We start from the raw sequence: 72089 nt of genomic DNA, 5'->3' as shown, positions 1-72089 counted from the left end.
TTTCAGTGAGTGTGTATGCTAGTGTCAGTGAGTGTGTGTCTGCTAGTGAGTGTCAGTGTGTGTCTGCTAGTGAGTGTCAGTGTGTGTCTGCTAGTGAGTGTCAGTGTGTGTCTGCTAGTGTGTCAGTGAGTGTGTCTGCGAGTAAGTGTCAGTGAGTGTGTCTGCTAGTGAGTGTCAGTGAGTGTGTCTGCTAGTGAGTGTCAGTGTGTGTGTCTGCTAATGAGTGTCAATGAGTTTCTGCTAGTGAGTGTCAGTGTGTGTGTCTGCTAGTGTCAGTGTGTGTGTCTGCTAGTGTCAGTGAGTGTGTCTGCTAATGTCAGTGAGTGTGTCCGCTAGTTTCAGTGAGTGTGTCTGCTAGTGTCAGTGAGTGTGTCTGCTAGTGAGTGTCAGTGTGTGTCTGCTAGTGAGTGTCAGTGTGTGTCTGCTAGTGAGTGTCAGTGTGTGTCTGCTAGTGAGTGTCAGTGAGTGTGTCTGCTAGTGTGTCAGTGAGTGTGTCTGCTAGTGTGTCAGTGAGTGTGTCTGCTAGTGAGTGTCAGTAAGTGTGTTACTGTGTGTCTCTTACTGAGTGTGTTTGTGTGTGTATTAGTGAGTGTGTGTTTGTCAGTGAGAGTGTATGTTTTGTAAGTGAGTGTGTATGTATGTCTGTCGCTGAGTGTGTCTGTCAGTAAATGTGTGTGTCTGTTAGCTGGTGTGTATGCATCTGTTCGTGAGAGTGTGTGTGTGTCTTCAGCACTTACCTTTCTCTAGCACCGGACTCCCTTGGCACTGGGGATCCCTCCGCCTCTCAGCTCTGAATGCTCTTGCCGCGCACGCATTCAAACCGCCCATAGGAAAGCATTACTCAATGCTTTCCTATGGACGTTCAGTGTTTTAGAATAGCGGAAGCTCCTCTAGCGGCTGTCAGTGAGACATCCACTATAGGCTGGATTAACCCTCGGTGAAACATAGCAGTTTCTCTGAAACTGCTATGTTTTCAGCTGCAGGGTTAAAACTAGAGGGACCTGACACCCAGACCACTTCATTGAGCTGATGTGATCTGGGTGTCTGTAGTGGTCCTTTAATTGTGTGTGCATCTCCATGCACTGGCGTACATACCACGGTCGCAGGGGTCATAGCCCTGCAACCCCTGCGACCAGGTGCCCGCCACCATGGCCCGCGCAGAGTAAGAGCGAGGGGGGGGGGCACGGATCAATTTGCGCACTGGGGCCCCATGGGTCATGTGTACGCCACTGCACCTACCCTGGTGTCTGCCACAGGCTGTGTGGAGGGGGCGAGGATATGGATGACATCATATCCCTGCTCCCTGTGTACCACACAGCGCGGCTGGCGCCCTGTGATGGGGCTGGGCTGCAGGGCAGGACTCCAAGGAGCCAGACAGCATGCATCCCGGGGACAAGATTTAACTGATGTAAGTATGTAATTGTGTATGTCTCTGTATGTACATATGTATGTGTCCGTATGCCTGTATGTCTCTGTATGTACAAATGTATGTGTCTGTATGCCTGTATGTCTTTGTACGTATGTGTCTGTATGACGGTATGTCTCTGTATGCGTGTATGTCTTTGTATGCCTGTATGTATGTATGTGTCTGTATGCCTGGATGTCTCTGTATGTTTGTTTCTGTATGTATGTATGTATGTATGTACGGTATGCCTCTGTATGTATGTCTATATGCTTGCATGTATGTCTCTGTCTGTGTGTGTATGTCTCTGTATGATTATTTCTGTGTTTGTATGAACCTTATTTTAAATAAAATGCATCTTCGCCTGTGTAACTAAAAATCCTAGCACCGGTCCTGGATAGCATTGCCATGGAGCCTGTTCGTATAATTAAAGACTTTGGCTCCATGGCAATTAAACTGTATTTGGGTGGTCTGGGTGCCATTCACCTAATAATGTGCACTCAGACCTGAGCTATCTGGGGATATGTTACATGTCTGTGTTTTATGTATAAAATGTGTCTTTATGTATTTTAAAGTGATAGTCTGTTTTGTGTCCCCACATGTATAAAGGAGTTTTGCCTTTGTCCTGGGAGATAATTGAATTACTTCACTAATTATCTCCAGGACAGAGAGGAGGAAGCCAGGATGATTGTGGGAAAGTATTGTGGCTGTATGTACTAAAGTGATACATGCCTGTCTGCTGTTTCAGTCTTCCATTTGGTCCCTTAGGGGAGTGTCCACCAAGTGGGAGACCCGCATAAATACTGGGCAGGTAGCCCTCAGTAAACCAGTTCCTGCTTAACCCTCAAAGCGATGTGTCGTCTCGTTCTTTGGGGGAATTGGATTGTATGCTGACTGCCAGGAGTGTAAGCAGATTGTATGCTTTTCCTGTTCGGCTGATTCCAGGGTTCGTGTTTTTGCAGTTCGGGAGTTGGTGAATTTGTACAGTTTGGAATTCGGGAGATTGGTGATTGCTGTAGTTGCTGGTCTATGAAAAAGGGGATTATCGCCTAAACAATTTTTATCCCCTTCTGAGCGAAACGGTCCGTTACACCAGGTCTTCACTAACTATACCCTAAGAACAAGATATGGCGGTATGCCGTGTCACATTCTGCATTTTTATGGTAGTTAAACCAACAAATAATAAACATCTGGATCAAAGCAGTTAAGGCATGTGTTATAAAAATAAAAAAAACATACAAGGCGTGTTACTGCCTTTTCAACCAATAGTAAAACAGTAAAACTGTACAATATCTTCCCAGCTGAAGGGGTCTGGATCTGGGTCTGCGCTTCCCTGCTGAGCCTTCTCACTGGAGTGGAACAGATTTTGGTAGCCCTGTTCCAGCTCCATCTCCTGGGTCACCAGGTGGACCAGGTCTTGCTCAATCTTATGAGTGTCGTCCCAGTCATACCTGCTCTCCCTCCACTCAAAGAGATCCTGGAACCGGGCTTGTGTAGCGCTCCCAAACTCAGGCTCTGCAAAAGTCTCCCATAACAAGCCAGGACCATCAAACTCCTCTCCCTCTGGCTTGTCATGCTCGGCTGTCCAGGGCAGGTACTGTGCAACATACCACCAAAGCGCCTGGTAGGCATCCTCCAGCCACATCTCCTGCCATACTAGGTGTTCCAATTCTCTCACCCATTCCTCCAGGGGCTGCTCTCCCAGGAAGGGCATCCGCAGGGCTACTCGCTTCTGCAACCGCTGCTCTTCCTTGGGGAATCTCCCGTCCTGCTGGTATTCCACAATACCCAGTGCCTGGTACCAGATGCCTTTGCGTACTGCATCTCGGTCATCCATGTCAGCCTCATCGAACTCCACTGCTGGTTCCATGCTGGTGCTGTCAGGGTCGCTGTACTGAGACATGCGTTGCCCTCAAATTGTAAAATCCAGAGCAATGGTGTCTCCTGTAGCTGTCCTTCTGGCTGTAGGAACGATCCCGCCGCTTGCCACCAATTGTAACGGACCGTTTCAGCAGACAAGGGGTTAAAATCTGTTTAGGCGATATGCCCCTTTCTGAGAGACAGGCACAGCTACTGTAAAATCACCAAACCTCACAAATTGGATATAGGTGAATGCATCAAACTCCCCAGATAGCTCAGGTCTGGGTGCACATTATTAGGTGAATGGCACCCAGACCACCCAAATACAGTTTAAGTGCCATGGAGCTAAAGTCTTTAATTATACGAACAGGCTCCATGGCATTGCTATCTGGGTTAAAGGATTCACATAAAACATAAAACACCGAATTTCCCTGTATTCACCAAATCCATACGAATTAGAACCAGGGGCTGGAGGTTCAGCGGTGCCTGCACGTAAAAGTGTCCGATTTTGGTGCATGAAAGCCGGGCAGAAAATCGCTGGCTGCCCGGGGAGATCCAGAACACCGCCACCTAGCGGCCGCAAAGTGTAACAGCAGGCACAAAGTTAACAAGCAATTAAGCTGCGGTTAACCGCAGCTTCAGGGAGGTAAATAGGAGGCACACTCCAGCTCCTGGGTGGCCAATTAACAACGCCGGCCGGCTTCCCACGGCTCTGGGAAGGTTGGTGAACGGCTGTTTGTTCGGTATATGAAATCTACCGAACTGCTGTGCAGAAAGGGAGAAATAAATCCTTCTGCACAGTAAAATTAACCCTTTAGCTGCCGGTCCATAATCCAAAGGCAGCAGGCGGGTGTTCTATCAAAAAACCCTACCCCGTGAAAATTCCCTACCCTCGTCACTTCCGGTGACGCGGCCGCACCGGAAGTGACCCTCATCCAATGGAGGAGGAGGGTGTGCGCCGCCGCGCAGGCGCACAACAACTAGGCTAGGTAGGGATTTTTCACGGGGTAGGGGAAATTAACGCCACAGTGCGCACGCGCGGCAAAGTACTCCCGTCGGAGGTACAGCGCGCGTGCGCACTAGTGGCAAGGGAGAGAGGCTTTAATCCGACGATCAGAGTTTGCGCGTGCGCAGTATAGGGGTAGGGAATTTTGATGGCTATTAGCCCTGTGAGATCTCCCTACCCCTATACTGCGCATGCGCGAACTCTGATCGTCGGATTAAAGCCTCTCCCTGCTCCCAACACTCTCAGCCATCCAAGATTGAGGGTGAATTATGGTGGGACGGTGGGTGTTTATGTGCATTATATTGGGGGGGTCTGCGCAGAATTGGGGGGTCTGTGCAGAATTGGGGGTCTGCACAGACCCCCCAATATAATGCACATAAACACCCACCGTCCCACCATAATTCACCCTCAATCTTGGATGGCTGAGAGTGTTGGGAGCAGGGAGAGGCTTTAATCTGATGATGAGTCCGCGCATACGCAGTATAGGGGTAGGGAGATTTCACAGGGCTAATAGCCATCAAATTTCCCTACCCCTATACTGCGCATGCGCGGTTTGTGAAGCGCTCCCTTGCAACTCGTGCGCACGCGCGCTGTACCTCCGACGGGAGTACTTTGTCGCGCGTGCGCACTGTTGCATTCATTTCCCCTACCCCGTGAAAAATCCCTACCTATTTGGTGTGCGCTTGCGCGGCGGCGCACACCCTCCTCCTCCATTGGATGAGGGTCACTTCCGGTGCGGCTGCGTCACCGGAAGTGACGAGGGTAGGGAATTTTCACGGGGTAGGGTTTTTTGATAGAACACGGGCAACCAGGCTCCTCCAATACAATGTGGCGAGATTGGTTTCGTCACATGTGCATACAGTGCCCATCCAAGCACCTGACCGCTAAACTGATTATCTCCCAAATACAAAGTACTTAAGACAAAAACACCCCCATAATACAATAAAACCACACAGGCACCCCACATATCATACAACCCTGGATAGCTCTCATCCGAATTGGTAAAATAGTGCCAGGATCCATGAAAAAATGTTGAATCGCCACCGGGTTACATTTTGACTGGCCGCACACGAGGGCCAAGCCCAAAATAGTTCCAGCATAATTGTGTCTTGGGCCAATCAAAGAGTGGGAGTTCCTGCAGTCAAATGGAAGGGAGCTCCCCCTGGCTCTCAGGAAGCAATTGCTCCAATGAGTCTGAACCTTCCCTCCAAAAAGCGCTCTACTGGCAGGTCAGCAAGGGGGTCATCACACTACCTTCTTGTTATCTCTGGCGGCATTCCCTGCCAGCTCCAGGATCTCAGCAGTCAGGTACTCCAGCACTGCAGCCAGATAAACGGGGGCACCGGCTCCAACAAGCTCTGCATAATTCCCCTTCCTCAGCAGACGGTGGACTCTGCCGACTGGGAACTGAAGACCAGCGCGGGATGAGCGAGTCTTCGCCTTTGCACGGGTCTTTCCTCCTTGCTTTCCACGGCCTGACATGTTGGTTCTAGAATTTCGCTGATAATAAAACCTCACCCCCCTTTACACGGGCTATTTATAGACACACTCTGCTCTGTGATTGGATGGCTTTGCAAGCAGCCAATTAGACACGCGCTGTACAGGATACCAATCAATTGCTGAAACTATGACATCGTTTCGTCACCTGTCTGTGTTGACCAATCCCATCACAGAAAGTGGAAGGGCTTAATTTGCATGGCCTGCCTATAAATAGAGCCGGCGGAGCGCGCAGACCGTCATTGTATTTCCAGCAAACAGCGTAGATCATGCCTGATCCAGCCAAGTCCGCATCAGCCGCCAAGAAAGGCTCTAAGAAAGCCGTGACCAAGACTCAGAAGAAAGATGGCAAGAAGTGTAGGAAGACCAGGAAGGAGAGCTATGCCATCTACGTGTACAAGGTGCTGAAACAGGTCCACCCCGACACCGGTATCTCCTCCAAGGCCATGGGGATCATGAACTCCTTTGTCAATGATATCTTTGAGCGCATCGCAGGAGAAGCCTCTCGCCTGGCTCACTACAACAAGCGCTCCACCATCACTTCCCGGGAGATCCAGACCGCCGTGCGCCTGCTGCTACCCGGAGAGCTGGCAAAGCACGCCGTGTCCGAGGGCACCAAGGCTGTCACCAAGTACACCAGCGCCAAGTAATGGCATTCTTCTACTTTACTATAAACCCAAAGGCTCTTATAAGAGCCACCCACACTGTCTGTCAGAGCTCTAATCCTCGTGATAAACCCACTAGTATAATCTCTGTTGCTCTCGGTATTCACTGTTTAGTGAATCTCACATATTGCTCAGATTGTCTTGTACCACTAGGTCTGAATTGCCTTCCCCTGCTAGATGGATCTTAAACTGAAATCCGTCTTTAGAAAACCTGCTCCATTCATGGAAACCTGCCCAAATAGACCCCTTACTTAATATTCCTAGATCGTCGGGTAGCAATATAAAATATATATATACACTACAATAGTTAAAACTGGCTTTCCATAGACTATGTGCCAAATAAGTGATAAATGTAAGGACTGCTCCTGAAAACAATCAAACCTTAAGCGCTATGACAATACTAACTGTTGAACAGGCTAGTGAGTTACACAGCAGATCGTATCTGGAATGAATCTTCAATTCTGTTTATGAATATAACAAAGTATCTAAGTTTGGGCTCATACATTCTGGATAGCTATTTTGGATTACGTTATCCTACCAGCTAGTACGGTCTTGTGACCTATATTTATAGTGATTACCCAGTGAAATTTCCATTTACTAGCAATATTTAGAAGACAATCCATTTCTTGCTATATTGTTTTTTATTTATTTTTATGGGTTGAGATTCTATGTGTGGCAATTCTATATCAGATAAATAGATTGTATGTAGATTGCTCTGGCTTTACGATTAGCCCTTAAAGGAACACTATAGTCGCCTAAATTACTTTAGCTAAATAAAGCAGTTTTAGTGTATAGATCATTCCCCTGCAGTCTCACTGCTCAATTCTCTGTCATCTAGGAGTTAAATCACTTTGTTTCTGTTTATGCAGCCCTAGCCATACCTCCACTGGCTATGATTGACAGAGCCTGCATGAAAGGAAAAAACAAAACAAAAAAAAAACTGTTTTCACTTTCATACAGATGTAATTTACCTTAAATAATTGTATCTCAATCTCTAAATTGAACTTTAATCACATACAGGAGGCTCTTACAGGGTCTAGCAAGCTATTAACATAGCAGGGGATACGAAAATCTTAATTAAACAGAACTTGCAATAAAGAAAGCCTAAATAGGGCTCTCTTTACAGGAAGTGTTTATGGAAGGCTGTACAAGTCACATGCAGGGAGGTGTGACTTGACAGGGAGCTACAACAAAACTTGTCTGCAACTCCTAATCGGATCGGGCAACCACCGTGATCCGATAAAACTTTGAACAGAGTGCTCTCACTCCCAGGCAGTGGTGTATCCTGGTTTTGTGCTGCCCTAGGCAGGACAAAACTCAGGCGCCCCCCTCCTCCCCCCCGCCACCCACACCCAACCCTTCCCTCCGCCCCGCATTCTAAATATACACACACACATTCACTAACAGACACACTCACAAACAGACAAACACACAGTCACTAACAGACACAAACTAGCACACACAGTTCGTTCTGTCTTGGTACGGCTGTTGTTGTTCTTAGTGAGGCGTCGGGTCTCCGCTAGTAGGGCGGTCTCTCTGTGGGGCCGGGAGGGTAGTTGGCGGTATATGCTGGGGCCACCCCTGGGGTCTTTCGTGTGGGTTCTCGTGGCTTGCTCTCCGACTTGTTCTCAGGCTCCAGGGGCCATGCTAGTTTCCCCAGTTGCTCCCAAAAGGAGTCAAAGATGCGGGAGAGCTTGCGCTCTGTGTCCCGACTGGCCTCGTGAAGGGCTGAGGCATGTTTTGCTGTCCGCCATTTTGTCAGCCTTGTCCGCAGCCTCCTCACCGTGCGGTTGTTTCGTCCGCTCATCTCCTTTCAAGGGAACCGAGAGGGATCGGACCGGGATGCTTATTTTAGCTGGTGTATAGTGCCAGCGTGAGATACGTTTGTAATTACTTTCTCTAACCCTTAGTGATGTTGATGATTTATGCGCTGTCTTGAAGATTGAACTCCACTGGAGGGAAGTAAAGTCCCTGTGGAGTTCTGTCTCCCATTTGTTAGTGTAGTTCGGGAGCTTCGCTTCCTGTGTGTCCCTAATTAGTGTGTACATGGAGGAGAGGAGTTTTTTTTTTTTTTTTTTTTTTTTTAAATTGGGTGAGTGGAGCATAATTGTTCAAATTTTGTCAATTGTCTATCTCCCTTAGGCAGTAATGCGTGAGATTTAATAAATTGGGATAGTTGGAGATAGTGGAAGTGTTGGTTCCCCGTGTAGTTTGAGCTCTGATTCAGTAGAATGATATCTTTAAGTTTCCCTTCAAAGGTAACCTCTCGTAACTGTAGTGGGAAGGAGTCGCATCGGTGGTCATGTAGAAATGCAACGGATCCTCCTCGGAAGTGTGGATTGTGAGTGAACGGATATAAAGGGGATGGGAATGGTGCTATTTCCGTTGATGTTTGCAATTTGTGCCATATCTTCAGTGTAGGTGTAACTGTGGGGTGTGTGATTTGTCGTCTTGCCAAGTGTTGTGGGGTCGGTGGCTTCAACCAGAGGCTTGCATTGAGGGGGGGAATGTCAGGGAACGAGTGTTCAATAGTTACCCATTGATGGGATATACATACAAAGACACATACATACAGACAGACAGACAAAGACAGACACAGACAGACAGACACACACACATACAATATACATACAAAGACACATTATTTAGTTATAAAATATGTTACCAGGAAAGATACATTGAGATTTCTCTCGTTTTCAAGTATGTCCTGGGTCACATACATACAAACAGACAGGCACACATACATAGAGACAGATAGACACATGCATACAAACAAACATACACACATAATATTTAAGTCACCCTCCTGTTTCCTACTTTTTAGGTACAGGAGGGTGACTTTCCTTGGGGTCCAGTGGTGGCTCAGGTTGATAGAAGTCAGAGTTCCCACTCTGACTCCCTGTTCTTCCTCCGTCGCGGGCTCTGTATGTTAGCCGGGAGGAGTGACATGCAGTCACTTCCTCTCAGCATGTAATCTCATCACAGGGGGCCCAGCCGCGCTGTTAAAGTGCCCAGCACTGACCGGGCACCCTGACAATCCATCTCCATCGGGTGGCCCTGACAGCATGGGCCACCCGATGGACACCTTAACATGTGACCCCAGCGGTTTGCTGAGCGGGTCGGGGCCGCAAATGATGATGGCGGGTACCCGGTCGCAGGGGTCTGCAGGGAGGCCGGGCCCCCTGGAGTGACGTGCCCAGTCGCAGCTGCGACCCCTGCTACCGCGCTATGTACTCCAGTGATCTGAGTGATTGTGTGTGTCTGTGAGTGTGTGTGTTTATGTGAGGGAGCCAGTGTGTCTGAGTGATTGTGTGTGTCTGTCAGAGTGTGTCTGTGAGTGAGTGTGTGTTTCTGTCAGTGAATGTGTGTGTGTCTGATTCATTGTGTGTGTCATTGATTGCGTGTGTCTATCAGTGTGTGTCTGTGAGTAAGTCAGTAAATGTGTGTGTCTGTCAGATTGCGTCAAATCAGTGAGTGTGTGTGTATGTCAGTTTATCCGAGAGTGTGTGTCTGTCAGTCAAAATGTGTGTTAGTCTTTAACAGGAAGAGGTGTGGCCTTGACAAGAAGCCATGGGGCAAATTTAAATTAGGGGGTGCTTGAGTTCCGTCATGCCTAGGACAGCACAGATCCAAAATACACCACTGCCTGGATCTGAGCACCTAAGTTGTTCAAATAGCGCTCAGATCCCTGTATTGCAGCCAAATCAACACTGGGGTAAAGTTTTGACCAGCAGCACACGTGGCTTCTGCCCAAAATAGTTCCATAAGAAAAGAGGTAGCGGACAGTCAATGTTCGGGAGTTCTTAGGCAAATTCAAATGAAAGGTTCTCGTGGCTCGTAAAAGAGGTTGCCGTAGGTAAATCTTCGGGAGTTCGTATATGAATTCAAACAAAAGGTTCCACTGGCTGGCAGGGAGCGAATGTTCCCCTTGTTCGGGAGTGTATTTTCCCCCAAACAGCTCTCTTCTGACTTGTGTGTGAGAGAAGCAGGCGACGGTACGATAATCCTGGGGTTCGCAAGTTCAGGTCTCCGTGTTATAGTTCCATGCACTCGATGACCAAATATTGCTGCCTGGAAAGGCAACAGAAATAAATGATCCGCCGCTGGGGAGAGGTGGTAACAATCTCCTCTCCCATACATACTTCCAGTCTTTGCGGAGGGAGACCGACTGTCTCTCCTCCCAATACAGAGTCCTGCTGCTGGGGAAAGGAGACTGGACTCTCTATTCCCTGCTGGATACTCTGCCGCTGGGGACTGGAGACTGGGCTCCCAATTCCCGGCAAATAACACTGCCGCTGGACAATGGAGACTGGGCTCCCAAGTCCCGGCACATCACACTGCCACTGGGGAATGGAGACTGGGCTCCCAATTCCCGAAAAATCACGCTGCCGCTGGGGAGGGAGGACACTGCTCTCCTCTCCCTGTATTTCCCACTGCCTTCCTGGCATACCACTTGCTGCTGGGGGACAGGAACAACTACCTCTGCCCCCTGTAACTCAGCCTGCCGCTGGGGAGGGAGGACGCTGCTCTCCTCTCCCTGCACTTCACATTGCCCTCCTGGCATATCACTCTGCTGCTGGGGGGCAGGAACAGCTACCTCTGCCCCCTGTAACTCAGCCTGCCGCTGGGGAGGGAGGACACTGCTCTCCTCTCCCTGTACTTCACACTGCCTTCCTGGCATATCACTCTGCTGCTGGGGGGCAGGAACAACTACCTCTGCCCCCTGTAACTCAGCCTGCAGCTGGGGAGGGAGGACGCTGCTCTCCTCTCCCTGCACTTCACACTGCCGCTGGGGAATGGAGACTGGGCTCCCAATTCCCTGCAGGACCGGTGGAGAGACCTCGGTCCCATCTCCACTGGCCACCTGGTGTTCTACCCAGTAAAACTGTACAATATCTTCCCAGCTGAAGGGGTCTGGATCTGGGTCTGCGCTTCCCTGCTGAGCCTTCTCACTGGAGTGGAACAGATTTTGGTAGCCCTGTTCCAGCTCCATCTCCCGGGTCACCAGGTGGACCAGGTCTTGCTCAATCTTATGAGTGTCGTCCCAGTCATACCTGCTCTCCCTCCACTCAAAGAGATCCTGGAACCGGGCTTGTGTAGCGCTCCCAAACTCAGGCTCTGCAAAAGTCTCCCATAACAAGCCAGGACCATCAAACTCCTCTCCCTCTGGCTTGTCATGCTCGGCTGTCCAGGGCAGGTACTGTGCAACATACCACCAAAGCGCCTGGTAGGCATCCTCCAGCCACATCTCCTGCCATACTAGGTGTTCCAATTCTCTCACCCATTCCTCCAGGGGCTGCTCTCCCAGGAAGGGCATCCGCAGGGCTACTCGCTTCTGCAACCGCTGCTCTTCCTTGGGGAATCTCCCGTCCTGCTGGTATTCCACAATACCCAGTGCCTGGTACCAGATGCCTTTGCGTACTGCATCTCGGTCATCCATGTCAGCCTCATCGAACTCCACTGCTGGTTCCATGCTGGTGCTGTCAGGGTCGCTGTACTGAGACATGCGTTGCCCTCAAATTGTAAAATCCAGAGCAATGGTGTCTCCTGTAGCTGTCCTTCTGGCTGTAGGAACGATCCCGCCGCTTGCCACCAATTGTAACGGACCGTTTCAGCAGACAAGGGGTTAAAATCTGTTTAGGCGATATGCCCCTTTCTGAGAGACAGGCACAGCTACTGTAAAATCACCAAACCTCACAAATTGGATATAGGTGAATGCATCAAACTCCCGAACTACATACAAGGGAATAAGGTAGCACTCCAAACTGGAACCTCACGAATAGTTGCTAGCAGACGAACAGGAAAAGCATATATCAGCTTACACTCCTAGCAATCAATCTCCAACAGCATACAGTGAATCCCCCCAAGAACGAGACAAGGCTTCGTGTTGAGGGTCAAGCAGTGGTCTGTTTATTCAGGGCTACCTGCCCCTGTATTTATGCAGGTCTCCCACCTGGTGGACACTCCCCTAGGGGACCAGATGGAAGACTGTAACAGCAGACAGACATGTATCATTTTCGTACACTCAGCCACAATACTTTCCCACAATGCATCCTGGTTTCCTCCTCTCTGTCCTGGAGATAATTAATGAAGTAATTCAATTATCTCCCAGGACAAAGGCAAGACTCCATTATGCACGTGGTGACACAGAAACAGACTATCACTTTAAAATACATAAAGACACATTTTATACACAAAACACAGACATGTAACATATCCCCAGTGCACATTATTAGGTGAATGGCACCCAGACCACCCGAATACAGTTTAAGTGCCATGGAGCTAAAGTCTTTAATTATACGAACAGGCTCCATGGCATTGCTATCTGGGTTAAAGGATTCACATAAAACATAAAACACTGAATTTCCCTGCATTCACCAAATCCATACGAATTAGAACCAGGGTCTGGAGGTTCAGCGGTGCCTGCACGTAAAAGTGTCCGATTTTGGTGCATGAAAGCCGTGCAGAAAAGCGCTGGCTGCCCGGGGAGCTCCAGAACACCGCCACCTAGCGGCCGCAAAGTGTAACAGCAGGCACAAAGTTAACAAGCAATTAAGCTGCGGTTAACCGCAGCTTCAGGGAGGTAAATAGGAGGCACACTCCAGCTCCTGGGTGGCCAATTAACAACGCCGGCCGGTGTTCTATCAGATCTCTATACCTTGTCAGAATGCTATACCGGAAGTGACGCAGCCGCACCGGAAGTGACGAGGCCGCACCGGAATTGACGTTTCGGAGCTGGAGGAGGAGGAGCGCCTGCGCAGAAGAACAGGTAGGTGAAAATTTCACACAGATCGGGAGCGAAGGCCACCTAATGCGCATGCGCGAAACCCACACTGCGCCTGCGCAAGTAGCTACAAGGGAGGGGGGATGGAGGGGATTTAACGTGCCAGTGCGCACGCGCGCCTAAGTACTCCCGTCGGGCACAGACAGCGGGATACAGCGCGCGTGCGCACCAGCGGGCAGGGAGATCGATTCAGCCGAACATTCATCCGATCTCCCTGCCCCACACTGCGCACGCGCCCACCAAGCCAGGACAGCCTCGGACACCGCGCATGCGCACTAAGGGGGTATAGAAATCTGATGGCCATATCTTCTTCTAAGAAATCTCCTACCCCCTGAGTGCGCATGCGCAGTGTCTGCACTGTATCCTGACATCTCTCAGGTAAGCCTCGCTCACAACACTCTCAGCCATCAGGGGGGACTGTGCTGTATGGAGGGGGTGTATGTACAGTATTGGGGGGTCTGTACAGTGGTGGGGGGGGGTCTGTACAGTGTGGGGGGGTCTGTACAGTTTGGGGGGGTCTGGACAGTATTGGGGGGTCTGGACAGTATGGGGGGGTCTGGACAGTATTGGGGGGTCTGGACAGTATTGGGGGGGTTCTGTACTGTATGGGGGGGTGTAACGGATCACCTGGCACCCCGACTGGGTACCTCCGTTAATGGATGCTCCTAGTGCTTCCTGAGGACTCCAAGCCCTCTGGCAGACACCACAATCACCGAATCCGGGAAACCTTTTAAATTCTCCCAAGCATATGAATGCCGTAGACCATTGAATAGGAACCATACGAATAGGCTTGTACTCCTAGCAGTCAACTGGAACAGCATGCCATAAATCCTTCCCCCCAATAATGAGACGACACATCACTTTGAGGGTAAAACAGGAACTCTGGACTGGCTCATCCAGCCTGGCTTTTATTACACTAATCAACATACAGGCCACACCCAGGGGGAGGCATAAAATAACCAATCACATACATGGTTCAGCCCACACATCCCCTCCCCTCAGATAACATTAAACTCAATTATCCGGTACACTTTTTCAGCCAAGTTCTGGATGTACCCCAAAACCCGGGGGTACACCTTTAAATCCAGCATCGCTGGATAGCCCTTATTCAGGGGGACAACATATCCAAAATTCAAGTAATTCGGATGAATGGTTCGGGAGATATGAGGTTCCAAAGATTTGACCGACCGCATGGGTAAAGTATCCGAAAACAGTTCCATGCATTTTGGCCCTGCGGTCGGTCACAAACAAGGGAATGAAAACAGGCGAATTGCCTGTGTTATAGAGCCTGGAGAGGGTTTGAATGAATTCCCTTGTTTGTGGGGTTCTTTCTACCGAACGGCGGGTCATTCGGTAGTTTCTATACGAATTTCTGGAAGTATGGAGGTCTCAGCGGTGTTTGCCTAGTCAAGTGTACGATTTTAGTTCCAGACACTCGACGGCAAAACACCGCTGTTCGGTAGTTTAAGATGGCCGCCGCCACGTGTTTGTTTCCCGAATGGCGGCCACCCAGAGGACAAAGAATACATTACACTGATTGCCAATTACCCGTTTGCAACATTGTTGCAAACTGTAATTGGAGGCACACTTAGTCCTGGGTGGTCTGGTTGTTCGGTAGTTTCACTCAATATAATGAATGGAGTGATTCTACCGAACAATCAGGTGAATGCTGCATACATATCCCAGGTTAAACTCAACACATAAATACATATGTAATATTAAAGGCAGTATACTGGAATATGCTCCACAGTCTTAAAGGGACAGTAGTCCCAAAAGTCCCAATATATCCATTGCTGATTTTAAAGGGCCAGTAGCAGCAATATAAAGTACAATATGCCCCAAATAACCCAGGGGCCATAGTCAGCAGGTAGGAGGCTAGCAAACAGGCTTCTCCAGGGCCCAGTGGCGAGGTTGGTTTCGCCACAGGGGGTCTGGACAGTATGGGGGGTCTGGACAGTATGGGGGGGTCTGGACAGTATTGGGGGGGTCTGGACAGTATTGGGGGGGTCTGGACAGTATGGGGGGGTCTGGACAGTATTGGGGGGGTCTGGACAGTATGGGGGGGTCTGGACAGTATTGGGGGGGTCTGGACAGTATTGGGGGGTCTGGACAGTATTGGGGGGGGTCTGGACAGTATTGGGGGGGGTCTGGACAGTATTGGGGGGGTTCTGTACTGTATGGGGGGGTCTGGACAGTATGAGGGGGTCTGGACAGTATTGGGGGGGTCTGGACAGTATGGGGGGGTCTGGACAGTATGGGGGGGGGGGTCTGGACAGTATGGGGGGGTCTGGACAGTATTGGGGGGGTCTGGACAGTATTGGGAGGTCTGTACAGTATGGCGGGGTCTGGACAGTATGGGGGGGTCTGGACAGTATTGGGGGGGTCTGGACAGTATTGGGAGGTCTGTACAGTATGGCGGGGTCTGGACAGTATTGGCGGGGTCTGTACAGTATGGGGGGGGACTGTACAGTATGGGGGGGTCTGGACAGTATGTGCAGTATTGGGCGGTCTGTGCTGTATATTGGGGCGGTCTGTGCTGTGTATTAGGGGGCTGTGCGTTAGATGTGGGAGGCAGTGTATTAGGGTGCTGTGTGTTAGATGTGGGGATGGGGGGATTGTGCGTTAGATGTGGGGGGGGGTGGGCAGTATGTGGGGCCTGTGTGTTAGATGAGTACAGCCCTGGTTTGACTACAAAATATTTTGTTTCAGAGATCTCAGACGCCATGGCCTGCTTCTTGCTACGAAAGCTCAGCCATCTAGTCACTCACCAGGGGTGGATGAGAAAATGCACCCCAGCCAGAGGGACTGCCCCACATCTGCAACCAAATCCGTCTGTCACTGAATTCTGTAATCTCCGTGTCTTTGTGCATTGTGTATGTATAGTACTCCCAATTCTTATATATAATACGGTGTGTCTCTCACAATCTTTGTGTCTGTCTGCTGTAAATATGTGGCACGCAAGTCTGCATGCACTGTGTCTGTTTTGCCATTTTACTCTAACCATTATATTTTTGTGTGTGTCACAACTCTGACAAGCATGTTCTCCTATGGGGCATGAAGAACATAAAGAGGAATGAAGAAGTCCACGTTTGAGGCTCGCGTCCAGGGTGGATTATTGAAGTGCCATCTGACACGTGACAAGTTTCTCCTGTTTGCACGGCGACTTCAACATTGTGTACTGTGATCAGAGGTAGGTAACCTTAGACAGTTCAGATGCTGTGAATTACATCTTTGCCAGCAGGTGTAGTCCAAAACATCTGGAATACCGAATGCGTATGAATGAAAAGTATGGTGTGTGTGTGTGAATGGTCAGTAACAAGGGTTGAAGCCTTGACGTGGCGTTACTGCTCACATGTGTTTTCATGTGCCAATTCAACAAATGTGAGTCACTGTAATACTTATAAGGTAACCAAAAGTACTGTGATTGTGGAGAATGAAACGCCTGTATCACCTAAACACTGCTTACACTGTGACCGTATCTCCTATACACTGCTTACACTGTGACCGTATCTGCTATAGACTGCTTACACTGTGAACGTATCCCATAAACACTGCTTACACTGTGACCCTATCGCCTAAACACTGCTTACACTGTGACCGTATCTCCTATACACTGCTCACACTGTGACCGTATCTCCTATACACTGCTTACACTGTGACCGTATCTCCTATACACTGCTTACACTGTGACCGTATCACCTAAACACTGCTTACACTGTGACCGTATCTCCTATACACTGCTTACACTGTGACCGTATCTCCTATACACTGCTTACACTGTGACCGTATCTCCTATACACTGCTTACACTGTGACCGTATCTCCTATACACTGCTTACACTGTGACTGTATCTCCTATACACTGCTTACACAGTGACCGTTTCCCATAAACACTGCTTACACTGTGAATGTTATTTTTTCAAGTTAGTTTTAGTGTTTGCGGTTTCATATATTTGTTAACCACTGTCCTCAATCTTCTGTTCTGTGTTTTCTTACATTTGTGGGAAGAACAAGGTGATCCTCTCCATTTTACACTCCTTTACTGATGGTTCCAATGCCAGAGACAAACCCACCACCATTAACCTCGACCTGCTCAAACAGAAGAGATTACCTTCTTCTATAGAAAACTTCCATATGGCTGCTTCGGAACGCATGCTGCAGACATGATGTAACCTTCATTTTCCAGTGGACCGTCCAGGGAAAGAGACCATTATATTATTAAGATACTGCCTTCCTAATGCCATACAGCCTTTCTTTACATGTGATTGAACTTTCTCCTTCTTGGATACCACAGTGTGACTTTTCTTAACCAGTTTCCAAATTTGACTTTTTATGTTTTCCACTATACATATAAAGTGTAAACTGCATATTAACTTTGAATAAATAAAGTATTTTGCTGACACCTTAACATGTAATTTGTGTTACTTAGGTACAAATAATACCAGCACTTGCTGCGTTCCATTGTAGGTTTCTCAGAAACTGCAATATTTAACATTGCAGGGTTAAGGGGACATTGGCACTGCACCCAAACCATTTAACCCCTTAAGGACACCTGACATATGTGACATGTCATGATTCCCTTTTATTCCAGAAGTTTGGTCCTTAAGGGGTTAAACGAGATGACGTGGGCTTTTAAAGAGCAACTTCTTACTATGCTTATTGCTATCTTTTGAAAGTCATCACATTTATAAGCAAAACTATGCATAGGCACAGTGACAAGAGGACCTATATGCACCATAAATTATCAAATGTTGTTACAAAGCCATATTTCCTAACAGTCCTGGATTGTTTGGTAGAGTCCCAGTTAGGGTTTTCTCTCCACTGTCCCACAATAATTAACCGGTTAACGTTATTACAGACAAATTACTGTAGATTTAAAAAGTAAGAGTTTTAATCTTTTTAAAAGTGGCAATATAAAAAAAGTCAAACAATATTTCATTTCTAATTTAACAAAATTGAAAAAGTATGTTGTCCATTATTTACATAATAATTGCACATGTGGCCTAATATCAGATATTGTTATTGTCACCCCCTGTCACCCCCCTCTCACCCTGTCAGACCCCCACACTCTGTCATCTCACCTCATCACCCCTTGTCACCCCCCTCTTACGGTCACCTCACCATAACCCCCTCACTCTGTCACCCTCCTCACACTATGTCACCCATCCTTACTCTGTCACCCATACTCTCACATTACATCACCCCCCTCTTACTCTGTCATTTCCCCCCTCATCTCATCACCCTCACACTATGTCACCCTCCCCACACGGCCACCACTCTCCACACTCTGGCACCTCCCTCCATACACACTGTCAACCATCAACACGCTGGCACCCTCCTGCTCTTTTACACTCGCCCTGCCACAGTTACCCCTTTACTCACCCTGTCACCCCCCAAAGGCAATCATTATACACACACCGTCATAAAACTTAGCTTCGCCATAAACTCAGTGCCAAAGGCCAGTCAGTACACAAACATACACATGCTCAGAGAAACATACATACAGATACAAGGATACTCACTGTCAGACACACACTCAGGTAGACAATGAAACGATGTATACAGAGACTAGCTCTGTGTATCCAGTGCTGAAAGCTCCCCCATCAATATATCTACAGCTCCTTATACACAAAGTCAACAGCTATTTATTCTTCAATAATGGTGTTCTTCGTGGGGTCTCATGTATGAGTTTTTCCCAAGGCCTCGCCAAGTCTAGAGCCGACACTGCAGTACAGCCCTTCAGTATCCAATAGTCTCTTGTGCAGGGACTCCTCAAAGCGGTTTGCTCCTTCCCTCTGGAACTGTAAAAATAAAAAATATAGTTACAACTCACCAAATCGTAACCAGAAAGCATATTACTTATTTTATATTATTACAAACAACAATTTCAATGTTGGAGATTGGAGGCGTAGAATAGAAAGAATGGTCGAGCGCTTTCAATTTTGAATAAAAGCATGTCTGTGCTTACAGTATGAGCAGTGTATAGGAGATACGGTCACAGTGTAAGCAGTGTATAGGAGATAAGGTCACAGTGTAAGCAGTGTATAGGAGATAAGGTCACAGTGTAAGCAGTGTATAGGAGATACGGTCACAGTGTAAGCAGTGTATAGGTGATACGTTAACAGTATGAGCAGTGTTTAGGCGATAGGGTCACAGTGTAAGCAGTGTTTATGGGATACGTTCACAGTGTAAGCAGTCTATAGCAGATACGGTCACAGTGTAAGCCGTGTTTAGGAGATAAGGTCACAGTGTAAACAGTGTGTAGGTGATACAGGCGTTTAATTCTCCACAATCACAGTACTTTTGGTTACCTTATCAGTATTACAGTGACTCACATTGGTTGAATTGGCACATGAATACACATGTGAGCAGTAACGCCACGTCAAGGCTTCATCCCTTGTTACTGACCATTCACACACCCCATACTTTTCATTCATACGCATTCGGTATTCCAGATGTTTTGGACTACACCTGCTGGCAAAGATGTAATTCACAGCATCTGAACTGTCTAAGGTTACCTACCTCTGATCACAGTACACAATGTTGAAGTCGCCGTGCAAACAGGAGAAACTTGTCACGTGTCAGATGGCACTTCAATAATCCACCCTGGACGCGAGCCTCAAACGTGGACTTCTTCATTCCTCTTTATGTTCTTCGTGCCCCATAGGAGAACATGCTTGTCAGAGTTGTGACACACACAAAAATATAATGGTTAGAGTAAAATGGCAAAACAGACACAGTGCATGCAGACTTGCGTGCCACATATTTACAGCAGACAGACACAAAGATTGTGAGAGACACACCGTATTAAATATAAGAATTGGGAGTACTATACATACACAATGCACAAAGACACGGAGATTACAGAATTCAGTGACAGACGGATTTGGTTGCAGATGTGGGGCAGTCCCTCTGGCTGGGGTGCAGTTTCTCATCCACCCCTGGTGAGTGACTAGATGGCTGAGCTTTCGTAGCAAGAAGCAGGCCATGGCGTCTGAGATCTCTGAAACAAAATATTTTGTAGTGAAACCAGGGCTGTACACATCTAACACACAGGCCCCACATACTGCCCACCCCCCCACATCTGAAGCACAATCCCCCCATCCCCACATCTAACACACAGCACCCTAATACACTGCCTCCCACATCTAACGCACAGCCCCCTAATACACAGCACAGACCGCCCCAATATAAAGCACAGACCGCCCAATACTGCACAGTCCCCCCCCATACTGTCCAGACCCCCCCATACTGTACAGACCCCCCAATACTGTACAGTCCCCCCAATACTGTACAGTCCCCCCCCATACTGTCCAGACCCCCCCCCATACTGTACAGACCCCCAATACTGTACAGTCCCCCCAATACTGTACAGTCCCCCCCCATACTGTACAGACCCCGCCAATACTGTCCAGACCCCCCCCCCATTCTGTACAGACCCCCCCATACTGTACAGACCCCCCAATACTGTACAGTCCCCCCAATACTGTCCAGACCCCCCAATACTGTACAGAACCCCCAATACTGTCCAGACCCCCCCAATACTGTACAGTCCCCCCCATACTGTACAGACCCCGCAAATACTGTCCAGACCCCGCCATACTGTACAGACCCCCCCATACTGTACAGCCCCCCCCCCCATACTGTCCAGTCCCCCCAATACTGTCCAGATCCCCCCATTCCCTCCAGACCCCCCCCATACAGTACAGAACCCCCACAATACTGTCCAGAACCCCCCCATACTGTACAGTCCCCCAATACTGTCCAGAACCCCCCATACCCTCCAGACCCCCCCCCCACACACTGTCCAGACCCCCCCAATACTGTCCAGACCCCCCATACTGTACAGTCCCCCCAATACTGTCCAGACCCCCCCCCACACTGTACAGACCCCCCCCACACTGTACAGCCCCCCCCAATACTGTACAGACCCCCCCCACCACTGTACAGACCCCCCCCAACACTGTACAGACACCACCTCCATACAGCACAGTCCCCCCTGATGGCTGAGAGTGTTGTGAGCGAGGCTTACCTGAGAGATGTCAGGATACAGTGCAGACACTGCGCATGCGCACTCAGGGGGTAGGAGATTTCTTAGAAGAAGATATGGCCATCAGATTTCTATACCCCCTTAGTGTGCATGCGCGGTGTCCGAGGCTGTCCTGGCTTGGTGGGCGCGTGCGCAGTGTGGGGCAGGGAGATCGGATGAATGTTCGGCTGAATTGATCTCCCTGCCCGCTGGTGCGCACGCGCGCTGTATCCCGCTGTCTGTGCCCGACGGGAGTACTTAGGCGCGCGTGCGCACTGGCACGTTAAATCCACTCCATCCCCCCTCCCTTGTAGCTACTTGCGCAGGCGCAGTGTGGGTTTCGCACATGCGCATTAGGTGGCCTTCGCTCCCGATCTGTGTGAAATTTTCACCTACCTGTTCTTCTGCGCAGGCGCTCCTCCTCCTCCAGCTCCGAGACGTCAATTCCGGTGCGGCCTCGTCACTTCCGGTGCGGCTGCGTCACTTCCGGTATAGGATTCTGACAAGGTATAGAGATCTGATTGAACACCGGAACACGTGACCATGCCCATACGCAATGACGTCATCTGACGCATGTGCGTCATGATGTAATCGATACCCGGAAGTTACTCCCGGTATTCTGCAGAGGATTTCACACAACATTATATGAATAGCAAGTACTTCCCTTTATCCAGCTGATCGCTTTTAGGTCTATTAATCTAAATCTATAGGGTATATAAGTGGGAATATAGATCAGTCAGTGAGAGGTCCACCAGAGGAAGGCTTCATAGCCGAAATGTTGGGGTTTTCATTTCTCCTGCTCTTGGTCAGTATACTTTTTTAATGGTTGTTTGCATTTAGCACTTTATTATTACTGTGGTATTGGTACTATCAAATTGGTTTTGCACTTTCTTTCTGTCAAAATATTTTGATGTACTTTCTATGCATGAATAAACACTTTTCTTATGTGCAAACCTTGGTGTGCCTTGGGATCATTACTATTTCTATTATATGTATATATCTGGTGTGGGAACAGGTTTTTTTTCTTTCCTTAAAGAGCACCCGGTACTTTCTATACCACACTACTTACTACCCATTTTCAGTTGAGCTCTTCCTATAATTATATGTCCGCATTTCTTTAAACATTTTCCATTCCCTATATATTAAGTATTAAATGTGTGTCCAAGACTCACAAAACTGTGGGAGTGGAACACATGAAGGTCAGGATGGTGGTTCCAGATCCACCAGTAACAGGGCTTGTCCCCAAAATAAAATATTAGAAAGTAAAGAGTGTTGAAGTCTCAATGAGATGAGACTCAGGACTGGTTTTAAACAAAGTATAGGAAATGCTTAATACTTATTATGACTAAAAAAATCAGCACTGAGCACTGGTAGAGAAAATTATCCATATAATATATAGTATACTAGTTCCAAAGAGTGCCACAAAAATTGCCACAACCCTCTGACTGCCTGTTTTACGGCTATCCATTCCACCTCATTGTTTGAGGCTAGCCACTATATTACAACCTTAGGTTTTGTTATCTCCCTCTATAGATACTTTGTACATTTATCCATATTATATATTTTTTTTATTTTTGATATTCCATTTATAGTGCCCTTCTCCTTTTATCAGAATCATAATAAAGTATCTTAAATTCTATCAATTTCTGTGGCACTCTTTGGAACTAGCATACTATATATTATATGGATAATTTTCTCTGCCAATGCTCAGTGCTGATTTTTTAGTCAAAATAAGTATTAAGCATTTCCTATACCTTGTTTAAAACCAGTCCTGAGTCTCATCTCATTGAGACTTCAGCACTCTTTACTTTCTAATATTTTCCATTCCCTTCTGCAATTAAGCTCTCTGACCGTATTTGTTTGCTTTCTAAAAATCGTTTAATGTCTGCTGTGCCAGCCTCTTTGTTATTGACTATATGTGCTGTGCTCTATTTCTTTCTTCCCATTCCCCAAGCATCAACGTTATTTACAGGGTTTTTTTACATCCTTCCTGAATTTCTATATAAAGAAATGCCACAAATGTTTTTTAAAGATAAAGTGAACATGTAGCCTAGTTAATATAGCAACAGGGTTTTAAAGGAACACTCAAGGACCCACATATTTACACAATAATCTAGGATGAAAATAATTTAGGTTCAAATAAGATTCAAGTTCAGCTTTTAAATATGTGACAGTAGTCACCATCACTGGGAGCAAAAGATGGATACTTCACATAGGTTCCTGAATTGTTCTTATCTTTTAGTCACCCTGTACCCATTATAGGTGCAGTGGGTATAATGTAATTGTTGTTAAATGTTTTGTGTGCTCTCCAGTCGAGCTGTTGCTTTCAACCAACCAGGTGGATTTGGCTGTGGAGCCTGTATAGCCTGTATAACACAATATGTTGGTTGTAAGGTAGTCACCATTACTGATAGCAGAAGGACACTTTGCAAAGGTTCCTAAATTATTCCTATGTCTAAGTCACTCTGTGCCCATTATAGGTGCAGGGTGTTTACAATGTGTTTGTATACAGCAAATTGTTTTGTGTGCTCTCATGTCCTGCTGATGCTTGTTGCCAATTAGAAGGCTTGTTAATTTGCATATTCAAGTAGATTTGCATATTGCTAATGCAGGAAGGAGATATATTTTCTGTTAATTAGAAATATGTCATTGGGTTATTATACGTGGTTGTATGTTATCTGATATGATGTGGTTGTTTGTATTTTATTGAGGTTGTCACAATAATTTAAATGTAAGGAATGTATGTGCTAGTCCAGAGTAAAAATAAAGCTAAGTATGATAGCTTCTTTGCAGAGGAATAGTCAGAACGCGCAATACCCGCCTGGAAGAAGGGCTGCAGAGGAATAGACAAAGGGGATGATACCTGCCTGGAACGAGAGCTGCAGCCTGGTCGGGTGGAAAGCTCCTGAGAGACCCCAGTCAAGCCTCAGTGACTGGGGTTGATGCGCTCCAGGTTCAAACTTGGAGCTCTGTCACACACTTCATAATTATCAATGGTTTGTTAATTTGCAAATTATGAATTCTGCAGACAGGAGAGATATTTTGTGTTAGATATAGAAAGATATTTTGTATTAGAATGGGGTCTTGTCATTGATTTATGAAGAGGCAAACTTATTGGGGTTATTCGCTTAACACTGGATTTTGTCCGAATGGACAATGACCAAATTCCAACCACTCTGGCAATTCTCATATTAACTAAAGTCAGATGCTGACATAATTCAGTCAGTCCTACCAAATCTATAACAGTTGTTCGGATGAGTACAAACAAATCAGTGATTTATGTGTCTGAACCAATTTAAAGCGCTGTAATCAGAGATTTTTCAACAATTGACAAATTGTGAAATACCCCTCATCATCACAAGGGTTAATTTGTGGCGCTTTCTAATTCTTCTGTTCTTCAGCCCCCAAAATATCCAATTAAAAATCCATGATTACCGGTTCCATCACTTCAAATTTTAAAAAAATGCCCGATCACAACACAAAAACATATTAGAAAAATTAAAAGACTTTGCAATAAAAAAAATATATTTTTCCACCAATGGATGACTCACTGCAGAATGAGCTTTAATAACAGGCAGGGAAAGTCATTTTATAGGGCTTTAAAATTACCCACATTTTTCATTATGACCAAGAGCACTCTTATTGTTTGGCTAGTAAGCTAACCAATCAGAGCGCTCTGACAGCCACTTCTCTTGAGACTTGGCTGTCACATTTTAACATTTGAAAATCATAGGCTTATGCATCTTTGAGTGAAGTTATTGAATAAGAAGCAAATCTATATTATTACATAGTAATAACAGTGCTATAACGTGCTATAATTCTTTAACATGTTTTCTATATTAGCGACTATTATTATTAAGATACAATAATATCGTGGTATGATGTAAATAATTATGAGTGTATGTATCGGATGTAAGTATGTGTTATGTATATTTTTCAATGTTCTAAAATATCCCCTAGAATGCTCTTCTTTCCTTGTGTTTCCTGTGTGATAAGGTATGTATGCCATTATATTCCTTATCTATTTGCTCTTCATTGCCATGTGTCAGAGTCTAAGATATATCCAACATATACCCACAGAGTACAATGTTCACCACTTACATCCCCCCTAGCCCAATAGCATAAGTGAGTTTGCTGTATAATCTATAGTGCAACCATTCTCAGTATACCAATAGAACACACAGCATTTAATATATACATCGCATTGTGCTAATATAAACATGTATGGTAATGTGGAATTCCCAGCCCTGGAAGGAAACCAGAACTTGTCCATGAAGAAGCAAAGGAAAATGTCAGGTAACATTTTAAATTAGATAAGGACAGCCCGATAGCTTTTGGTATAAAATGGTGTTAATGTATTGATTCAATTAGGCCTTTATTCATACTTGCAATATAAAAGTGTGCATACTTTAATAGAAATAATATGTAGTAAATATAATTGTAGTTTGGTTATTTTTACCGTCTTTGATATAATAAGATAATGCGTTTTAAGTTGGCGTCTGGGAATTCAGTGTCTACCATGAAAGATTCTGATAGATGATAGGAAATGTGTTGAGGAGGAGTAAGCATGCTACTTATACATTGTATATTAGGATAAAGAAGGTGTGGGAAACTGGTGTGAGCGTACTGCTCAGGTAATATGAGTTATAGCAGGTGATGAGAGCTTGAGGAAGTATACTAGTGTTTATTAAAGGAGATGTGGATAACAGGAGTGAGCATACTGCTCAGAACTTGTGTATTATAGGCTTATCCAATAATATTGGATATGAGGCCATAGAATAGGTCCAGAAGTCCAATTATCTCCAAGGAGCAGAGTCTTCCATATTCTAGAAATGCCTTTAATATATACTAGAGTCAATGTTTCTGCAAATTACTGAAACTACTAAGGCAGTATACAGGTTTCTAACCTGCCACCAACTTACCAATTTAAATCACAACAGTGCTAATTCCTCTTAAATGGTATTTATTTATTTATTGTTTAGCCCTAAATTGTCATTTACCTAAATTTATTGTATTTGATACTAACTAGCTATTTATAGTTATCTAGCTGTTGACTACAACTATCTAAACTATAAACTAAATATTTAATTTGAAAAATTCCATTCAGGGGTGCGAAGGATTGAAGGATTGTGTATATATATATATATATATATATATATATATATATATATATATATATATATATATATGTATATGTATATATATGTATATGCCATCATCCTGGTGGCGTTTTTTGTGTTTTTCTCATTCTTGGATCTCCTACCAGATGCATGGAAGCCTGAACGTTATGCCTGTTATGCTTTAAGCCTGAACGTTATGCACAGTGTCATAGCTGTGTCATATTAATTATAAAGTGCCAACAAGTTCCACAGTGCTGTACAATAGGTGGACTAACTTTTAAATAGATGCAGCAAGACATGTTAGATGTAGAGGAACGGAAGGTGCTGAAGGTTTTGCTCGAACAAGCTTACAATCTAAGTGGATTGGGGTGAAATCACACAAAAAGGTAATTTGCAGTTTGTGTAAATAAATAGTAGATTGCTAGATACATTTATAATGAAGTCTTCGTTTATTACATGACTCATTTGCAGGATAGAAGGTGGGATAGTGAAGCGTGGGGAAGTACAACTGTTAACCGTTTACTTATATGCGTTCTTGAAGAAGTGAGTTTCAGTAATATTTTTAAGTAATGGAGACTTGGTGAGAGTCTAATGGAGAGGGGAAGTGAGTTCCAAATTAATGATGCAGCCCTAGAGAGGTATTGAATGCTAGACTCAGAAGTGCAAGTATGAACGAAGGATAGACACAAAGGATATAGGCGATCATAATACAGATATTATGTTATCATGTTATGTTCATAATACACAAGGGCATTAACCCCTTAAGGAACAAACTTCTGGAATAAAAGGGGAATCATGACATGTCACACGTCATGTGTCCTTAAGGGGTTAAACATTTTTTTTCCCCATGGAACGGTGCACTTTCAACGTGTTTAATTTCAAACCCAATATATACACAAACACACTTTTTTTCTTTTTTTTTATACATTATGTGTATATTGGTACTGCACCATCTAACCCCCTCTCCCACCGTTTTTGTTAATTCTTTTGATAGCAAGTGAAGTGTCTGGCAAACAGCCGGGAATTACTTGCGGTTCACCCAATCTTCATAACGGTACAATCATGTCAGAGTCATTATGTTTTTTTTCTAGATTGTAAGCTGTTTGAGCATTGTCATTATCAAACTATTGCTCCTGCTAAAATCTGTAATAGTTTGTCTTATTTCTTGTTAACGCCCTCTTAATAAATTGTTAAGCGCTGCGTTATAAGTTGGTGCTATATAAATGTCAATTATAATAGTAAAATTTCTGGCAGTGACCTAGTCAAACACTCCATAACTTCTTCCCAAACAGATTCACTACTTGACCTGCATTCATTCATATGGCCCAATCAATGAAATTACATTTACAATTACAAAACGAGTTAGCAAGTGGGACCAAAACATTAATTTCTTTAGATTTTTTTTTTTTTTTTTTAAATAGTTCCATGTAGTCTGGAAAATAAAATATATATTTTTTTACCAATATGCTGGAAGAATTTCCTCAATATCATTTTTTTTATTAATATATAAAAATAAAACAAAAGTAATTAAAAAAAAACACTCCAATTGTGGTTTATGAATAAATATCAGTTTATGCATTAGTACTAAGATGATAACTGCACATTCTCTGATTCACCATTAACCACTCATGATTTAAAATACAGTAACTATCCCATGAAAGAGTAATTGTTGCTGAACGGATTGTTATAAATACAATCTAAAAGTATGTATGAATTTTTATGGCATTCAAATACAATATCTTGCAGTTAAACTAAAACAGTTTAACGAATACCCCAACACTGCTCACATATTTTCTTAGTTTACTTCTAACATTTACCTAGTAATCACAGAGTTGTTCTATTGAAAAATATTAGATTAAGGCTTCACTATTGATTAAAGAACACTTATCAGAGATCAAATACCGTATATACTCGAGTATAAGCCGAGTTTTTCAGCACATTTTTTGTGCTGAAAAACCCCAACTCGGCTTAAACTCGAGTCAGTGTCTGTATTATGGCAATTTACATTGCCATAATACAGACTGAGGGCTGCAGAGCGGTTACTTACCTCTCCTGCAGCTCCTGTCAGCTCCCTTCTCCTCCGCGCCGGTCCATTCAGCACCTCTGTCAGCTCACACTGTAAGTCTCGCGAGAGCCGCGGGGTCATAGTGCGGCTCTCGTGAGACTTACAGTGTGAGCTGACAGAGGAGCTGCACGGACCAGCGCGGAGGAGAAGGGAGCTGACAGGAGCTGCAGGAGAGGTAAGCGCTCTCTGCCAGCCCCCTTTCCCCCCACTGAACTGCCAATGCCACTGGACCACCAGGGAGTGAGAGCCCCCCTCCCTGCCATGTATCAAGCACGGAGGGGGGACGAAAAAAAATAATAATAATAATAAAATAAAATGAATAATAAAAAATAATAATATAACAAAAAAATTAAAATAATATATATATATATTTTTTTTTTAAATAATAAAAATGCCCACCCCCCACCAAGGCTCTGCAACACAAACACACACTGCATCACACACACACACACACACACACACTGCATCACACACTGCATTCATACACACACACACTGCACACACACACATTGCATTCATGCGCACACACTGCACTCATGCGCACACACTGCACTCATGCGCACACACTGCACTCATACGCACACACACTGCACTCATACACACACTGCACTCATACACACACACACTCCATTCATACACACACATTGCACTCACACACACTGCATTCATACACACACACTGCACTCATACAAACACACACACTGCACTCATACAAACACACACTGCACTCATACAAACACACACTGCACTCATACAAACACACACACTGCACTCATACAAACACACACACACTGCACTCATACAAACACACACACACTGCACTCATACAAACACACACACTGCACTCATACAAACACACACACTGCACTCATACAAACACACACACTGCACTCATACACACACACACACTGCACTCATACACACACACACACACTGCACTCATACACACACTGCACTCATACACACACTGCACTCATACACACACTGCACTCATACACACACTGCACTCATACACACACTGCACTCATACACACACTGCATTCATACACACACACACTGCACTCATATACACACTGCATTCATAAACACACTGCATTCAAACACACACTGCACTCATACACACACTGTATTCATACACACACACTGCATTCATTATATACACACACTGTAAATAAATATTCAATTAATATAATTTTTTTAGGATCTAATTTTATTTAGAAATTTACCAGTAGCTGCTGCATTTCCCACCCTAGTCTTATACTCGAGTCAATAAGTTTTCCCAGGTTTTGGGGGTAAAATTAGGGTTGGCTTATACTCGAGTATATACGGTATATACAAATCAGTACCATCTATAAAAAAAAAAGGGTGCAGAGTGCTTAGCATTATTTACTGCTGCATTTTAATTCTTTTTATTTATTTTTTATTTTATATTTTTGCTGTACAAAGGATAGGTACAAACATGCTCAAGGTACCTCAACGGCCATCCTCTAGCGTTATAATCGTTAGAATCGGGGTAGTAGATTGGGTGGCATTTTAATTATTTGTAACCCCTTCACAGGAGAGCACTTTGATTGAAAAAATACTAGCATACTGTGTATTTGAAGCAAGGGATGTATAGCTGTCATAAAAACATATAACACGGCAGCTTTGTGTATATTTTGCTTTGTAGACAAATGTTAGAATTAAAAAGATGTCAATTTACAACGTATTTATTTTTCACTTATTGTTTCAGCCTTAATAAAAAAAATTGTTAGCATTTTGCTACTCACCCTTCTTTGACTGTGTCAGGATAAACTAAATGCTCAACATGCAGAACTTCAGTAACAAATAAATGAAGAAACCCTAAAACGTATTACTGGACCTTAGATTTATTGTTTATAAAGAATAATACAGGACAAAACAAACATGAGGTAGGAACAGCGCTCAACAACGAAACAAAAGAATTAATAGGAGGCAGCACACTTGAGATAGGTGATTCCTCTAACCCTAAAGGAGAACTAGACAAGTAGACAAAGGAACAGGTAGTGACAAAAATCAGCAATAAATGTATAAAACAAGATATGAAGTCCAAAAGTTATCTGAAGATACAGTAACAAAGAATCTATGATAAATTCCAAACAAATACCAGTAGATAAAATACAGTCTTTGGATGGAAGGTAATTTGTCTTCAAATGTTCCTAAAATGCTTGGGGGACAATTCATTCGGTAGCAGCATATGAGAAAACATAAAACATAGAGACCAATAGGGCAATTTTGATAAAAGATAAAGTGAGTGCTTCTAAAATTGATAAAAATGCCAACTCACATTTGATAGAATTATAACCAACTCTAGGAGAAACAGTATGCAGTGGTATTGTATCCCCACTTGCAGGATATTTTCAGGTAGTAGTTGGTACCAGGAAGATGATATGGGGGAATATAAAAAAGAAAGAAAGGCCAACAGTGCATTTAATTGAGGTAGGTATACACGCAGTAATAATGAAGTGTACTTACTCTTGGTGGAGCAGACTAAACTCTCTATGAGTTAGACATGGATGCTATAATCCCCACCAATGATTCTTTGTATGGTTCAGTAGAAAGGTAAGGTGCCAGGTAATGAATACAATTACATTTTTAATGTTAAAAAAAGTATATGGCTTTCTACAAATGGTAAGGGAGCAAAAATACTTTATTAAGAGGGGATAACTCTGAAGTGTTTTCTTATTTTTGCTGCTCACAAAATAGGTACAAGGTGCACCACTTCATATTCATCATAGTTGGTACATATACACTAAATGAAGAAAGTCAAAATGTGTTGCAATAATTGTTTGCTTGTACTTAAGTGTTAGATTTACAATAAAATTGGTTAAAAGTAAAAAAAAAAAAAAAAAAAAAGAAAATACTTTATTAAACAAAAGATAATATAAAACCACAATGCATTTCACCTTTTTGGGGGCTTTTTCAAGTGGATTAGACACATTCTTGGCAGCAATAAACTTATATAGGGTTGTCTTTACCCGTGTGTCTCATTTCCTCAATTCCAACTCTCTCCTTGACCCCCTTCAATCTGGCTTCCGCCCTCTCCACTCTACAGAGACTGCCCTTATCAAAGTCACTAACGACCTAATCGCAGCTAAATCCAAAGGCCACTACTCCATACTAATTCTTCTTGACCTCTCAGCGGTCTTTGACACCGTTGATCATGCTCTCCTTCTTCAAACTCTTCAATCGCTTGGTCTCTGTGACTCTGTCCTCTCGTGGTTTTCCTCTTATCTCTCCCAACGCTCATTCAGTGTCTCCTTTTCTAATGATACCTCCTCCCCTCGCCCTGTCTCGGTTGGAGTCCCCCAAGGCTCCGTCCTTGGTCCCCTTCTATTTTCTCTTTATACTGCCTCTCTTGGCAAACTTATTACCTCTTTTGGATTCCACTACGACCTGTACACTGATGACACCCAGCTATATCTCTCCTCCCCGGACCTCTCCCCTGCCATCCTGCAACGTGTCACTGCTTGTCTTTCTTCCATCTCTGACTGGATGTCCTCCCGCTTTCTGAAACTCAATCTCTCAAAAACTGAGCTCCTTGTCTTTCCTCCTCCTAATACTGATCCTCCTCTTTCACTCTCCCTTCAAGTTTGTGGTACTAACATCAGTCCATCCTTGCAAGCGCGCTGTCTTGGCGTCATACTTGACTCTGGTCTCACCTTTGAGCCTCACATCCAGCATGTTGCCAAATCCTGTAGATTCCATCTTAAAAACATAGCCCGCATCCGCCCCTTTCTTGCACCAGATACTACCAAGGAGCTTGTCCATGCTCTGGTAATCTCCCGCATGGATTACTGTAACCCTCTCCTGATTGGTCTTCCCAAAAGCCGTACTGCACCCCTACAGTCCGTAATGAACGCTGCTGCTAGACTGATTTTCCTCTCTAGTCGTTTCTCTCACACCTCTCCCCTCTGCCAGTCCTTACATTGGCTTCCTGTATGCTATAGGAGTCAATTCAAGGTACTAACTCACACCTATAAAGCACTGAACAACTCTAGCCCCTCTTATATCTCCTCACAGATCCATAGGTATGTCCCTTCTCGGTCTCTCCGCTCTGCCCGTGACCACCTCCTGTCCGTTGTCCGCACTCGTACGGCCAACTCGCGCTTGCAGGACTTCTCGCGGGCGGCTCCCTTCCTATGGAATAGCCTGCCTACCGCCATCAGACTCTCCCCTAGTCTTGCATATTTTAAGAAGTGCCTTAAAACCCATCTCTTTAGGAAAGCATATGGCCTCCAAGACTAACCCTTACCTCACATACCTGTCTCTTGCCCTCTCCTAAAGGGCAGTCCACCTTATTTGATTGCATATTCCTGTCCTAATGTGTTTTACACCCACCTCCTATAGAATGTAAGCTCGATCGAGCAGGGTCCTCTTCAACCTATTGTTCCTGTAAGTTTATTTGTAATTGTCCTATTTATAGTTAAATCCCTTCTCATAATATTGTAAAGCGCTACGGAATCTGTTGGCGCTATATAAATTGCAATAATAATAATAATAATAATAATAATGATAAGCACAAATTTAAATTTTGCCGCCAAAATTACCCCATGATCATGTGACCACATGTGTGATCACAAAGCTATAATAAGTTAACATAATACTAACATGCAATGAAATAAAACATAGTGGGATATAAAAGTATATTTTTAAAATCAGAACTTAGAGAGAGAAGTAAAAACTGAATTAAGGGTGTGTCGCTTAATGGCTGTAGTGTATCGTCCGCAATGCACACGGGGAAATGTAGTATGTGTGTGTTGTAGTTAGATTATTCAGTTAGGACCTTATTAAAAGTGTTAATTCCCCTTAAAATGATAATAGAGTGTGGGCAGAGGGACTGGGGAAGTCTAATAACAGAAAGAAAAGTAAAAGTAGAATCGATTTAAAAAAAAAAAAAAAAAAAAGTGGCTTAATCGGCCTAAGGGGAACTGGCAAAGAAATAGAGAGTGTATAGTATAAAAAAAGGGGGAATGCTAGTAATATATAGTACTGTGGCTATATAATAATATAGTAAGTAGCATCCATGTTGCTAACAGGAATTAAAAGTACAAATGTAAAATCGGAAAAAAGGGGGCCTGGTTTGATCGGCTAAAGGTAAACTGGCAAAGAATCTTGGGAAATGTAGTTAAAGCTGGTCATCATAACGATCAGCTATATTGTAAAGCAAATTAATATAAATAGAAAGAGTATCATTTATAAAAAAAAAGGAATGTTTTAGCAGTGAAGCTGGTGATATAAATAGTAATATGGTAATTTAATAATATAGTAGATAGCATCAATATTGGTGAAGAAAGGGAAGTGACCATATTAAGAAGGAAAGAAAGTGGGGTGGCCATACTGGTAGAGGAATTAATAAAGGATATGAGAAATAAAAATACATTGGAGAGATAATAAGAGGGGATAACAACAGTATATAAGAACCTATGGTAAAACAGCATATATAAAATACAAGATACCGTATATGTAAAAGATCAAAGTCTGCATTTAGTGCATTCTAAAAACAACACTCTATTCCTTTGAGTCCTAGAATGTTTTCTATGTCTCCTCCATGTCTCCTCCATGCCAGGGAATAGTGCATTTCTATATGCCTGTAAATGTAAGACAATCTGGATTTTTTGGGTGTATTAAGAAATGTTTTGCTACTGTGTGACTAGGATAGCCATTTTTGATATTATGACAATGCTCTGCTATTCGTGTCTTGAGGCTTCTGGAGGTCATGCCAACATAATGGAGGCCACATGGGCACTCCAGAAGGTAAATCACACTTTCGTGTTGCAAGTAATAAAATCACTTATTTTATATATATTTTTTCACAAAAAAAAAAAATATATATATATATATATATATATATATATGTTAAAAGGCCTGAACTTGTGGAGGCCTGAATTTGTGGGAGGAGTAAGTCCCCTACTTAAACTCCCAGCCCCTACTCACCTCTGCCTTTCAGCTGATTGTTTTGTCCCCATAGCAACCAGCACTTCCTGTCCAGCTTCCCTCCAGAATTTTTTCCTGTTTCCAGCAGTCAGACGTCCTGACCAGTCCTCCGTCCGTTTGAGGCCTTCCACTCGGTTCCCGGTCAAGGTACCCGGTTTCCGGTCACGAGACCGGCACGTTCACGTAAGTTAGGCGTAGGAAATAGCGCCCCGCTATTTCCCGCCGTTCGGGCCTAAAAACGTAGGGGTAGGCTCCCTCTATCATATTCGTACAAATACACGCTTTAACCGATTTCAGTGTTCACGCCAAAACAGACGAACGCTCGGCACTTTATCACTGCTTTTACATATTCGTACGGAAACTACCGAATCTATTATTATTTATATACACAGTAATATTATTACGGGCATTCTCTTATTTCCGTTTGGTCACCCAGGACCAATCTATTTCGTACGATTAAAACACAAAAACACCTTGCTCTAAATCCATATTCGGCTAGTTCTTATTCAAATAGGCTACAGTATGCACTAAGTTCTATTTCACAAATTCTACTTTTCTTTACGTACATACCCTGTTCGGTCATATTGCTACTGATACCTTTTTTGTCAGTTTGGGGATATAATTAGCTTGTTTAAAAATCTGCCTTGTGATTTTCTTTCTATGTTAACCAGTTAATTTGTTTTACTACTTTTTAAAATATCCACGTCTATCATAAACGTACGGTTTCTATACACTGTGGCAGGATGGCCAGGCTCGTCACAAACTTCAAATGCAACAGTCAGGATAAAATAGTACTGCAGTTTATTGTCACTTTCCACAATATATACAAGGTTGTGCTCTCCCACAAAATAAAACAAAAAGAAAATAAATCCTACTCCAACTTGGAGACTTACTAAACAACAGTGTTACTAACTATCCAACTGGCCAGCTAATCTAGTTCCCAGTTTTAAACAAAATGAAATACAGCACTTTAAGCAGGTTTCACACAGTACCTTTGTCTCAGGCTTAACTGCCTCCTCTCTCCCAGCTGTTAGACTCTCTGATGTCTTCAGAGGCTAACCTTTTAAAACCCTAGTGCTGGTTAATTACATTCACCTGGTATATAACATTCAAGGGGTGACTCCCACCAATTAACCCCATCATGCTGGGAATAGAGCACTCCAATCTATTACTAACATAGAAAGCCTCTATGACCTTGCCACAACACATATTTACCTATTAAACACTTCATTTTGTCACATATACTAATAAATACTGTTTATAAACACAATATCCGGCACATAAACGTCTGTACTATTCATTTTCCATATAATCACGCTGTCACATATTTTTGGCTTTACAGACTGCATCGGTTTCTCGCTTTTTCTGCGCTAAAGTTGTTTATTTCAAGGTCTTTTATTGCAGGAACAGGTATTGTATTTTATCACTTTGCATTATAAAGCCATAGGCCTAAAATGTTTACATATTGGGTTTTATTACTTACCTCCACACCTGTCGTTAACTATGGAATTTTTCTTCGGTTAACCCTTAGCTCCAGTATTATTCTAGGCTTCCCCCGGTTCTACACAGTTAAACCGTTTCGCATAACGTAATTTCTTTATGTCAAACCAAGGTATAGTTCACAACTCGTTTGTTACTACACCTCATATAAAACCTATCACGGTCTCAAGTTCATTACTACTTTTCCACAGGCTTACGCCCACGGTACGTTAATTCTTTACTATTATTTCTACTCAGACATACGGTCATACAGCCATCAGGCTCCGGAAAACACCAAAACCTGACCCGGTACTCAGCCATACCTTCAGGTACTTACGTCTATACCCAAATACGTCCAATCGTCACCCCAAGGCCTCATCCAGCCTTCTCACAAATATCTATTTCAGCCCAGTCACACACTTAAACCTTCCAGATCCCTCAATGCAGGATCTCACGTTGCGCCCCTAACAAACAACCTACTCCCAATTCAAATCATACGCCACCACGATACGCATAAATACGTCAACATCTGTCTTAAAGCCTCAGGACTCTTCCTCAAGGACCGCAAAAGACGAGACTTACCACACTTATTACCACCAGAAGGTTCCAGATACCATTCGCAAGAAGTCAAGGTTAGTATCTACACAACATTCCAGTCTTCTCACCTTATCCTTAAATATACAATCGAACTGGCTACAGGGTCTAGGCTAATGCCTTAGCGCACCCTATCAGAAAACTCGTCCCAGCGAGGCCTTCCATCCCCCCCCACCTCAACACGGAGGTACGGCCCCACGCCCAAATCATAGTTACAAGCCTCGCATGCCCTACTACAGGGCGCTAGTCAGGGCCTCACCTGTCACGGCCACACGTTTTGATTTCTCTCTACTGTCACCGAGAGGCCAACATCCCGCCACCACGTCTGTGGCAACTACGTCATAAGCCAAATCATAGGTAGAGCCTCTCACCGCCACTTGGCATTAGCAGGGCCTCACCTATCCAAACATTCAACAGTTAAGTTTTTCGCTTTGGCATCTAGCATTACAGTCCAGTTCTTCCATATACACCACCCTGTTACAAAAACTGTTACAAAAACCTTATTGCACTGTGTACCTTTAAATGCTATTTTCGCCTTTCTGACTTATGTGCAGTCGTTGGTATGGTTCAGCACGAATCCTTTGTGTAAGCGTATAGGTGGCCGCCATTTCGGGACTTTGCACGTGTTCGCGGCCATCTTACGTACGAACAGCGGTGTTTGCCAGCAATCGTCTGGAACTAAAAACGGAGACGCACCCAGGCGAACACCGCTGAGACCTCCAGGATAGCATAACTTCGTGCTGGACCTACCGAACAGCCCACCGTTCGGTAGGACGATTACTCTCCGCATGGGGAGTACAGCGACCTCCAGGATAACTATGGAGGGCCATGGGTTCGTGGAGTTTTACCGTCCGAACGGAGACCGACCGCAAGGCCTAAACGTGTGGAACTATTTTCGGCCAGAAAGTCTGTGCGGTCGGTCAAAACTTTGAAAACCCCTAACTCCTGAACCGTTCATCCGAACGGGTTGGTTTTCGGATATGTTGCTCCCCTGAACAAGATCTGTACAGCGGTGTAGGATTTAAAGGGGTACCCCCTGGTTTCGGGGTACATCCAGAACTTGGTTAAAAATATGTACTGTATAATTGGGTTAACTGTTTATCTGAGGGGAGGAGATGTGTGGGAGGTACCCAATATGTGATTGGTGATTTTATGCCTCCCCCTGGGAGTATCCTTTTTACATGTAACCACAATAAAAAGCAGGCTGGTCAGCCCAGTCCTCAGTTCTTACTTGACCCTCAAATCGCTGCTTTGACTCGTTTTGTGGGTAGAAAAAGTATCCTAGCTATGCTATAGCTAGTGGGATGATTCCACACTTACAGGACTCGAATGGAATACTATGGAACTCGGCTCTCCCCTCTTCAGCAACTAGGAGTCCAGACGACTAAACGGTCCAGCTCTCAGCTAGCCTAAGAGTAACCGTAACATTTGGTGGCAGCGGTGGGATGATTCTGGATATCCTAGGAGAGGCACGGAACGGATGGAGAGCACCTACGCAAAATTGAAACGTACAACCCTGAAAGATTTATTGGAAAGCAGAGGAAGGCACGCCAGCAACCGGCCAAAGAGGGAACTGATCGCAGAATTGACAGAACTGGATCAAAGCTCCACAATGGCGGAAACACCAATCACGGATGATGATGCGAAGGCAAGAATTGTTCGGGGGAGGCTTCCCTTATACGGGCCAAACCCATCTATAGAACTGATACAGCAATTGATGGTGGAGGCAGACGCGGATTTACAAAAGACCCGAGCCTACAACGTTGAAATGGCCAACGCACAACGCACTGCTGAAGCCCCGCAAGTAATCGTTCCTGTTGAAACTGCTGGGAAGCCTAAAATACCCTTTGCGGCATTCCGATCCTTCCTAGAGAGCGAGACAGGAATTGATGAGTACTTGGCGGACTTCGAAAGGCAATGCGCCTTGCACCAGATTCCCACCAGAGAGTGGCCCACGATCTTGTCTGGGAAGCTATCCGGGCGAGCCCTGGAAGCTTTTCGTACCTTGGGTGCTGAGGAAGTGACACAATATGAACGAGTTAAAGAGACTCTGCTAAGAAGATACGCGGTGACTCCAGACACGTATCGCCGGCAGTTTCGGGGCACGAAAAAGAAGCCTAACGATACACATATGGAATGGGCGCACCGAATGCGGAGAGCGGTAAATCACTGGATGAACGGAAGTAAAGCTGTGACTGGTGAGGAAATTTTACAATTATTCCTCTTAGAACATTTTTACGATGGCATGGAACAAAAAGGGAAGGAGTGGCTGCGAGACAGGCGACCTTCCACTCTAGAAGAAGCGGCCAAATTAGCTGATGAACACTATGATTCACGTCTTCACGAGTCCACAAACTACCGGGCTCCAGCACGGGTTGAGCCCAGAGAGGTTTACCGTGCACCTCCTCGTACGGAGTTCCGGGCCCCGGTACCCGCCGGGCCCCCCAGACACTCAGGTTCATCCAATAACAATTTTGATCGCCCTAGGCCCACTTGCCACCGATGCAAGCAACCAGGACATTTCATGGCCAACTGCCCGCTTGGCACGCACCAGACGCCCAGGAATTACAATTACCCCTCTGGGCCCTACCATCCTGCCCGAGCCCTCTGTGTTAACCAGGAGACCCCTATGGAGGAATATTTGGGGCCGCTTCACGAGGCAGACCCGGTATATGCGGCTTCGGATAACCGACAGCACCATCGGCAGAAGGTATGGCTCGAAGGGCGATCTACCGAGGGGTTGAGAGACACAGGGGCTACCATAACACTGGTGCAGAGTCATTTGGTGCCAGAACACAAGAGGTCAGGGCAGACCGTAGCCGTTAGAGTGGCGGGAGGGGATGTGTACAAAGTCCCGACCGCTAAAGTACATCTTGATTGGGGAGCGGGGAAAGGAGCTGTGAACGTGGGTATAATGGACCATTTACCTGCTGAAGTACTACTGGGCAACGATTTGGGCCCCATGACTTCTGCCTATGCACCAGTATATAACAACGAAGCGAACCCAGTGACTACCCGAGCACAAGCCCGGACGGACCGAGAACCCTCACCAGTGCGGGAGACCCAGGTAAGACCAACCCCGACTTCTCTTGACCTGTTAGACCCCATACCCTGGGACACCCCAGTTACTTTTGAGACCGAGTCTAGGACTGACCCGACATTACAAAAATACCGGGAACGAGCAGAGACAGGGGGGAGCGGGGCAGATAACGAAACTTTTCTATGGGAAAAAGGGAAACTATACCGCTTGACAGAGAAAAAGGGACAACGTAGGCGACAGCTGGTAGTACCCCACAAATACCGTCGGGAAATCCTCAAAATAGGACACGACATCCCCTTGGCAGGTCACTTAGCTATAACACGTACGCTACACCGCATTACCCACACATTCTTTTGGCCAGGAGTACACGCTGACGTTAAGAATTACTGTAATACTTGCGATGTATGTCAACGAGTGGGAAGGCGAGGCGATCACCCTAAAGCGCATCTAGTCAATATGCCCATTGTAGAGGAACCCTTTAGCAGGGTTGCTATTGACCTAGTAGGACCACTGGCCACCCCTAGTCCCTCTGGTAAGCGCTACATCCTTACCGTAGTAGACTACGCTACCCGGTACCCCGAGGCAGTCGCTCTGTCCAACATCCAAGCGGATACGGTAGCGAATGCCCTGGTACAAGTGTTCTCCCGGGTAGGATTTCCAAAAGAAATTCTATCCGACCGGGGCACCCAATTCACAGCAGAATTGACCCAACAGCTCTGGCAGGTGTGCAAAATTAAATCCCTCCTGAGTTCACCCTATCACCCCCAAACGAACGGACTTTGTGAGAGGTTTAACGGAACCCTCAAGCAAATGCTCAAAACGTTCACACAGGAGTACCGAGATTGGGAACGCTTTCTGCCGCATCTCCTATTTGCGTATCGGGAGGTGCCCCAGGAAACGACAGGGTTCTCTCCCTTTGAGTTGCTCTACGGACGAAAGGTACGGGGCCCCCTAAACCTGATCCGGGAACACTGGGAAGGAGAGACGGAAACGGACGGTGTCCCTATTGTGCCATACGTATTGGAACTCAGGGACCGCATGGAGCAGCTAGCCAAATCAGTGCAGGCTAACCTCCAGTCGGCCCAGAAAAGACAGAAGGTATGGTACGATAGGGGGGCCCGAAGGAGAATCTTTACCGTAGGACAAAAGGTGTTAGTACTTAAGCCGGTAAAGACAGACAAGTTACAAGCATCATGGCAGGGCCCATACCAGATCGCAGAAAAAAGGGGCGACACCACTTATGTTATAGCCAGTTGTCATGACAACAACCTCAGGAAGACATTCCACGTAAACATGCTCAAGGAATACTTGGAGCGACCCGAGAACGTGACCGCCGTATGTTGTCCTCCCCAGGAAGACCCCGACAGTCTACCCATTCCCGACTTACTGGAAAAGAGTCCACCCACAGGGGTAGTGACCCAGGTTCAGGTAGGAGACCGACTTAGCCCCACTGAAAGGGAGCAGCTCAATACACTCCTCCAGTCCAAGCACCTCACGTTCTCTCAGAAACCAGGGTACACCACCTTAACTACCCACCAGGTCGATACCCCCGGACAAACACCCTTACGCCAACCCCCGTATCGCATCCCCGAGGCAGTTAGAGCCGGGATGAAGAAGGAGATAGATGAGATGCTCCAACTCAAGGTGATTGAGCCCTCCGATAGTCCCTGGGCCTCCCCGGTTGTCCTGGTACCCAAGAAAGATGGGACAACCCGGTTCTGTGTAGACTATCGGAGACTCAATGAAAAAACAGTAACAGACGCCTACCCTATGCCCAGGGTAGACGAGCTACTTGATCGCATAGCCAGGGGAAATTACCTGACCACTATCGACCTCTGTAAGGGTTACTGGCAGATTCCCCTGGCCCCGGAGGCTATCCCCAAGTCGGCCTTCGTCACCCCCTTCGGCCTATACCAGTTTAAGGTAATGCCGTTTGGGATGAAGAACGCCCCCGCTACATTCCAGCGCTTGGTGGATAGACTCCTGGATGGCTTCCAGGGTTTTGCCTGTGCATACCTGGACGACATAGCGATTCACAGTGAGTCCTGGGAGGACCACTTAGCTCATGTAGGAATGGTTCTGGATCAGATCCGGGCGGCTGGCCTGACTCTGAAACCAGAAAAATGTCACTTTGGGATGGCCGAGGTACAGTACCTGGGTCATCGGGTGGGGTGCGGAAAACAGCGACCAGAGCCGGCCAAGATAGAAGCTGTTGCCAACTGGCCCACCCCCATCACAAAAACCCAGGTTTTAGCCTTTCTGGGCACAGCAGGGTACTACAGACGATTTGTACCCGACTACAGCACACTTGCCAAACCTTTGACTGACTTGACCAAGAAAAACTTACCTCGACAGGTCCTGTGGTCTCCCCACTGTGAAACGGCTTTTCAGGCCCTCAAAAATGCTTTGGTTAATGCTCCTGTCTTGGCGGCCCCAGCCCTTAACAAACGTTTTAACGTCCATACAGACGCTTCCATGTTCGGGCTGGGAGCCGTCCTTAGCCAAGTAGGTGAAGATGGAGGGGAGCACCCAGTGGCCTACATCAGCCGGAAGCTCCTGCCCCGCGAAGTCAGCTATGCAGCGATTGAAAAGGAGTGTTTGGCCTTGGTGTGGGCATTAAAGAAATTGACTCCCTATTTATATGGACAAGAGTTCACTCTGGTCACCGACCATAACCCATTGGTGTGGCTAAACCGGGTCTCTGGAGATAACGGCAGGTTATTACGTTGGAGCTTATCATTACAACCCTTCAATTTCACCATTTCCTACCGACCCGGGAAACAGAATGGCAATGCGGACAGGTTGTCCAGACAAACGGCATACAGCCCAGCATAACCCAGCATAACCAGCGGTCTGGACAGCCTTAGTCTGCCCCGAAAAGGGGTCAGACGGTGTCTGCCAGAGTGTTCCACAAAAAGGGAGCACTGTTACAAAAACTGTTACAAAAACCTTATTGCACTGTGTACCTTTAAATGCTATTTTCGCCTTTCTGACTTATGTGCAGTCGTTGGTATGGTTCAGCACGAATCCTTTGTGTAAGCGTATAGGTGGCCGCCATTTCGGGACTTTGCACGTGTTCGCGGCCATCTTACGTACGAACAGCGGTGTTTGCCAGCAATCGTCTGGAACTAAAAACGGAGACGCACCCAGGCGAACACCGCTGAGACCTCCAGGATAGCATAACTTCGTGCTGGACCTACCGAACAGCCCACCGTTCGGTAGGACGATTACTCTCCGCATGGGGAGTACAGCGACCTCCAGGATAACTATGGAGGGCCATGGGTTCGTGGAGTTTTACCGTCCGAACGGAGACCGACCGCAAGGCCTAAACGTGTGGAACTATTTTCGGCCAGAAAGTCTGTGCGGTCGGTCAAAACTTTGAAAACCCCTAACTCCTGAACCGTTCATCCGAACGGGTTGGTTTTCGGATATGTTGCTCCCCTGAACAAGATCTGTACAGCGGTGTAGGATTTAAAGGGGTACCCCCTGGTTTCGGGGTACTTCCAGAACTTGGTTAAAAATATGTACTGTATAATTGGGTTAACTGTTTATCTGAGGGGAGGAGATGTGTGGGAGGTACCCAATATGTGATTGGTGATTTTATGCCTCCCCCTGGGAGTATCCTTTTTACATGTAACCACAATAAAAAGCAGGCTGGTCAGCCCAGTCCTCAGTTCTTACTTGACCCTCAAATCGCTGCTTTGACTCGTTTTGTGGGTAGAAAAAGTATCCTAGCTATGCTATAGCTAGTGGGATGATTCCACACTTACAGGACTCGAATGGAATACTATGGAACTCGGCTCTCCCCTCTTCAGCAACTAGGAGTCCAGACGACTAAACGGTCCAGCTCTCAGCTAGCCTAAGAGTAACCGTAACATTTGGTGGCAGCGGTGGGATGATTCTGGATATCCTAGGAGAGGCACGGAACGGATGGAGAGCACCTACGCAAAATTGAAACGTACAACCCTGAAAGATTTATTGGAAAGCAGAGGAAGGCACGCCAGCAACCGGCCAAAGAGGGAACTGATCGCAGAATTGACAGAACTGGATCAAAGCTCCACAATGGCGGAAACACCAATCACGGATGATGATGCGAAGGCAAGAATTGTTCGGGGGAGGCTTCCCTTATACGGGCCAAACCCATCTATAGAACTGATACAGCAATTGATGGTGGAGGCAGACGCGGATTTACAAAAGACCCGAGCCTACAACGTTGAAATGGCCAACGCACAACGCACTGCTGAAGCCCCGCAAGTAATCGTTCCTGTTGAAACTGCTGGGAAGCCTAAAATACCCTTTGCGGCATTCCGATCCTTCCTAGAGAGCGAGACAGGAATTGATGAGTACTTGGCGGACTTCGAAAGGCAATGCGCCTTGCACCAGATTCCCACCAGAGAGTGGCCCACGATCTTGTCTGGGAAGCTATCCGGGCGAGCCCTGGAAGCTTTTCGTACCTTGGGTGCTGAGGAAGTGACACAATATGAACGAGTTAAAGAGACTCTGCTAAGAAGATACGCGGTGACTCCAGACACGTATCGCCGGCAGTTTCGGGGCACGAAAAAGAAGCCTAACGATACACATATGGAATGGGCGCACCGAATGCGGAGAGCGGTAAATCACTGGATGAACGGAAGTAAAGCTGTGACTGGTGAGGAAATTTTACAATTATTCCTCTTAGAACATTTTTACGATGGCATGGAACAAAAAGGGAAGGAGTGGCTGCGAGACAGGCGACCTTCCACTCTAGAAGAAGCGGCCAAATTAGCTGATGAACACTATGATTCACGTCTTCACGAGTCCACAAACTACCGGGCTCCAGCACGGGTTGAGCCCAGAGAGGTTTACCGTGCACCTCCTCGTACGGAGTTCCGGGCCCCGGTACCCGCCGGGCCCCCCAGACACTCAGGTTCATCCAATAACAATTTTGATCGCCCTAGGCCCACTTGCCACCGATGCAAGCAACCAGGACATTTCATGGCCAACTGCCCGCTTGGCACGCACCAGACGCCCAGGAATTACAATTACCCCTCTGGGCCCTACCATCCTGCCCGAGCCCTCTGTGTTAACCAGGAGACCCCTATGGAGGAATATTTGGGGCCGCTTCACGAGGCAGACCCGGTATATGCGGCTTCGGATAACCGACAGCACCATCGGCAGAAGGTATGGCTCGAAGGGCGATCTACCGAGGGGTTGAGAGACACAGGGGCTACCATAACACTGGTGCAGAGTCATTTGGTGCCAGAACACAAGAGGTCAGGGCAGACCGTAGCCGTTAGAGTGGCGGGAGGGGATGTGTACAAAGTCCCGACCGCTAAAGTACATCTTGATTGGGGAGCGGGGAAAGGAGCTGTGAACGTGGGTATAATGGACCATTTACCTGCTGAAGTACTACTGGGCAACGATTTGGGCCCCATGACTTCTGCCTATGCACCAGTATATAACAACGAAGCGAACCCAGTGACTACCCGAGCACAAGCCCGGACGGACCGAGAACCCTCACCAGTGCGGGAGACCCAGGTAAGACCAACCCCGACTTCTCTTGACCTGTTAGACCCCATACCCTGGGACACCCCAGTTACTTTTGAGACCGAGTCTAGGACTGACCCGACATTACAAAAATACCGGGAACGAGCAGAGACAGGGGGGAGCGGGGCAGATAACGAAACTTTTCTATGGGAAAAAGGGAAACTATACCGCTTGACAGAGAAAAAGGGACAACGTAGGCGACAGCTGGTAGTACCCCACAAATACCGTCGGGAAATCCTCAAAATAGGACACGACATCCCCTTGGCAGGTCACTTAGCTATAACACGTACGCTACACCGCATTACCCACACATTCTTTTGGCCAGGAGTACACGCTGACGTTAAGAATTACTGTAATACTTGCGATGTATGTCAACGAGTGGGAAGGCGAGGCGATCACCCTAAAGCGCATCTAGTCAATATGCCCATTGTAGAGGAACCCTTTAGCAGGGTTGCTATTGACCTAGTAGGACCACTGGCCACCCCTAGTCCCTCTGGTAAGCGCTACATCCTTACCGTAGTAGACTACGCTACCCGGTACCCCGAGGCAGTCGCTCTGTCCAACATCCAAGCGGATACGGTAGCGAATGCCCTGGTACAAGTGTTCTCCCGGGTAGGATTTCCAAAAGAAATTCTATCCGACCGGGGCACCCAATTCACAGCAGAATTTACCCAACAGCTCTGGCAGGTGTGCAAAATTAAATCCCTCCTGAGTTCACCTTATCACCCCCAAACGAACGGACTTTGTGAGAGGTTTAACGGAACCCTCAAGCAAATGCTCAAAACGTTCACACAGGAGTACCGAGATTGGGAACGCTTTCTGCCGCATCTCCTATTTGCGTATCGGGAGGTGCCCCAGGAAACGACAGGGTTCTCTCCCTTTGAGTTGCTCTACGGACGAAAGGTACGGGGCCCCCTAAACCTGATCCGGGAACACTGGGAAGGAGAGACGGAAACGGACGGTGTCCCTATTGTGCCATACGTATTGGAACTCAGGGACCGCATGGAGCAGCTAGCCAAATCAGTGCAGGCTAACCTCCAGTCGGCCCAGAAAAGACAGAAGGTATGGTACGATAGGGGGGCCCGAAGGAGAATCTTTACCGTAGGACAAAAGGTGTTAGTTCTTAAGCCGGTAAAGACAGACAAGTTACAAGCATCATGGCAGGGCCCATACCAGATCGCAGAAAAAAGGGGCGACACCACTTATGTTATAGCCAGTTGTCATGACAACAACCTCAGGAAGACATTCCACGTAAACATGCTCAAGGAATACTTGGAGCGACCCGAGAACGTGACCGCCGTATGTTGTCCTCCCCAGGAAGACCCCGACAGTCTACCCATTCCCGACTTACTGGAAAAGAGTCCACCCACAGGGGTAGTGACCCAGGTTCAGGTAGGAGACCGACTTAGCCCCACTGAAAGGGAGCAGCTCAATACACTCCTCCAGTCCAAGCACCTCACGTTCTCTCAGAAACCAGGGTACACCACCTTAACTACCCACCAGGTCGATACCCCCGGACAAACACCCTTACGCCAACCCCCGTATCGCATCCCCGAGGCAGTTAGAGCCGGGATGAAGAAGGAGATAGATGAGATGCTCCAACTCAAGGTGATTGAGCCCTCCGATAGTCCCTGGGCCTCCCCGGTTGTCCTGGTACCCAAGAAAGATGGGACAACCCGGTTCTGTGTAGACTATCGGAGACTCAATGAAAAAACAGTAACAGACGCCTACCCTATGCCCAGGGTAGACGAGCTACTTGATCGCATAGCCAGGGGAAATTACCTGACCACTATCGACCTCTGTAAGGGTTACTGGCAGATTCCCCTGGCCCCGGAGGCTATCCCCAAGTCGGCCTTCGTCACCCCCTTCGGCCTATACCAGTTTAAGGTAATGCCGTTTGGGATGAAGAACGCCCCCGCTACATTCCAGCGCTTGGTGGATAGACTCCTGGATGGCTTCCAGGGTTTTGCCTGTGCATACCTGGACGACATAGCGATTCACAGTGAGTCCTGGGAGGACCACTTAGCTCATGTAGGAATGGTTCTGGATCAGATCCGGGCGGCTGGCCTGACTCTGAAACCAGAAAAATGTCACTTTGGGATGGCCGAGGTACAGTACCTGGGTCATCGGGTGGGGTGCGGAAAACAGCGACCAGAGCCGGCCAAGATAGAAGCTGTTGCCAACTGGCCCACCCCCATCACAAAAACCCAGGTTTTAGCCTTTCTGGGCACAGCAGGGTACTACAGACGATTTGTACCCGACTACAGCACACTTGCCAAACCCTTGACTGACTTGACCAAGAAAAACTTACCTCGACAGGTCCTGTGGTCTCCCCACTGTGAAACGGCTTTTCAGGCCCTCAAAAATGCTTTGGTTAATGCTCCTGTCTTGGCGGCCCCAGCCCTTAACAAACGTTTTATCGTCCATACAGACGCTTCCATGTTCGGGCTGGGAGCCGTCCTTAGCCAAGTAGGTGAAGATGGAGGGGAGCACCCAGTGGCCTACATCAGCCGGAAGCTCCTGCCCCGCGAAGTCAGCTATGCAGCGATTGAAAAGGAGTGTTTGGCCTTGGTGTGGGCATTAAAGAAATTGACTCCCTATTTATATGGACAAGAGTTCACTCTGGTCACCGACCATAACCCATTGGTGTGGCTAAACCGGGTCTCTGGAGATAACGGCAGGTTATTACGTTGGAGCTTATCATTACAACCCTTCAATTTCACCATTTCCTACCGACCCGGGAAACAGAATGGCAATGCGGACGGGTTGTCCAGACAAACGGCATACAGCCCAGCATAACCCAGCATAACCAGCGGTCTGGACAGCCTTAGTCTGCCCCGAAAAGGGGTCAGACGGTGTCTGCCAGAGTGTTCCACAAAAAGGGAGCACTGTTACAAAAACTGTTACAAAAACCTTATTGCACTGTGTACCTTTAAATGCTATTTTCGCCTTTCTGACTTATGTGCAGTCGTTGGTATGGTTCAGCACGAATCCTTTGTGTAAGCGTATAGGTGGCCGCCATTTCGGGACTTTGCACGTGTTCGCGGCCATCTTACGTACGAACAGCGGTGTTTGCCAGCAATCGTCTGGAACTAAAAACGGAGACGCACCCAGGCGAACACCGCTGAGACCTCCAGGATAGCATAACTTCGTGCTGGACCTACCGAACAGCCCACCGTTCGGTAGGACGATTACTCTCCGCATGGGGAGTACAGCGACCTCCAGGATAACTATGGAGGGCCATGGGTTCGTGGAGTTTTACCGTCCGAACGGAGACCGACCGCAAGGCCTAAACGTGTGGAACTATTTTCGGCCAGAAAGTCTGTGCGGTCGGTCAAAACTTTGAAAACCCCTAACTCCTGAACCGTTCATCCGAGCGGGTTGGTTTTCGGATATGTTGCTCCCCTGAACAAGATCTGTACAGCGGTGTAGGATTTAAAGGGGTACCCCCTGGTTTCGGGGTACATCCAGAACTTGGTTAAAAATATGTACTGTATAATTGGGTTAACTGTTTATCTGAGGGGAGGAGATGTGTGGGAGGTACCCAATATGTGATTGGTGATTTTATGCCTCCCCCTGGGAGTATCCTTTTTACATGTAACCACAATAAAAAGCAGGCTGGTCAGCCCAGTCCTCAGTTCTTACTTGACCCTCAAATCGCTGCTTTGACTCGTTTTGTGGGTAGAAAAAGTATCCTAGCTATGCTATAGCTAGTGGGATGATTCCACACTTACAGGACTCGAATGGAATACTATGGAACTCGGCTCTCCCCTCTTCAGCAACTAGGAGTCCAGACGACTAAACGGTCCAGCTCTCAGCTAGCCTAAGTGTAACCGTAACACACCCCACATACCCCGCCTACTTACCTTACGCCCCTTCTAATATATCTTTCACATAATCATTCCTTTTAGAATGTCCCAAGAACCTATTCCAACCAAAGAATTGACAGAAGAAACTCCATTCACGCCTACCAGACCCGGGTCTCCAGGCGAATCACTCACTCTTTCAACCCCCACGTCCTTGAGAGCATGGACTAGTCCCAAAATTACGGCCGAGCTTAGGCTCAGGGGAATCCCCTTTCCAGCCACAGCTAGGAAGGCTGAACTTTATAGGCTACTTACTCACCAAGCCCCCGAGCCCAGGCCAGGGACTAGCTCTCAAGGACAACCACCAAGCAACAGCACGGCCACCCAGGATACCCTGGCAGAGATCTTGGCCAATCTACAGACCCTCAATAGCAGGCTATCTAAGGTGGAAAGCGCCATCTCCTCCCCAGGTACTACCACGGTAGTCCCAGTCGCTTTCACGGCTGTACCTACTATACCAACATGCCCTCCTATACTCCCCCCTCCAGCACCGGGCACAGCCATTACACCATTTGAGTCACCAGCACACTCCGTCCCTGACTCTATCAGGAAAGATATCCTAGACGGGAAGGATGTGTGTCTGGTGTCCTTGCTCATAGCCTCACAGGATGTACTTGAGAACAAGGCATTCAATTATGGTGATATCTCTGTGGTGCTCAAGACAAGGGATCCCAGGCTTAATCATCTGGTGGATTATCTCACCACAGGGTTCACTAAAGGGTTTCTCACGGGTATTGTAGCCATTCCCCCAGGTACACTAGAATGCCCTAATCTCCAGTCAGCACGTTTAGACCCAGTCTCCATAGACACTCTCATTGCCTCCTAAATCACCAACGGTTTCATGATTGGCCCCTTCACCTCTTCACCATTCTCCTCCTGGCACACTAACCCCATTGGTATTGCTATTCACAAATATTCTAATAAAAAAAAAAAAAGTCTAATTATTGATTTATCGGCACCGCACTCCTCTTTTGTTCCAAGCATAAACGCACTCATTCCAGCAGACAAATTCTCACTTCAGTACGTAACCATCGACGACGCCATACAGTCCATCATATCATCTGGTAATCGACCCTGGCTTAGCAAAACGGACATCACAAACGCATTTAAATTACTACCCATGCACCCTTCACTCTGGCACTTACACGTGTTAAATGGCGAGGGAAATATTACTTCTCTACACGACTCACTTTCGGTTCTCGAAGCAGCCCCAAACTGTTCGACATTTTCGCAGAGTCACTATGCTGGCTGCTTCTGAACGTCACCAGGTGTCACTCCGTTATCCACTACCTCGACGACTTTTTACTAATAGAGCCAGGGTCACCTTCACCCACAGCAATCAGAAGCACTACTGCACTATTTTCCACACTTGGAGTCCCTTTGTCCACAGCCAAAACTATAGGCCCCACAACTAAATTGACCTTTCTGGGGATAGAACTGGACTCGGTTAACCTCAGAGCTAGCCTCCCCCACGACAAACTGTCACGTTTGAGAGGGGAGATGACTTGTTCCTGCGGAATGATGTTTGCACTAGAAAAGCACTTCAGTCCCTTCTCGGATCCCTGAACTTTGCGATGCGCATCATTCCGTAGGGAAGGTCTTTCATATCCAGACTCCTTTGCCTGCTGCACGGAGTTCCAGACTCTGGCACAGTTTCTTTGGACCCCCACGCCAAGGCTGACTTGGCTATGTGGGGGAAGTTTTTGAAGGACTGGAATGGAATCTCCATGTTTATTCCCCCTCTCTCCACCTCTTCACCCATCATCCACACAGACGCAGCAGCCAATACCGGTTTTGCTGCAATTTTTGGGAACCACTGGTTCAGGGGCCATTGGCCCACTGATACGGATGCCTTGCCAGGATTCAGAAAGACCTCAGCACTATTTGAAATTTATCCCATTGTGGCGGCCGCACACACCTGGGGTCATCTCTGGTCTGGCAAGGCAGTCAAATGCTACTCTGATAACTCAGCAGCTTGCGAAATCGTGAACAAAGGGCGATCATCTTCCCTGACCATCATGCGGCTGATTCGCAAGCTGACCTGGTTGGCAGCATCCGGCCAGTTTCACTTAGTTTGTTTTCACAACACGGCCGCTGATGCTCTTTCTCGTTCTCAATTTCAGGCATTTTCTCAGGCACTCCCAACGGCTCACCTACAACCATCCAGGACACCACGGTTCCACGATCTAATCCTGGATTAAGCACACTCTTGAACCACGCTAGAGCACTCACTCACCAAGCATTATCACCAAACACGGCTATCACTTACAATAGGGCTCTTAATATATTTAATAAATTCACAGCAGAGTTCGGTTTACAAGGTGACTTCTCTATTCAAACCATGGTGGCTTTTGCCTCTTTTTTCCACCTACACCTTAAACTATCTCACAACACCATTAAACTATATCTCACGGGGGTCCAGCACCACAGCCTCACCTTTTTTTCCTAACACACCTTTCCTGTCTTCATACCCCGTCAAAAAGGTTTTGAAAGGAATATCAAAGGTTTCACCTCCACTCTCTACCATTAGATTACCTATAGATGGGCCTATCTTCAGGTCACTTAGCAATCTCCTTGACACAGCCCCATTCGACATCGGCACAAATACGGTGATCAAATCTGCTTTATATCTCGCTTTCTACGGTTTTCTCAGACCTAGAGAGTTCACCGTAATTTTTCAAGGAGATACGAAGCTAAGACTTAAAATATCACACCTCACTAAAATAGAGGATCACTACCAACTTTCGATCCCTACAACTAAAACCAACCGGTCACTACACCCTACTATAATTCCTCTCTTCCCTACTGATAATGCCTGGTGTCCGGTAAAAGTACTAGACCACCTACGGTCAACTCTGCACGGTCACCTACTGGACTCTCCGCTCTTAACACTACAAGGGCACCCGTTAACCACAGCAAAATTGATGGTTCATATCAGAATTCTGTTATCTAAGCTCGGACACAACCCGATTGCATTCTCTAGGCACTCCTTCCGTATAAGAGCCGCCTCTGCAGCCTCTAGCACTAACACACCGGTCCATATCATCAAGAGACTGGGGCGGTGGAAATCCTCCATATATACTGCATATATTCCACAGCCGGAGAAAGAGCTTCGCCAAGCTTTCAGCAACTTGGTTTTGTAAAAAATGCAATTAAGTGTGTATTTCTCGAATTTATCTTTTTGCCCTCTTTTATTTACAGGCCCACTCGTACGTTGGTTTCGGCACACCACAACCAACTTTGCTCACAGTTACTATCCATTACGTATTTAAATTCCGAGCACAAGTTAAAAGGCCTGAACTTGTGGAGGCCTGAATTTGTGGGAGGAGTAAGTCCCCTACTTAAACTCCCAGCCCCTACTCACCTCTGCCTTTCAGCTGATTGTTCCCACCCACCTACACCCTGTTATAATTACATTCTCCTTGGTGGGCCCTCTTTTATTTACAGGCCCACTCGTACGTTGGTTTCGGCACACCACAACCAACTTTGCTCACAGTTACTATCCATTACGTATTTAAATTCCGAGCACAAATATATATATATATATATATATATTTTTTTTTTTTTTTTGTGATATTAGAGATAAAGTCAGTGGTTTTATTTCAAACTAATCCCTGTGTTATTTTGCATGCAATACATTTTCTACATTTATAAAAAACCTTTAACATTGGATAAAGTTTAACCTTTATTTTTTTTTTTTTAGTAAAAAAATGTGTTAATATACATTTCAAATTAGGGGCACCTCTAAAAACAATATTTGGTTTAGTAGGAATGATTTTACTTAAGGTATTATCCTGTTGTAAGATGTGCCAGTGTTTATGTATTATTCTTTTAAGTTCTTCTTATTATTAAAATCAAATATTATAGGGATGGATGGTGCAGTCTTATTTTTTCATTGTATGTTAACAGGTTGTCTTTGTCTATAGTGTTAACTTGTTCGATGATAGTATGTAGTTTTTCCTCTTTGGAATTTTTGCCTAAAAATGTATCTTTAAGTGAGGAGCTTTGTTTTTCAAAATCATCTTCGTTAGAGCAATTACTTTTTTAACTAATAAATTGGCTTTTAGGAATGCTTTCGAACCAGGGGGCATAGTGGCAGCTGGTCTGGTTTATGACCGTATTTGTGCATTTTTTTTTTTTTTTTTTTAAATGACCTTCCTTTTCTGGAGCACTCTGCAGGAAGTATTCCCCCTTTTTTTAGTGTGTGCATGACACTCTTGTTTTTGTTTTTTTTGTTTTTTATAAATTAGAGTGGGGCATTATGGACTATATTTCATTTTGCAAAATACATGAAAATAAAAACATTTTAACTCAATTTCTGTTTTGAAGTGGTTAACAGCAGATAGATTCAGAATTGTCAGCTTACATTCTTACATGCGTTTTGTAAGTTGTAAGTTTATGATGTAGTTTTATCTCTACTTTACTATTTGTATGGTGATTTGCATTCTATTGGTGACTCCTCCCTCTTTACATTTTAGCACCACATTTTATAACAGAACACGTTGATAAATCTAACTTTATATTTATTCAGCTGTCTTGTTAAGACTACATTTACTAAAGAGGTCTAAGTATAAAGTAAATACTGATGATACTGGTTCTGAAGTTGATGTTAATAGATTTTAAACGCATATTCCTACCCAGAATTCTTAGCAGCAGAACAAAAACTAATTTGGTCAATGTGCAAATTACAATCTGAAATTGTGATGACTGTATTTCATAGAAAAAATATTTGCAAACACATTACATTAGGATTGATGCCTGGAGTGTCCCTTTAATATTATCTGTAGGTCTCAAATGTCCATTTTTCTTCTTACATTTTGCATGTCTCAAACACATGTGCCAATCATACATGGTCACAAACTTTTTTATTTTTAGAGGAGAGTAATGTATACCTTCAGGAGGAGAGCATATATGAACCAGTGGGGGAGAGAGAAAAATCTCAGGATACCAGGTGGAAATTGCCAAACTTCAAAAGCTGCGGATCAGAGTCAGGACATTCCTGGAGACAGTATTCAACAGAAACAGGTAGATTAATTGGAGTCAAGCCAGAGGTTTCTACATATGTTATTTGGGACATGGGCTGATTTAATATTTGTTCCATGCCTTGTGTGTATCTCCTAATCCTCTCACCTCCTTGTTTGTATCCCCTAATCCTCTCACCTCCTTGTTTGTATCCCCTAAACTCCTCATTCCCTTATGTGTCTGTCCGGACTCGTTCACTTTATTATGCAAACATCATCATGATCATTACTGTGTCCATTCAACCCCCTATTACTCCTTGCCACCGACACTTCCCACATAACCTGATTTGGCATGGTCAAGTTGTACCAAGAATAAGGTGCATGCTACTTTGTACAATCTGTGAATAAAACTGCAAGCAGTGTGTGATTTGAGTAGAGAGAGGTTGTAATAAAACACTAATTCGTGTTCCAGTACCCTCCACTATAGCCTATTGCACTGCCCCCCAAAGCTTCAATCCATGCACGGGATCATAAAAAGCCTCTTGTATGGTTCTGCTCAGTAAAGTTACAATTCATAGATCATACCTCTCAACATTCCAAATGTTGAATAGACACTTTATTTTTAAGAGTGTGAGTGTGAGTGTGGGTATGGCCAGGGTAGGGTTTTTCTGAGACATTTTGGGTGATTTACTAATAACAGTTTACGCAAATAAAATATGTATCTTATTCACACAGACTGATTTCTAAAAGCATTCATTGTAGTTTAATGATAACTGTGAGAATTATTGATGTGCAACTCTATTATACACTGAGACACAACAACAATATGAAGCTCCTAGAAGAGGAACATAAGGATAGAATAGAGGGACAAATGGATTTTGGCCAAAAAAGGACTGACCTTTCAAAGTATGAAAACACAGAGTTATGATATAGGTAGGAGGTATCAAGTCACACTGAGTGGGTAACTGGGTTGAAAAGAGCTGTAAAGAAAAACTGTTTTTTTTTTTTTTCAAATTTAAAAGTTCATTTAATGTAGGTATAGCAAATCTGGATAGGTGGATATATAAGCTGGGTTACAGGAAAATGAATGTAGATGAAATTTTTATTTAAAGTAAACTAACTTTTCTCTATTACAGGAAGGTTACCAAGACTGAAGATTGTCTTTAGCGTTGTGTTTTTTTTCTTGGTGTTGCTGATTCTGTCTCTCTGTGGGCTGGGAGCCGGACTGGCTAAATGTACGCATTTACAATACAAGGCAAAAATGTACAGTCACAATCAGTGTTCCATGTTCATTAAAGGAACACTATAGTCACCTAAATTACTTTAGCTAAATAAAGCAGTTTTAGTGTATAGATCATTCTCCTGCAATTTCACTGCTTAATTCACTGTCATTTAGGAGTTAAATCACTTTGTTTCTGTTTATGCAGCCCTAGCCACACCTTCCCTGGCTATGATTGACAGAGCCTGCATGAAAAAAAAAAACTGGTTTCACTTTTAAACCGATGTAATTTACCTCAAATAATTGTATCTCAATCTCTAAATTGAACTTAAATCACATAGAGGAGGCTCTTGCAGGGTCTAGCAAGCTATTGCCATAGCAGAGGATAAGACAATCTTAATTAAACAAAGTTTGCAATAAAGAAAGCCTAAATAGGGCTCTCTTTACAGGAAGTGTTTATGGAAGGCTGTGCAAGTCACATGCAGGGAGGTGTGACTAGGGTTCATAAACAAAGGGATTTAACTCCTAAATGGCAGAGGATTGAGCAGTGAGGCTGCAGGGGCATGTTCTATGCACCAAAACTGCTTCATTAAGCTAAAGTTGTTCAGGTGACTATAGTGTCCCTTTAAGTAATTATTAGACTTGAGAATTCATTTTTGGATGAACACATTTCAGTCCAAATTTTGGCTTTGTCCCTTTGGCCAAAATACAAATGTATGAGTATAAACTAAAACAAATAAAATGAAGACCAAATTGCTTGTTGGACAAAATGTCGACTAGCAATTTATTCTTTCATTTTAGTCTCTTATAAGGCACGAGCTACTTGTTCACGGCTCTCTTCTTGTGATATCTAAAAATCTCTTGTGCCCCCTTCACCCTTTGGGGTTCAACGTGACCTACATATTAGTATAAGGGAGGGTAAAAAAACAAAACATTAAAAACGAAATAAAGCAGACGAAAAAATAATCCATCTTCACCCAGCAAGGTAAGTTTGTACCTCTGACCAATCAGAGTGCTATTAGTCAAATTGTACAGCATGGAAAAGCTTTATGAGGCTTTCCCCACCCTGCAGGATGGATTATATTTTCATCTGAATGTATTTTTTTCAGAGTAATTTTTATTTTTTTTACAATTGAGTCTTTTTTATTTTAATAGTTGCAGCATGACTATATTTATTTGACTTTTTTTGAGGCTGAAGAAAAGAAGATGGAAGAAGACAGAAGACAATAGGTCCATTCCATTATTATTTACAACCCCCACCCACCACCAATGGGTGGGGGATGGGAGGGGACAATATGTTAATTCCCCACTATATTGTTTTGGGTCCCCAACCGGTGCCAATGGGTGGGGGTGGTGGGACACAATAGATCCACACCCTTGTTGTTTAGAGCCCTCATATGCCAACAATGGGTGGGGCTGATTTGGCAATAGGTCCACACCCCACTATATTGCTTATGGCCCCCACCTACTTCCAATATGGTGGTGGAGGGGCAATAGGTTCAGCCCCTTGTTATTTAGGTCCGCCACTAGCCACCAGTGGATGGATACTAGGGGGTCACTGTGTCCACCCCATTATTATTTTTAGATCGCCTACCTGTGGGTGGGAGCTGGGGAGACACTTTGTCCCTTGTTGATTTTATTTAATAACCTTCACCCATGACCACAGAAGGGGGCTGGGGGGCACTCTACGTATCTCTTTTTTATTGCATCCACTAGCAGGGAACGGGTGAGGACACAAGGGGACACTATATCCCCTTATTCATTTTATATAATAGCCCCGACCCTTGGCTAGAGGCCCCCCATTTATTTTAATGGCCCCCAATCACAGAGCACAGTTGGACAGAGGGGGACACTATGTCTCCCCCAGTTAATTAGTTTAGTATTTGCACCATCATGGGGAATGGAGGACATGTGCCATTGGATTAGTGACAAGCTGCTGACTGTTTAGTGAACATGCCCCTTCTTGCGGCATGGCAGGTAGGGGCAGGAGGAAGCATTTAACCTATTTATTAATACTAAATACATTTTAATTAGTAATAGCAGAGTTGTGATTTGGTATCCTGAAATATAGTGTGAATCCCTCAAGGGTAATAATTTAGGGAGTTATCTACCAAAACGACTGCAAGATGCAGCCACTGCACAAATGGAAACACATTAGTCAAAATGCAAATCCAATAAGAAAACAATCAAATTTTGTTCGAAAATGTTTTGACAAACGGACAAAATTTGGTTCCGATGAAAAGTTTGGCGGTGCCCAAGTCTAGTAATCATGTAGATTCTTGACAATTTAGCATTTTACTAACCATAAAAGTGGAAGCAGAAAGAACAAGTCAAGTATAGAGAATGGAGTTTTGAATTTTAAGATAATTGCAAATTATTTGGTGCACGAACCTGAGCTTTTTTTTTTTTTTTTTTTTTTTGAGTGACACAGAAGCATAGATTTGCTTAAAGCTCTGTTAGCATAATAGACGCACACAGCAGGGTTAACCTCAGCTAAAAAATACACTTTTATATTGCAGATTACGCTATGACTGCTGAAATAGAGACTCTAAGGAAGGAACAGAAGATAGTAGACTCTCTTGGTGAGTATAGATGTTGATTGGGAGTTAGAGAACTTACTATTCTTAAGCTATTTCAGGATGTGACCGAGTTACGAGGTTTTGTTCTAAGCTAATTCAAGGGTATTTACTGTTCAGTGAAGTTTATGGGGTTGAGCATGTGGAATTAATAAAGGGTTATATTGTGGCACTGGATAGTATGTCATATGGGTCACTGGTTAGATAAAGCACACAGTTTCAACTAAATATAACTAATATAAACATCATTATTATTATAATGAGTGATTTCCAAGTACATCTTGAGGCCTAAATGTTATTATTACCCAATATAATGGTACTTACTTGATTGACCTCAGGAGGATAGAAGGATAAATGGGACAGATGTGCATTCATTCACTATATAAACTATCAGACTGGTGCAGAACCAAGGGGTTTAACCCCTTAAGGACACATGACATGTGTGACATGTCATGATTCCCTTTTATTCCAGAAGATTGGTCCTTAAGGGGTTAAAGGAAAACTCCAGTGCCAGGAAAACAATCCTCTCCCTCCCTCCCACCCCCCAATCCCCAGTTACTGAATGGGTGAAAACCCCTTCAGTCACTTACCTGAGGCAGCGACGATGTCCCTCGTCACTGCCTCCTCCTCCTACTGACTCCGTCAACCGGTGGGCGGGACTGATCCCACCCACCGGCCGGGGAGACCTAATGCGCATGCGCGGCAATGCCGCATTAGCGCTCCCCATAGGAAAGCATTGAGGACGTCCAGCGACGCTCTAGCACAGATAATCTGTGCTATGAGTCAGGAAGTTTCCTCTAGTGGCTGTCTAGTAGACAGCCACTAGAGGTGGAGTTAACCCTGCAAGGTAATTATTGCAGTTTATAAAAAAACTGCAATAATTACACTTGCAGGGTTAAGAGTAGTGGGAGTTGGCACCCAGACCACTCCAATGGGCAGAAGTGGTCTGGGTGCCAGGAGTGTCCCTTTAAGTTATTCCATTAGCACTCTAAATGACATATGCTTCAATTAAAGGGACACTCTTAGAAATATATATATATATATATATATATATAAATGAACTTAGCTCCTGCACTCCAACCTTAGAACCATAAAAATACCCGGTGCTCTGGTGGCTGAGTAATATACAAGGAAAAAAATACCGGCACTCCTGGGGTTTTCAAATACAGTCTTCTTTATTCAGAGAAACCACATCAACGTTTCAGCTCCTGTCAGGAGCTTTCATCAGGACACCAGCAGTGGCGGATCCAGGGGGGGGCAACGGGGCAATTGCCCCCCCCGAGATTCTCACCTGCCGGCTAATGCAGGGCTGGCATTGCCCAAGTGCCAGCCCTGTAATGTGCCTGCGGACCGGAGGGGAGATCAGAGTTCTCCCTCTCCGGTCCGCAGGCACGGTGCTGGCAGCCGGCAGGGGAGGGAGTGAGAGAGGACCCGGGAGCTCAGCCTGCAGCTCCTCTGGGTCCTCCTCTCGCGAGATTTGGAGCGTTGCCGCGGTAACCACGGCAACGCTCCAAATCTCGCGAGATGAACTCTAGCCTTGTAGCTGGGCTTGAGTTCATTTTACCGCCACTGGGACCACCAGGGATTCCCCACCGGACCACCAGGGACTAAGAAATGTCCCCCCTCCTCCCTGTAAAGGTAAGAAGGGAGGGGGGACATGAATATATTATTTTTAATTAAATGTAAAGAAAAAAAAAAGCCTCCCTACCCTCCTTACCCCCCCATACACACACTACACACACTGCCCCCATACACACATTACACACACTGCCCCCCATACACACACTACACACACCGCCCCCCATACACACACTACACACACTGCCCCCCATACACACACTACCACACACTGCCCCAGAAACACTGCCCCCCATACACACACTACACACACTGCCCCCCATACACACACTACACACACTGCCCCAGAAACAGTGCCCCCATACACACACTGCCCCATACACACACTACACACACTGCCCCAGAAACACTGCCCCCATACACACTACACACACTGCCCTCAATACACACACTGCCCCATACACACACTACACACACTGCCCCCCAAACACACTCTACAAACACTGCCCCCCATACACACACTACACACACTGCCCCCCAAACACACACTACAAACGCTGCCCCCCCATACACACACTACACACACTGCCCCAGAAACACTGACCCCTATACAGACACTGCCCCATACACACACTGCCCCCATACACACACTACATACACTACCCCCATACACACACTACACACACTGCCCCATACACACACTGCCCCATACACACACTGCCCCATACACACACTACACACACTACCCCCATACACACACTACACACACTGCCCCACAAACACTGCCCCATACACACACTACACACACTGCCCCAGAAACACTGCCCCCCGTACACACACTACACACACTACCCCCATACACACGCTACACACACTGCCCCACAAACACTGCCCCCATACACACACTACACACACTGCTCCACAAACACTGCCCCCATACACACACTACACACACTGCTCCACAAACACTGCCCCCATACACACACTACACACACTGCCCCACAAACACTGCCCCCCATACACACATGGCCCCAAACACACACACACTGCCACCCTCACATACACACTGCACCGCTCACACACACACACACACACACTGCCCCACACATACACTGCCCCCTAACACACACACACTGTAACCCTGACATACACTGCCGCCCTCACGCACTCGCACTTCTCCACTCACACACACACTGCACCTTTCACACACACTTCACCCCTAACACATACCACTGCTCCTATGCCCAATATCCCAGTAGACCCCAGGTAAGTTGTCAAACTGTTCTTAAACGGTTTGACTACTTACTCTGGGATGGGATCCTGGCACTACTGGCGCCATAACTACTACACTGAGATGTAGTGGTTATTGTGCCTGGATTATTTCTTTAAATAATCTACAAGTGCCAGTGCCCCTCCCGAGATCAGGTTCTGGATCCGCCACTGGACACCAGTGTCCTGATGAAAGCTCCTGACAGGAGCTGAAACGTTGATGTGGTTTCTCTGAATAAAGAAGACTGTATTTGAAAACCCCAGGAGTGCCGGTATTTTTTTCCTTGTGTATATATATATCTATATATATATATATATATATAGATATATATAAAGATAAATAGCTTGGCACTCTCCTTACTTGTAATCCAGTATATCTGCCTTGGTGCAAACAGGTATGCGTTTCATATATAAACAAAAGATAATCCAGGATGCACTCTCAGGACTTGTGAAGAAAATGTTGTTTTATTTTAAATCTTGTGCGAACAGAAGAACCTGTTCTTCTGTTCGCACAAGATTTAAAATAAAACAACATTTTCTTCGCAAGTCCTGAGAGTGCATCCTGGATTATCTTTTGTTTATATATGAAACGCATACCTGTTTGCACCAAGGCAGATATACTGGATTACAAGTAAGGAGAGTGCCAAGCTATTTATCTTTATATATATCTATATATATATATATAGATATATATATACACAAGGAAAAAAATACCGGCACTCCTGGGGTTTTCACAACATTTTCTTCACAAGTCCTGAGAGTGCATCCTGGATTATCTTTTGTTTATATATATATATATATATATATATATATATATATAAACAAAAGATAATCCAGGATGCACTCTCAGGACTTGTGAAGAAAATGTTGTTTTATTTTAACCCCTTAAGGACCAAACTTCTGTAATAAAAGGGAATCATGACATGCCACACACGTCATGTGTCCTTAAGGGGTTAAATCTTGTGCGAACAGAAGAACAGGTTCTTCTGTTCGCACAAGATTATATATATACATATACACACAAATTTAACTGAACAACCATATTTTTCTTTTATGTTTTAACCTCAAATTGTGTTAATATTAATCATGTGAAATTCCTTTCCACTAACACCATTAAAACAACTTCCTTTTTCTTTCCTCTCTAGGCTCTTTCCTTTTATATAATGAAGACCGCAAAAAGTGTGCAGATATACGTTTTTCATCTTTATCATCACATCAGCTCGAGATGACAGCCTCCATCTGCTCCTCTGATTCCCCCTCCCAGTTATTTCGTTGGTTCCCAGGTGGAAAGCTACTGAACATAAAAGCAAGACAATGTGTTGGTGTCAAGGGAACTCCCCGATCTCTTATTCCCTTGATAATATTGCCATGTGATTCCCAAAATGTGTTAAGCTGGGTCTGTACTAATGAAACCCTTCTGGGAATTAAGCAACAGAGCCTTTACTTCAACTACGGAAACAATCCACAGGGCGCAGTCATTCTGTATGGGGGTAATGGCTCCTGGAGTCGCTGGAAATCCCGGGATATTGATGGGAAGTTGCAGGCTGGAGGAGTTTGTGCCCAAACATGCAGGCACTGATATATGAATTGTACTAGTGCTGACAGTTCTAGCTACCAGTACAGGATTGAGGCAAGGTGTTGGCTGTGAAAATAAATTTGTATCTGTAACTCTCAGGAGTTAATTATTATTCCACCGTATTATTTTGTTTTATCAAAACAGACTGATCTATTAGAAAACTAGCCTGTGAATGTATGTGCAAAGTAAATCCCATAAAAGAGAGCAAGACAGGAAAGACATGTAACGTGGACGCAGCTTGTATTTTTTGCAGCTTTTTTTGTGAGCTTAAGAATTATTAGTTACAGCACATTCAAATTGAATTGTTTATTTAGAGAGTCACTTTTTTACATATGTGTCACACATTCACTAATCTCAGGCAGCAGGGGAGCATGTATGTAAAACTTCCCTCTATCCCCACTTTAATACACTAAACGTTAACCTCTACCCTAACATTCTACACTAACAGGGTTATGCAGTAAAGTGAGAATTGCTGAAAATTTTAACTGGGTTATTCACTAAAATAACAGGGCTAGTAACTAAAGTCTAAATGGCCCTGTATTGAATTGGGCAAAACCATCAATTATTGTACGTGGCCATCCTGACTGCAAAATCTGGACAATGTTCACGCTATTTAGCAACGTCTCGATTTTGAACAGCAGGTGCAGAATGAGCCTGAAATTGGTCCATATTTAGTCAGACGGATCTCTGCAGTACACCAGAAATCAGGGAGTTAGATTGTTAAAACTCAGGCCCATACGCTTAAAATCCAGACCAGATTTTAAAAATACGGACTATTTGTGAGTGTCAACTATGCGGTGGCTGTCTAGCAGGTGCTGGCCAGCTACCACATAATTAACTAATTAATAGCACTCACAGAAGGCAAATTATACTCAGAATTATCATTCACTTGCAAAAAAAATAATTTCATGTATTTTTTTTTTAATCAGTGCTTTATAAATATTCTATACTTTGTTTTAGACACTGTTCTGAAATTGTTGCAGATTCACCCGATTTAACAGAATTCAAACTTGATTTGGCTTTAGTAAATATGTGAATTGGCATTCCCGTAAGTCTATCAGGACAAAAACTTGTGTTCAGTGACTTACCACGTAAGATTTCAAAGTGCATTCAAAATAGCCAAACTGAAAATATTCTCTATATCAACTATGCCTTTGGTTCAGCTAATCTGGCTTTGAATTTGACTTTGAATTCTCACTTTACTGAATAACCTTGATAGTGAACTGAATAACCTTGATAGTGAATCCAAAGTGAATTTTAAATTTAAGATCAAAAAAGCCAAGCAAAAGAACTGAATTGACTTGACTTGATTAACTTGAAATAAACTTTAAATTTCCAGCAAATCTCACTTTAGTGAATAGCCCTGTAAATATTTCTCCCCACTAACATGCTAAATCCTTTATGGGGAAATGATGCCATCCCAGGGTTCAACCATCAGTCTGGTGGTTTATTATATTGTCTCAAAATGCCCTTAATGGCATTTGTCTCATTTCATAGCACTCTGTTACTCTCTTTTCATATACATATACACACCATAACAACAACAGAACTTGTCCAAATATTGCTTCTTGGAGCAAAAATACATAAGGTAAAAAAGAGCACTCAAAAATATTAATGTTGATAAAGCTCCAGGGGGGTCAAAACGTTGATTACAATTATACACTTCTGAAAAATCCTTTGGAGTGCTCTTTATTTACTAAATATATAAGGATGTATTACTATATATATATATATATATATATATATATATATATATATATATATAGTGGAGTGCTCTTTTTTTTTACTATTTATATATAGTAAAAAGGAGCACTCCAATAATTTTTCGAAAGTGTATAATTGTAATCAATAAAGATAAGTAAATAAACACAGTTTAGGTTGAAAAGACAGGCAAGTCGAAAGGTATCTCCACCACTCAAAATGGTGGACGCACCCTCCCCACGCGGTGGACCTCATGCTACATCACCTAAATGAGTTCTTTGCTAAGCTATGGCAGAAGCTGGAGGTATGTGCAGATACAGCGGAAGGGGGTCAGAGGGGCAATCGGAGGCGCACACGAGATGGAGTGCAGGGGGCCCCGTCGGGCACACTCACTTATCAAGCACCTAAGCCATACAAACTCAGCCCACCCAGGCTGCCAGCAGGTGGGATCCCTCACCTAAAACATCCCACACAGCAGCAGAAGCTCAGACTCCACAAGCGAACCCACGCTTCAGCACAACCCCTTAGAGACAGCCAGGCCCGCAGACACCTAAAGAGCAGTCGGAAGACCCCCACTCAGCGAGTCATGCCGTGCACACCAAGATAATCCCAGGACCTCACTCCCAAAGTCAGACACAGCCAGTCCAGCAGAGACAAGAGACAAGAGAGCAGGCATGCCTGGAGGCGGCGTGATACCCCTACGGAGCACAGGCACAAGCATACAAACCCACCACTGAGACACAATGCCTGCCTCCCAGAACCTTGGAGTCAGAGGGGAGACCGGAGTCACAGCGCCATGACTTATGACACCAGAACAGAGGGCCCCACCGCACCAGCACAGCCGCGGTGGCCGCAGGTGGGAATCGGGTGATCACGGGACTGCTCCTGCACCCTGAGATTCACTCAGATAGGCCGCAGATACACTCTTCAGAGACTATGATTTAGTTAAATATTTAGATTCGCCCGTCTTTTCGCACTGCCCACACTACCACCGGCACCAGGGTGCCCTACAAAACCTCTCTACGCCCATGCAGCTGCCTCATACAATGATTAATCTATTTAGATATTCTGTCGTTCACACTCACCTTAATCCTACACAAAAGCATAACCTAGCATGTAAACTATCTATAAGTTACTTCATCGAGAGCAATACTCAGTACTGTGTTTAGCTAAAGATGATCGGTACACATTGACGAGCAATCTGACTACATACATAATGTTTACTAACCGATTATAATCAGCTGAGAAATACAAATCGCAACATACGAATGGCTTGCTTGTGTTAACACGTAAAATGCAGCTATGTTTAAGGGTGTAAAGCCTTGGGGGTTAACTGTACTAGCCATCCAGTGGGGTCAGACTTCTCATCTACCTACCGAATATATTTAACAAGAAACTCTCATGTCTGCTATATCCTACGATTGAACCATCAGTCTGATTTTCCATGCAGACTTATATGTCCCAGCATTCATTATACTGCAATAGTGTACAGCTAAGCAACCTTAACTCATCCACATGCAACACTACATGGCAGTAAATATTCATCAATGTTAAGCCTGTTATATTGTTTGTATTTAAAAAAAAAATGTGCACGCACTCATGCCACTGCTCAATCTATATGAATATATATGTACGCTGTCGTGGCGTTTGAAATGTCATGTACCTACCTGCACAACATGCAATAAAGAATTAAAAAAAAAAAAAAAAAGACAGGCAAGTCCATCAAGTTCAAACATACACATACTTGTTTCTGCTTAATTCAAAAGAAAATGGATAAACTCCTTTTAAAGCAATTTTAGGATGTGCCACAAAATGAGTGAAATATTGTTTTGAAATCAAATGTCTCACCTGATCTACACAAAGCATATTAAACATTATATCTGTGAAAACTCATGTTTATTCCTAAAATGTCCAAACTTAAAAAAATAAAAACATCTACAGAATCTGATACAATTGCTTCTTTAGTTACACATTTCAATTTTTATTATGCTATCTTTAAAGAACCATTTTGTATGTCTTAAGCAAACTCTCCTTTCCTCAAATCACATTGATGACATCTTTTTGTTTTGCACAGTCCTTTTAATGAACAGGTTACTGAAGAGTTGTTTTATTTGACCTTATATATATCTGTGTAACATTATGATTTTCTTTTTCATTATGATTTTGCAGAATGCCTTTTTTAAGTAAGCAATTTAAGGTTTTATAGATTTTCTAATAAAAAAAATATATTTTATTATCATTAATTGATCTACCCATTTTCCAGTTCCATGACAGCCTTCTTTAAAATAGGCACACCAAATTGCAAAGATAGGAAATTGTACTTTCATTATGTAAATGCGTTTTATGTAGCCCATGGATCAGCGCAGCTAAGAGGAATAGGCCTTGACAGAGCCAGGAGGTAGGCATAGCAGCCACAGGAAGTTAGTGACAGCTAGCATGCTGGGTAGGGCGGAGCCAAAAGGGGATAATTTACACCAGCCATTATTTGAAGTGGCCATTTTAACTGAACCTAAGCTTACCTGTCAGTTGTCCCTTCCACCCTCCCTGCATTTGGTTAGGTTAATTGATTTCCCATTTTTTCGCAGCAGCGGGGAATGGCCTGGTTAAATCGGAGGGTAGATGGTGGAGAAAGTGGGCATCCTGAGGTTTAGTGTGGATTGGGCAGTGTTGCACGTGGTTGGTAGGTTCGAGCCCGTCGGTGGCTCCGAACCTGGGGGTGTGGTGGTGTCTTGGTACACCCTACACTGGAACTAGTGTCTTGGTACACCCCTACAATGGATATGGTGGGTAGCAGTGTCTTGGTACACCCCTACAATCGATATGGTGGGTAGCGGTGTCTCGTTACACCCCTACAATTTAACCTGGTGGAAATGTGGTCATATTGGCCGGCCAGTTTCTGTACTAACATGTTATTTAGATTGTTATCTATTGTTATTATTGTGGGGTCATTGCTAGGGGTATGTTATGTATATGGGGGGATGTTAACTTTAATAAAATTTGTTGTCAATGACCCCATTTGTTATTCCTTAATTATTTTATTAATAATTTAATAAAGCTGTGGATTAATTATTTCCAACAGTATAACCTGTGTCCGTGTTTTAATGGGGGTTTGGGTAAGGTTAGCTCTTTTGCCGGCAAATCCGACTGTGCGCCTGTCATGTATCGGAGTACCTTATTGGTCTTTGAAACTGCTGACAAACTTTGTGCGTTGTTGGTAAATATGTCTTCTATAATGATTTCCAGTTAATTTTTTTTTCTGAAAAAAGACGCAGGCTGTGGTCTTCAAAAGTAACTTAGTCAGTTAAAAGACTGTCCCATGCAAAATTGATCCTTTACCAGGGTCACAATGTGTTGGTTACTAACCCTCAAAAACAGGGGCACATATAATACAGAGCTGTGAGGCAGGAATAAACAGGCTAAGGATCTAACAGGTAGGAACTCTAATTTTAGCTTTGATAGCTGCAAAGTGCATCAGGTATTAAAACATAGAAACATAGTTACATAGTTACATAGCTGAAAAGAGACTTGCGTCCATCAAGTTCAGCCTTCCTCACATTTGTTTTTTGCTGTTGATCCAAAAGAAGGCAAAAAACCCAGTTTGAAGCACAATTTTGCAACAAGGTAGGAAAAATCCTTCTTGACCCCAGAATGGCAGTCAGATTTATCCTTGGATCAAGCAGTTATTACCCTACATTGAAAGATTATATCCTTGAATATTCTGTTTTTGCAAGAATGCATCAAGTAGCTGTTTGAACATCTGTATGGATAAAACCACTTCTTCAGGCAGAGAATTCCACATCCTTATTGTTCTTACAGTAAAAAAAAACCTTTCCTTTGCCTTAGACGAAATCTTCTTTCTTCCAGTCTAGAATATGACAGCAGATAAGAACCATTCGGCCCATCTAGTCTGCCCAATTTTCTATCTACTTTCATTAGTCCCTGGCCTGATCTTATATCTAGGATAGCCTTATGCCTATCCCACGCATGCTTAAACTCCTTCACTGTATTAACCTCTACCACTTCAGCTGGAAGACTATTCCATGCATCCACTACCCTCTCAGTAAAGTAATATTTCCTGATATTATTTTTTAAACCTTTGCCCCTCTAATTTAAGACTATGTCCTCTTGTTGTGGTTGTTTTTCTTCTTTTAAATATAGTCTCCTCCTTTAATGTGTTGATTCCCTTCATGCATTTACATGTTTCTATCATATCGCCCCTGTCTCGTCTTTCCTCCAAGCTATACATGTTAAGATTCTTTAACCCTTCCTTGTAAGTTTTATCCTGCAATCCATGAACCAGTTTAGTAGCCCTTCTCTTAACTCTCTTTAAAGTATCAATATCCTTCTGGAGTTACGGTCTCTAATACTACGTACAATACTCCAAGTGAGGTCTCACCAATGTTTTGTACAATGGCATGAGCACTTCCATCTTTCTACTGCTAATACCTCTCCCTATACAACTAAGCATTCTGCTAGCATTTCCTGCTGCTCTATCACATTGTCTGCCTACCTTTAAGTCATCTGAAATAATTACCCCTAAATCCTTTTCCTCAGATGTTGAGGTTAGGACTCTATCAAATATTCTAAACCCTGCCCTTGGGTTTTTACGTCCAAGATGCATTATCTTGCACTTATCCACATTAAATGTCAGATGCCACAAATCTCACCATTTTTCTAGATTACCTAAATCATTTGCCATTTGGCTTATCCCTCTTGGAATATCTACTCTGTCACTTATCTTAGTATCATCAGAAAAAAGACATACCTTACCATCAAGATCTTCTGCAATATCACTAATAAAAATATTAAAGAGAATGGGTCCAAGTACAGATCCCTGAGGTACCCCACTGGTGACAAGCCCAAGCTTTGAATATACTCCATTGACTACAATCCTCTGTTGCCTGTCACTCTGCCACTGCCTTACCCATTTAACAATATTGGATCCAAACTTAAAGATTGCAGTTTATTGATAAGACTTTTATGTGCAACAGTGTCAAAAGTTTACTGAAATCTAGGTAAGCAATGTCCACTGCACCACCCTGATCTATTATTTTAGTTACCCAATCAAAAATATCAATAAGATTAGTTTGGCATGATCTCCCTGAAGTAAACCCATGTTGTCTCTGATCTTGAAATCCATGTGATTTTAGATGTTCAACAACCTTATACTTTAACATGGTTTCCATTACTTTCCCCACTACTGAAGTAAGGCTTACTCCTATCTGACCTGATTAGAAGCATGACAACATCCTCTAAACAGACCACGTTTTAGAACCTCAGAGTGGGCTTAATGCTAGACCGTACGAGCTGAAAGAAAGAGTTGCCATACCACTCTCTCCCAGCTCTCTTGGAGAGGAAGTCATGTGTTAATAATCATAGTTATTTTTTTAATCTCCTCCACATTATTCTTCTTGTGTAGTGTGCAATTCCTTAGGTGCCAATCTTTACGGAAGTTATCAAAGGTATAATTTTATTCTAATATAATCGGACTATGATATGACCATGTTATATCTTTTATTTCTATTTTTTAGTCAGGTAGAGCATGGACACATTTCCCAGCATAAGGTCAATTCTAGAATAAGAGTTATATGTTCTAGAATAACATGTATAATCTAAATCTGAGCAGTGAAATGTTCATATATCTCTCAAATTATTGTTGTTCAATAGGTTTTGCATTCTGTTTCCGCTTGTAATCTTGTTCTTTCGATCTTTCTGGATATTCCTATCTTTCACGGGATCAATTACACAGTTGAAGTCCCCCATTAATAATATTGTCGATCTTTTGCCGGGTGTGTTGATCCCACGGGTGTTTATTGAAACTAGCTTAATTTAAATTATCTGTCTGTTCTTGGGTCTCTCTCTCTCCAGAATTCATTGTGAAGCTAAAAATAATAAAATCATTTATATTTGTATCAAATACTAGGTTGTTCGAAAGTTTAGGAATCAACCTAGAAGTACCCTGCCATACGGCATCTCTTGTAGTGTCGGGCATTACTCGAGTATGGGTCCTACTTGTCTTGTGAGAAAAGCGTGCTGAGGGTCTACAATCTAGAGGGAGCCCCCTTTCGGTCTCTTTTAAGCATACAGGAGAACGGTTTACCTATTTTGATTACCTTACCGGGCCTCCATAATTTAATCCACACCCACCTTTTGCCTTATATCTAATCGTAAGGAAAAGATTTATTGCTATTTAATATTTCCCTTATCCCTTTATTTCCTTTTCCTCTCTTTTAAATCTTTTTATATATTATTTTTATATTCTATCTTCATGTGAAAACGTGTGTTCTTCCTAATCTAATTGCTCTATTTAGGCTTATTTCCCCCCCTTTTTTTCTTTTACCCTTTATGTGTATTTAGATATCCTTGTGTGAATGTGTTTCTTCCTATAACATTATATGTTATTATTTTGTTTTATCTTTTTTTTGTGTGTTTGTTGTGCTATTGTATGACATATTGAGAGTCTTTTTCTTTTCCTTTTTCCACCCTCTTTCTCTTTTTCTTTTATATAGGTGATATATTTCCATTTGTATGTTGTTTTCTTTAACTGTGTATTACATCTTATCCTACCATATTTGTGAACTTTTCTTTATTACTTACTTAGGGTATTGATTCTTCCTTTGTGCTTTCATTCTCTCTTCCATGCCAAAAATTTTATCAATTCAATATCTCTTGTATTCTTTCTTTTCTTCTTTTTTTCCTTCAGGTAGTTGAAGCCTCGATATTTGTTGATGAGTGCTTAGGGCAACTTCCTATGTTGTTTGTTGTTAGACAATTTTTTAGGTCCTCTGCTCGATCAATAGCTATAGTTTTTTCTTCATGTGATATGATAATTTTTGTGTGGAATCCCCATTGATACTTGATGTTATTTTTTTCTTAAGATTGTTGTACTGTTGGAGAAGGTTTTCCTCTTCTGTCTGGTTGACCAGGAAAGGTCCTGAACTATTTTTAGGGTTTCGTATTCTGCCGCACATTTTTTCCTTCTTATGGCACTCATTATTTGGGTCTTAAGTTTAAAGGAGACGCAACATATAAACACATTTTTTGGGAGGTGGTCTGGAACTCCTCTCTGTTTATTTACTCTGTGGCATCTCTCAATTGTAGGAATTCTAAAGTCCCATTCCACATCTAGATGTTTGATAAAATCTTCTATGTATGGCTCTATATTTTTTGCGACTACTTGTTCTGATATTCCTCTAAATCGTAAGTTGTTCCATCTTGATCTATCTTCTGAGTCTATCAATTTATTCTCCATTTCTGTCATTTTTCTTTCCAGTGTCAAGTATTCCTCTCTATGTTTTTTTTTTCCCTGTATTCCATTGCATTTAGTTTTTCTTCTGTTCCTTGAATTTGTACATTAAGGGTTAGTAATTCTTTCTTGATGTCCCTGGTGTTGGCTTGCATCTCCTCTCTGAGTTTCTTAAATTGATTGTCCAGATGTTTGAGTAGGTGGTCATACTCCTTCCTTCCCTCTCTTGTCTCTTGGCTGTCATCCATGTGTCCCTTGTTGATATCACCCACTGTTGTAATATTTGTAACGGACCGTTTCAGCAGAAAAGGGTAAAAATCCGTTTAGGCGATAATCCCCTTTTCACAGACAGGCACAGCTACTGTAAGAGCACCAAAACTCACGAATTTGGATATAAATGAATGCACCAAACTCCCGAACTGCATACAAGGGAATAAGGTAGCACTCCAAACTGGAACCTCGCGAATAGCTGCTAGCAGACGAACAGGAAAAGCAGACATCAGCTTACACTCCTAGCAATCAATCTCCAGCAGCATACAGTGAATCCCCCCAAGAACGAGACAAGGCTCCATGTTGAGGGTCAAGCAGTGGTCTGTTTATTGAGGGCTACCTGCCCCTGTATTTATGCAGGTCTCCCACCTGGTGGACACTCCCCTAGGGGACCAAATGGAAGACTGAAATAGCAGACAGACATGTATCACTTTCGTACACACAGCCACATTACTTTCCCACAATGCATCCTGGTTTCCTCCTCTCTGTCCTGGAGATAATTAATGAAGTAATTCAATTATCTCCCAGGACAAAGGCAAGACTCCATTATACACGTGGTGACACAGAAACAGACTATCACTTTAAAATACATAAAGACACATTTTATACATAAACACAAACATGTAACATATCCCCAGATAGCTCAGGTCTGGGTGCACATTATTAGGTGAATGGCACCCAGACCACCCGAATACAGTTTAAGTGCCATGGAGCTAAAGTCTTTAATTATACGAACAGGCTCCATGGCATTGCTATCTGGGTTAAAACATTCACATAAAACATAAAATACCAAATTTCCCTGCATT

The 72089-nt window shown here is 44.4% G+C and overlaps 3 protein-coding genes across 3 annotated transcripts in view; 2 read left to right on the top strand and 1 right to left on the bottom strand.

The window, feature by feature from the left end:
- LOC134601294 (histone H3-like) overlaps positions 1-3037 on the bottom strand; it is a gene marked incomplete at its 5' end in the record, with an annotated part of 9217 nt that extends 6180 nt beyond the window's left edge. Inside the window, one exon of the mRNA XM_063445767.1 lies at positions 3022-3037. Coding sequence (XP_063301837.1) covers positions 3022-3037 — 16 coding nt within the window. The remainder of the gene's footprint in view (positions 1-3021) is intronic.
- Positions 3038-6034: 2997 nt separating this feature from the next.
- Positions 6035-6441, top strand: LOC134601831 (histone H2B-like). Its single transcript, XM_063446331.1, has one exon. The coding sequence runs from the start codon at positions 6035-6037 to the stop codon at positions 6413-6415; it is 381 nt and encodes a 126-aa protein (XP_063302401.1). The 3' UTR covers positions 6416-6441.
- Positions 6442-25359: 18918 nt separating this feature from the next.
- On the top strand, positions 25360-62840 carry LOC134601291 (uncharacterized). Its single transcript, XM_063445763.1, has 5 exons — positions 25360-25538; positions 53763-53912; positions 54985-55083; positions 57587-57649; positions 61636-62840. Exons 1-5 carry the CDS (start codon positions 25463-25465, stop codon positions 62067-62069), a joined length of 822 nt encoding a protein of 273 aa, XP_063301833.1. The 5' UTR covers positions 25360-25462; the 3' UTR covers positions 62070-62840.
- The last annotated feature ends 9249 nt before the right edge of the window (positions 62841-72089 follow it).

This window comes from Pelobates fuscus, chromosome 3 (genome assembly GCF_036172605.1).
Source record: "Pelobates fuscus isolate aPelFus1 chromosome 3, aPelFus1.pri, whole genome shotgun sequence".
NCBI classification, from domain to species: domain Eukaryota; kingdom Metazoa; phylum Chordata; class Amphibia; order Anura; family Pelobatidae; genus Pelobates; species Pelobates fuscus.
The sequence above is the reverse complement of the archived record's forward strand: the minus strand, read 5'-3'. Positions and strand labels throughout refer to the sequence as shown.

What these genes read in the sequence shown, in the direction of transcription:
- LOC134601831 (XM_063446331.1), top strand. Translation starts at nt 6,035, where the DNA reads ATGCCTGATCCAGCCAAGTCCGCATCAGCCGCCAAGAAAGGCTCTAAG.
- LOC134601291 (XM_063445763.1), top strand. Translation starts at nt 25,463, where the DNA reads ATGTATGGTAATGTGGAATTCCCAGCCCTGGAAGGAAACCAGAACTTG. An exon ending in GAAGCAAAGGAAAATGTCAG is followed by an intron (nt 25,539 to 53,762) that starts GTAACATTTTAA and finishes TTTTATTTTTAG; the next exon opens with AGGAGAGTAATGTATACCTT. An exon ending in ACAGTATTCAACAGAAACAG is followed by an intron (nt 53,913 to 54,984) that starts GTAGATTAATTG and finishes TCTCTATTACAG; the next exon opens with GAAGGTTACCAAGACTGAAG.